The sequence below is a fragment of the Coregonus lavaretus genome, assembly GCF_964263955.1.
Source record: "Coregonus lavaretus genome assembly, chromosome: 35".
NCBI lineage: Eukaryota > Metazoa > Chordata > Actinopteri > Salmoniformes > Salmonidae > Coregonus > Coregonus lavaretus.
This window is the reverse complement of record NC_140022.1, coordinates 18,544,223-18,616,311: the sequence shown is the minus strand read 5'-3', so window position 1 is coordinate 18,616,311 and position 72,089 is coordinate 18,544,223. Positions and strand designations below refer to the sequence as shown.

Sequence of the window (72,089 nt, the reverse complement as noted above, 5' to 3'; positions counted from 1 at the left end):
TGTGGATAAATGGCTGTGCGTGACGACGTAGTGCACATTAATTTTTTTTTTGCCATTAAATTAGAAATAAAAATAGTTAAATGGGTTTCCATCGCATTTTCAACTCTACTGATGGTTTTGTCACAAACGGTTGCTTTATATAGCAAATGTGCCCACTCTGGTCTTGTCACATGCGCTCTAGCCAACAGCTAGCACATACAGTGGGGGTAGGCTATCTACATTATGAGGTATTATTTTTATTTGTCAAATGGCAGCCAAACTCAAACATCATGTCACCAGAATAAGACCCTCAATATCTATTGGAAAGGAGCATCAAGCTTGCACATTCGCCATCCTGTGAAGTTCATCATAATTTATTTAATCTGGAGCCTAATAAACTGCATGCTTTCCCGAGTCGTAGTGGGAGGACCACACAACATATCAACGCGTGACTCAAAGTTTACTTCAATATGATGGTCATTATATCAATCTTTGCGAATAAAGGAGTTTCTACCGTCATTTCTCACATAATTAATTTTAGCAACAGAACAAGATCCCACCATGTCAAACGAACAAATTCATAAAATTGTACTGCCATTTCATGTATAAACAATCCATGTATACACGTGTGTAGAGCAGTGGAGGCTCCTCAGAGGAGGAAGGGGAGGACCATCCTCCTCACTGAATTTCATAAAAATAAACATAAAAAAAGTTCTCCTTTTTAGATAAAACTATACTAAATATAATCACGTCACCAAATAATTGATTAAAATACACTATTTTGCAAATAAGGTCTACAGTGGCCTCCACAGCACTCTGTAGGGTAGCACCATGGTGTAGCCGGAGGACAGCTAGCTTCCGTCCTCCTCTGGGTACATTGACTTCAATACAAAACCTAGGAGGCTCATGGTTCTCACCCCCTTCCATAGACTTACACAGTAATTATGACAACTTCTGGAGGACATCCTCCAACCTATCAGAGCTCTTGCAGCATGAACTGACAAGTTGTCCACCCAATCAAAGGATCAGAGAATGAATCTAGTACTGAAAGCATAAGCTACAGCTAGCTAGCACTGCAATGCATAACATGTGGTGAGTAGTTGACTCAAAGAGAGAGAAAGACAATAGTTGAACAGTTTTGAACAAATTAATTTATTCCAAAATGAAGGAGAAGCAAGAGAGAAATATATATATATATATATATATATATATATATATATATATATATATATAGAGAGAGAGAGAGAGAGAGAGAGAGAGAGAGAGAGAGACATTTCGTCCTTTTTTTTCAATTTCAGTTTCACTTACTTAGCTAGCTAATGCAGCTAGCTAGTTCAGCATACTGAAACACCCTTCTCAAACAGAGGGATGTTATGTTAGCTAGCAGGCTATGACTATCCAACACAACACTGGAAGGGAAGAGGTGAGAGGAGGAGAGCGCATAGATGCGAGAAGGAATACAACGTGGCTGCTATGAAAGTGAACTGTGTTTATAAGTGATCAGGGTTGTATTCATTCCACTGATTCTGTTGAAAACGTTTATTAAACGGAACAAAACGGGGACAAACATACCTGAATTTGTCCAACAGAAACTCTTGTTTGCAAATGTTGGACTAATGATTACACCCTATATCAGCTAGATGCAGGCAAGAGTGTTCAAGGCGGTATTGAATGTCACTGTCTGTCACCTCAAATTTGTCTCTCGACCTGTGTGCACCTACAGTGTGGAGAACAAGTATTTGATGCACTGCCGATTTTGCAGGTTTTCCTACTTACAAAGCATGTAGAGGTCTGTAATTGTTATCATAGGTACACTTAAACTGTTAGAGCCGGAATCCACATTGTATGATTTTTAAGTAATTAATTTGCATTTTATTGCATGACATAACATTTACATTACATTTTAGTCATTTAGCAGACGCTCTTATCCAGAGCGACTTACAGTTAGTGAATACATATTTTTTTTATACTGGCCCCCCATGGGAATCGAACCCGCAACCCTGGCGTTGCAAACGCCATGCTCTATCAACTGCTCTACATCCCTGCCGGCCATTCCCTCCCCTACCCTGGACGACGCTGGGCCAATTGTGCGACGCCCATGAGTCTCCCAGTCGTGGCCGGCTGCGACAGAGCCTGGATTCGAACCAAGATCTCTAGTGGCACAGTTAGCACTGCGATGCAGTGCCTTAGACCACTGCGCCACTCAGGAGGTTACATAAGTATTTGATACATCAGAAAAGCAGAACTTAATATTTGGTACAGAAACCTTTGTTTGCAATTACAGAGATCATACGTTTCCTGTAGGTCTTGACCAGGTTTGCACACACTGCAGCAGGGATTTTGGCCCACTCCTCCATACAGACCTTCTCCAGATCCTTCAGGTTTCGGGGCTGTCGCTGGGCAATACGGACTTTCAGCTCCCTCCAAAGATTTTCTATTGGGTTCAGGTCTGGAGACTGGCTAGGCCACTCCAGGACCTTGAGATGCTTCTTACGGAGCCACTCCTTAGTTGCCCTGGCTGTGTGTTTCGGGTCGTTGTCATGCTGGAAGACCCAGCCACGACCCATCTTCAATGCTCTTACTGAGGGAAGGAGGTTGTTGGCCAAGATCTCGCGATACATGGCCCCATCCATCCTCCCCTCAATACAGTGCAGTTGTCCTGTCCCCTTTGCAGAAAAGCATCCCCAAAGAATGATATTTCCACCTCCATGCTTCACGGTTGGGATGGTGTTCTTGGGGTTGTACTCATCCTTCTTCTTCCTCCAAACACGGCGAGTGGAGTTTAGACCAAAAAGCTATATTTTTGTCTCATCAGACCAAATGACCTTCTCCCATTCCTCCTCTGGATCATCCAGATGGTCATTGGTTAAACTTCAGACGGGCCTGGACATGCGCTGGCTTGAGCAGGGGGATCTTGCGTGCGCTGCAGGATTTGATTCGATGACGGCGTAGTGTATTACTAATGGTTTTCTTTGAGACTGTGGTCCCAGCTCTCTTCAGGTCATTGACCAGGTCCTGCCGTGTAGTTCTGGGCTGATCCCTCACCTTCCTCATGATCATTGATGCCCCACGAGATGAGATCTTGCATGGAGCCCCAGACTGAGGGTGATTGACCGTCATCTTGAACTTCTTCCATTTTCTAATAATTGCGCCAACAGTTGTTGCCTTCTCACCAAGCTGCTTGCCTATTGTCCTGTAGCCCATCCCAGCCTTGTGCAGGTCTACAATTTTTTCCCTGATGTCCTTACACAGCTCTCTGGTCTTGGCCAATGTGGAGAGGTTAAGTCTGTTTGATTGAGTGTGTGTACTGGTGTCTTTTATACAGGTAACGAGTTCAAACAGGTGCAGTTAATACAGTTAATGAGTGGAGAACAGGAGTCAGGAGGTCTGTGAGAGCCGGAATTCTTACTGGTTGGTAGGTGATCAAATACTTATGTCATGCAATAAAATGCAAATTAATTACTTAAAAATCATACAATGTGATTTTCTGGATTTTTGTTTTAGATTCCGTCTCTCACAGTTGAAGTGTACCTATGATAAAAATTACAGCCCTCTACATGCTTTGTAAGTAGGAAAACCTGCAAAATCGGCAGTGTATCAAATACTTGTTCTCCCCACTGTACCTAGACACTCCCCCCTGTTTGCGTTGCTTTCAACGCAAACAAATTTAGAAATTTAGAACGGACTCTTATCCCACAGCAAATAACAGCAAAGCACACACGCAAGTTCTTAACGGTGCATTCATTCAACGCACACACACGGACACACGAACTGACCAGTGCCCAAAGTGGTGAGAAAACTCACCCTTATCTGCCGGACTCTGGAGCGAGAGTCAGCTCGGCACCCATGAATGGAACGCTGAGAAACGACGCAACACGGCCCAAATACCTCGTCGCCATTAATGTAGCGTCCCTGGGTGGGCACCCTCGTCGCCATTAATGTAGTGTTGAGAACTATGCTGAGATGCTGTGAGAACAAGAAATCCGCTGACACTGTCCTCGATTATAATTATTTATTACATTGAAGATCTCAGCGCCAATTTACAGACTTCTGCAGACATCTGGAGAACAACAGCCCAATCTCTTAAGATGTTGTTCTCCCCATCCTTTGTCCCAAAGCATAGTATATATATCCTATGTTACCTGATATGGGTGTTTTCCCCTACAGACCAATCCCAGGACTCCACATAACAGACTTCCTCTGTTTTAGGGTTCCCCTATAGAAATGCTCTCCAGATGCTTCCACAAGCTGAGTCAACTTCCTCTAACACCATTTGCAAAAGTCAGCAAAATTGTAAATTGTCTAGATACTACAAACCGGAAACTCTCAACCCACCCCACTACAGCCCCGTCGATGTTAATGGGGGCCTGATCAGCCCTCCTTTTCCTGTAGTCCACGATCATCTCCTTTGTCTTGTTCACATTGAGGGAGAGGTTGTTGTCCTGGCACCACACTGCCATGTCTCTGACCTCCCTATAGGCTGTCTCATCGTAGTCAGTGATCAGGCCTACCACTGTTGTGTCGTCAGCAAACTTAATGATGGTGTTGGAGTCATGCTTGGCTACGTAGTCGTGGGTGAACAGGGAGTACAGGAGAGGCAAAGCACGCACCCCTGAGGGGCACTAGTGCTGAGGAACATTGTGGCAGATGTGTTGTTGCCTATCCATACCACGGCAGAGGGAGTTGTTTAGTCCCAGGGTCCATAGTGTAGTGATGAGCTTTGTGGGCACTATGGTGTTGAACGCTGAGATGTAGTCAATGAACAGCATTCTCACATATATGTTCCTTTTGTCCAGGTGGGAAAGGGCAGTGTGGAGTGCGATTGAGATTGTGTCATCTGTGGATCTGTTGGGGGGGGTATGCAAATTGTAGTGGGTCTAGGGTTTCCGGGATGATGGTGTTGATGTGAGCCATGATCAGCCTTCCAAAGCACTTCATGGCTACAGACGTGAGTGCTACAGGTTGGTAGTCATTTAGGAAGGTTACCTTTGCATTCTTGGGCACAGGGACTATGGTGGTCTGCTTGAAACATGTAGTTATTACAGACTCGGTCAGGGAGAGGTTGAAAATGTCAGTGAAGACACTTGCCAGTTGGTCCGCGCATGCTCTGAGTACACGTCCTGGTAATCCATCTGGCCCCACGGCCTTGTGAATGTTGACCTGTTGAAAGGTCTTGCTCACATCGGCTACGGAGAGCGTGATCACACAGTCGTCCGGAACAACTGGTGCCCGCATGCATACTTCATTGTTGCTTGCCTCCAAGCGAGCATAAAAGGCATTTACCTCGTATGGTAGGCTCGCGGCTGGGTTTCCCTTTGTAGTCCGTAATAGTTTGCAAGCCCTACCACATCCGACGAGCGTCAGAGCCAGTGTTTTAGGAATCGATCTTAGTCCTGTATTGACGCTTTGCCTATTTGATGGTTAGTCTGAGGGCATAGCGGGATTTCTTATAAGCGTCCGGGTTAGTGTCCCGCTCCTTGAAAGCGGCAGCTCTAGCCTTTAGCTCAGTGCGGATGTTACCTGTAATCCATGGCTTCTGGTTGGGATATGTATGTACAGTCACTGTGGGGACGATGTCATCAATGCACTTATTGATGAAGCCGGTGACTGAGGAGGTACAGTGAGGGAAAAAAGTATTTGATCCCCTGCTGATTTTGTACATTTTCCCACTGACAAAGACATGATCAGTCTATAATTTTAATGGTAGATTTATTTGAACAGCCTACCATATGAGACAGAATAACAACAACAAAATCCAGAAAACCACATGTCAAAAATTTTATAAATTGATTTGCATTTTAATGAGGGAAATAAGTATTTGACCCCTCTGCAAAACATGACTTAGTACTTGGTGGCAAAACCCTTGTTGGCAATCAGAGGTCAGACGTTTCTTGTAGTTGGCCACCAGGTTTGCACACATCTCAGGAGGGATTTTGTTCCACTCCTCTTTGCAGATCTTCTCCAAGTCATTAAGGTTTCGAGGCTGACGTTTGGCAACTCAAACCTTTAGCTCCCTCCACAGATTTTCTATGGAATTAAGGTCTGGAGACTGGCTAGGCCACTCCAGGACCTTAATGTGCTTCTTCTTGAGCAACTCCTTTGTTGCCTTGGCCGTGTGTTTTGGGTCATTGTCATGCTGGAATACCCATCCACGACCCATTTTCAATGCCCTGGCTGAGGGAAGGAGGTTCTCACCCAAGATTTGACGGTACATGGCCCCGTCCATAGTCCCTTTGATGCGGTGAAGTTATCCTGTCCCCTTAGCAGAAAAATACCCCCAAAGCATAATGTTTCCACCTCCATGTTTGACGGTGGGGATGGTGTTCTTGGGGTCATAGGCAGCATTCCTCCTCCTCCAAACATGGTGAGTTGAGTTGATGCCAACGAGCTCGATTTTGGTCTCATCTGACCACAACACTTTCACCCAGTTCTCCTCTGAATCATTCAGATGTTCATTGGCAAACTTCAGACGGGCCTGTATATGTGCTTTCTTGAGCACGGGGTGCTGCAGGATTTCAGTCCTTCACGGCGTAGTGTGTTACCAATTGTTTTCTTGGTGACTATGGTCCCAGCTGCCTTGAGATCATTGACAAGATCCTCCCGTGTAGTTCTGGGCTGATTCCTCAGCGTTCTCATGATCATTGCAACTCCACGAGGTGAGATCTTGCATGGAGCCCCAGGCCGAGGGAGATTGACAGTTCTTTTGTGTTTCTTCCATTTGCGAACAATCACACCAACTGTTGTCACCTTCTCACCAAGCTGCTTGGCGATGGTCTTGTAGCCCATTCCAGCCTTGTATAGGTCTACAATCTTGTCCCTGACATCCTTGGAGAGCTCTTTGGTCTTGGCCATGGTGGAGAGTTTGGAATCTGATTGATTGCTTCTGTGGACAGGTGTCTTTTATACAGGTAACAAACTGGGATTAGGAGCACTCCCTTTAAGAGTGTACTCCTAATCTCAGCTCGTTACCTGTATAAAAGACACCTGGGAGACAAAAATCTTTCTGATTGAGAGGGGGTCAAATACTTATTTCCCTAATTAAAATGCAAATGAATTTATAACATTTTTGACATGCGTTTTTCTGGATTATTTTGTTGTTATGTCTCTCACTGTTCAAATAAACCTAGCATTAAAATTATAGACTGATAATTTCTTTGTCAGTGGGCAAACTTACAAAATCAGCAGGGGATCAAATATTTTTTTCCCTCACTGTATACTCCTCAATGCCATTGGATGAATCACGGAACATATTGCAGTCTGTGCTAGCAAAACAGTCCTGTAGCGTAGCATCCGCGTCATCTGACCACTTTCGTATTGAGCGAGTCACTGGTACGTCCTGCTTTAGTTTTTGCTTGTAAGCTGGAATCAGGAGGATGGTCAGATTTGCCAAATGGAGGGTGAGGGAGAGCTTCGTATGTGTTTCTGTGTGTGGAGTAAAGGTGGTCTAGAGTTTTTTTGTGACATGCTGGTAGAAATTAAGTAAAACAGATTTAAGGTTGACTGCATTAAAGTCCAAGGCCACAAGGAGCGCCACTTCTGGATGAGCATTTTCTTGTTTGCTTATGGCCTTATACAGCTCGTTGAGTGCAGTTTTAGTGCCAGCATCGGTTTGTGGTGGAAAATAGATGGCTACGAATAATATAGATGAGAACTCTCTTGGTTCAGTGCCTTGCAAAAGTATTTATCCCCCTTGGCGTTTTTCCTATTTTGTTGCATTACAACCTGTAATTTAAATTGATTTTTATTTGGATTTCAGGTAATGGACATACACAAAATAGTCCAAATTGGTGAAGTGAAATTAAAAAAAGAACTTCTTTCAAAAAATTCTAAAAAAATAAATAACGGAAAAGTGGTGCGTGCATATGTTTCCCCCCCTTTGCTATGAAGCCCTTATATAAGATCTGGTGCAACCAGTTACCTTCAGAAGTCACATAATGAGTTAAATAAAGTCTACCTGTGTGCAATCTAAGTGTCACATGATCTGTCATATGATCTCAGGATATATTTACCTGTTCTGAAAGGCCCCAGAGTCTGTAACACCACTAAGCAAGGAGCAACACCAAGCAAGCGGCACCATGACAGGTAAGGGACAAAGTTGTGGAGAAGGACAGATCAAGGTTGGGTTATGAAAAAATATCAGAAACTTTGAACATCCCACGGAACACCATTAAATCCATTATTAAAAAATGGAGAGAATATGGCACCATAACAAACCTTCCAAGAAAGGGCCGCCCACCAAAACTCATGGACCAGGCAAGGAGGGCATTAATCAGAGGCAACAAAGAGACCAAAGATTGGAGGATCTGTCCATAGGACCACTTTAAGCTGTACACTCCACAGAGCTGGCCTTTACGGAAGAGTAGCCAGAAAAAAGGCATTGCTTAAAGAAAAAAATAAGCAAACACGCTTGGTGTTCGCCAAAAGGCATGTGGGAGACTCCCCAAACATATGGAAGAAGGTATTCTGGTCAGATGAGACTAAAATTGAGCTTTTTGGCCATCAAGGAAAACGCTATGTCTGGTGCAAACCCAACACCTCTCATCACCCCGAGAACACCATCCCCACAGTGAAGCATGGTGGTGGCAGCATCATGCTGTGGGGAGAGACTGGGAAACTGGTCAGAATTTAAGGAATGATGGATGGCGCTAAATACAAGGAAATTCTTGTCTTCCAGAGATTTGAGACTTGTCTTCCAGAGGTTCACCTTCCAGCAGGACAATGACCCTAAGCACACTGCTAAAGCAACACTTGAGTGGTTTAAGGGGAAATATTGAAATGTCTTGGAATGGCCTAGTCAAAGCCCAGACCTCAATCCAATTGAGAATCTGTGGTATGACTGAAGGATTGCTGTACACCAGCGGAACCCATCCAACTTGAAGGGGCTGGAGCAGTTTTGCCTTGAAGAATGGGCAAAAATCCCAGTGGCTAGATGTGCCAAGCTTATAGAGACATACCCCAAGAGACTTGCAGCTGTAATTGATGCAAAAGGTGGCTCTACAAAGTATTGACTTTGGAGGGGTGAATAGTTACGCATGCTCAATTTTCCAGTTTTTTTTGTCTTATTTATTGTTTGTTTGACAATACAGAATATTTTGCATCTTCAAGGTGGTAGGCATGTTCTGTAAATCAAATGATACAAACCCCCCCAAAATCCATTTTAATTCCAGGTTGTAAGGCAACAAAATATGAAAAATGCCAAGAGGGTGAATACTTTCGCAAGCCACTGTAGATAGTGTGGTCTACAGCTTATCATGAGGTACTCTACCTCAGGCGAGCAATACCTCGAGACTTCTTTAATATTAGACATCGCACACCAGCAGTTATTGACAAAGTAAGCATTTCACTGTAATGTCTACACCTGTTGTATTCGGCACATGTGGCAAATAAAATTTGATTTGATTTGAAATATTTCTAAAACTAAAAGCTTTGTATTTGGGACAAATCATTCACTAAACCCTAAACCTCAACTAAATATTGTAATAAATAATGTGGAAATTGAGCAAGTTGAGGTGACTAAACTGCTTGGAGTAACCCTGGATTGTAAACTGTCATGGTCAAAACATATTGATACAACAGTATCTCAGATGGGGAGAAGTCCATAATAAAGTGCTGCTCTACCTTCTTAAGAGCACTAAAAACAAGGCAGGTCCTACATGTCCTAGTTTTGTCGCACCTGGACTACTGTTCAGTCGTGTGGTCAGGTGCAGTTGGCTCAGAACAGGGAAGCACGGCTGGCCCTTAGATGTACACAGAGAGCTAACATTAATAATATGCATGTCTATCTCTCCTGGCTCAAACTGGAGGAGAGATTGACTTCATCAAATCAAATCAAATTAAATTGTATTTGTCACATGCACCGAATACAACAGGTGTAGACCTTATAGTGAAATGCTTACTTACAAGCCCTTAACCAACAATGCAGTTTTAAGAAGAATACGTGTTAAGAAAGTATTTACTAAAATAAACTGAAGTAAAAAAAAAAATAGAAAAGTAAAAAAATAAAAATAATTAAAGAGCAACAATAAAATAACAGTAGTGAGGCTATATACAGGGGGTACCGGTACAGAGTCAATGTGCGGGGGCACAGGTTAGTCGAGGTAATTGAGGTAATATGTACATGTAGGTAAAGGTAAAGTGACTACGCATAGATAATAAACAGAAAGTAGCAGCAGCGTAAAATAGGTGGTGGCAATGCAAATAGTCCGGGTAGCCGTTCGTTTAGCTGTTCAGGAGTCTTATGGCTTGGGGGTAGAAGCTGTTAAGAAGCCTTTTGGACCTAGACTTGGCGCTCCGGTACCGCTTGCCGTGCAGTAGCAGAGAGAACAGTCTATGACTAGGGTGGCTGGAGTCTTTGGCAATTTTTAGGGCCTTCCTCTGACACCGCCTGGTATAGAGGTCCTGGATGGCAGGAAGCTTGGCCCCAGTGATAATATAATATGCCATTTCGCAGACGCTTTTATCCAAAGCGACTTACAGTCATGCATGCATAATTTTTTTTGTGTATGGGTGGTCCCGGGGATCGAACCCACTACCTTGGCGTTACAAGCGCCGTGCTCTACCAGCTGAGCTACAGAAGACCCCAGCATTTGTGAGAGGTATTGACATGTTGAATGAACGGAGCTGTCTGTTTGAACTACTGCGCACAGCTCAGACACCCATGCATACCCCACAAGACATGCCACAAGAGGTCCCTTCACAGTCCCCAAATCCAGAACAGACTATAGGAGGCGCACAGTGCTACATAGAACCATGACTACATGGAACTCTATTCCACATCAAGTAACTTATGCAAGCAGTAAAATTAGATTTAAAAAACAGATAAAAATACACCTTATGGAACAGCAGGGACTGTGAAGCAACACAACCATAGGCACAGATACATGCATACACACACGTACACATGGATTTTGTATTGTAGATATGTGGTAGTGGTAGTGGTGGAGTAGGGTCCTGAGGGCACACAGTGTGTTGTGAAATCTGTGAATGTATTGTAATGTTTTTACATTGTATAACTGCCTTAATTTTGCAGGACCCCAGGAAAAGTAGCTGCTCGGCACTGATCGATCTACACACATCAGCGAGTGATACCACTGTGCTGTGACAATGCATCTTGATATGGCCTATAATGGAACATAGTGACTACTGTCAAACACATTTTGAATTCTACTGTAACTGTAGAACTGTAGCCTATTCTGTGCTTAACTTTCAGAAACATTAACACTGGAAAAAAAGTTTCGAAAAATGTCAAGGTAGGAGATCCTTCATCGCCTCCAGGGCTTCCCCCAGACCGACCTCCCGCTGGGTTTCTGGTAGACCCTCTGCCCGGCACTTTATGCACTGTGATGAGTTCTCTTCCCACTTTCTCCCACAGGCCTGGCACCCCAGGCTTTTTGCTTCTCATCAGGGTGTTGTAGGAGGAAGTAGTGTAGGACCTTGAGAGCTTCTGGATAGGGCTGAGTGACTGGACTGTTTGAATGGTCCTGTGAATTTTTTTAAATTTTTATTTCACCTTAATTTAACCAGGTAAGCCAGTTGAGAACAGGTTCTCATTTACAACTGCGACCTGGCCAAGATAAAGCAAAGTAGTGCAATAAAAACAACACAGAGTTACATATGGGGTAAAAAAAACATAAAGTCAGAAATACAACAGAAAATATATATACAGTGTGTGCAAATGTAGCAAGTTATGGAGGTAAGGCAATAAATAGGCTATAGTGCAGAATAATTACAATAGTATTAACACTGGAATGCTAGATGTGCAAGAGATTATGTGCAAATAGAGATATTGGGGTGCAAAAGAGCAAAATAAATAACAATATAGGGATGAGGTAGTTGGGTGGGCTAATTTCAGATGGGCTGTGTACAGGTGCAGTGATCGGTAAGGTGCTCTGACAACTGATGCTTAAAGTTATTGAGGGAGATAAGAGTCTCCAGCTTCAGAGATTTTTGCAATTCGTTCCAGTCATTGGCAGCAGAGAACTGGAAGGAATGGCGGCCAAAGGAGGTGTTGGCTTTGGGAATGACCAGTGAGATACACCTGCTGGAGCGCAGACTACGGGTGGGTGCTGCTATGGTGACCAATGAGCTAAGATAAGGCGGGGATTTGCCTAGCAGTGATTTATAGATGGCCTGGAGCCAGTGGGTTTGACGACGGACATGTAGTGAGGACCAGCCAACAAGAGCGTACAGGTCACAGTGGTGGGTAGTGTATGGGGCTTTGGAGACAAAACGGATGGCACTGTGATAGACTACATCCAATTTGCTGAGTAGAGTGTCGGAGGCTATTTTGTAAATGACATCGCCGAAGTCAAGGATCGGTAGGATAGTCAGTTTTACGAGGGCATGTTTGGCAGCATGAGTGAAGGAGGCTTTGTTGCGAAATAGGAAGCCGATTCTAGATTTAACTTTGGATTGGAGATTCTTTATGTGAGTCTGGAAGTTGAGTTTACAGTCTAACCAGACACCTAGATATTTGTAGTTGTCCACATACTCTAGGTCAGACCCGTCGAGAGTGGTGATTCTAGTCGGGTGGGCGGGTGCTAGCAGCGTTCGATTGAAAAGCATGCATTTAGTTTTACTAGTGTTTAAGAGCAGTTGAAGGCTACTGAAGGATTGTTGTATGGCATTGAAGCCAGGTTTGTTAACACAGTGTCCAATGAAGGGCCAGATGTATACAAAATGGTGTCGTCTGCGTAGAGGTGGATCTGAGAGTCACCAGCAGCAAGAGCGACATCATTGATATACACGGAGAAAAGTGTCGGCCCAAGAATTGAACAAGAATTGAATGAGCGAGAGTGTGGGGTAAATCAGTAATCAAGCAATATCAGACTTTCTCTGTATCATTGATCATCAGCCCCCCTAAAAGGTGGTAGGTATACATTCAGAAAAGTAGGCCAATTGTCATAGCAATTCATGTAGTATCCTCACCATTATTACATTTAAGTAATTTAGCAATTGCTCTTATCCAGAGCGACATACAGTTAGTGAGTGCATACATTTTCATTGTGGCCCCCTGTGGGAAACGAACCCACAACCCTGGTGTTGCAAGCGCCATGCTCTACCAACTGAGCTACAGGGGATACCCCAAAAGACATGTACTTATGGGGGTTATTTGTGAGAATTAAATCTAATGAGGATCTATCTAGATTTTTCACATTTAACCGGGTGGGTTTTATGATTAGCTGGGTTAGATTAAGATCAAGACAAATGTTCTTAAAGTTATCTGAGATAGGTGTCAGCCAGTCCAGGTTAAAGTCACCTAAGACCAACAGTTCAGATGATAGAAAAGGTTTTAAATGCTCAGCTATGATACTAATCGCATCAACTAAAGCAGCAGGAGGCCTATACACTCCAGCAACAAATACATACACGTTTTGGCTCATGGTCACATCTAAAACCAGGATTTCAAATTTCTGGGGTATAGTAATATTAAGAGCACATGATGCCACAAAAGTGGATTTCACATACATCACCCCCCCTCCACCTTTTCTCTGCCTATCACATCTAAAAATGTTGTAATTAGCAATGTCAATGTCCTTATCCATGATTGAATAATTTAACCAAGTCTCTGAGAAAACAAGAATGTCTGTGTTCGTGTAATGCATCCAGATATCGATAAAGTCCATCTTATAAACTTGATCATTGAGTAAGTCAGGAGATTTCAAAGGAATAGAAATTAAGTTACCTCCTAAAGAGCTTTTTGGCTCCCCCCTCAGGATAATCAGTCCCTCAGATGGTGTCTAAAAACTCAAACAACTACTTTAACACACTTCTATCAATAAGGTAACCTTAAAAATAAAAACCAAGTATAGTAAAAATCTAAATGCATTTTAAGCTAAAAAGCTACGGCAAAAAAATCTTCCTGCAGTCGACAGGTTCTGTTAGCAAGCTCAAAGAGAGTTATCTAGTCTCCAAAACCATGCCTCCTTTATACCCTCAATTTTTCTTTCTGCTAACTCATTGAGGCTAACATCTACCCCAATGACGCATCCAGTGGTTAACACCTAATGAGGCCATCGTTCAAAAATGCTTTTTCAGCCCCCATAACTCCCACCTTTTTCTCACCTAAGCAGGATGTCCGCGTCAACCCCTTGACTGCTCTAACCTAGGGATTTCCAAATCCAACTAACTCCCTTAACATACTTAATTACCTTCAACTTTTAAAACAGTAATTTTTCTACATTAACCTTCCTTACTCCACTCAATTCTAATCTTACTCCAACCAAACTTATTACCCCCCATTACATCTTAAATATCTACCAACTTAAACATTTCATCATTATAACATTTCATTATCAACCTCCTATAGGCCCTAAGGCCTTGTTCCTCTAAGCTTAACAAACATAGTCTATATGCATCGTACCTTAAAGCAAACCACATAATAACATTGTTAACCATTTTACTGCATTACTCTAATCACCCTTTAATATCTTCCAGTGTATATTTCCCACTGTTTCCAACCTTTAACATATTTAACCTTTAATCATTATTTTAATAAATTCCCAATTCATTTTTCTTCTTCTTCTTCTTTAATCAATTCCCTCTCAACGTTCATTCTTCTTTGTTCTCCGTTTCTGTGTGAAAGTGAAACTTCTTCACGAGTGTGTGGGTGGGCATAAGCAAGTGTGTCTCTAAAATGTCACAGAGAACTGGGCCTTAACCTACTACTCTTGTCAGTGTGACTTGTTAAGCAAATGTGTTTACTCCTGGACTTATTTAGGATTGCTATAACAAAGGGGCTGAATACTTATTAACTCAAGACATTTCAGCTTTTCATTTTTAATACATTTGTAAACATTTTGAAAAACATTATTATGCCTTTTCTACATCTGCCTTTCAGTAAGCAGGAAAGGTTTGTGGATTATACCCACACCAATAAAAAGGCTGATTTTAACTTTACTGTATTGGCTGATGTAACTGGATGAAGTTCATGATTATCTGGTCAGATGCCATACTGTGTCCTTCTCCTGCAGGCACCTATCAGTAACAATTTACAGTAACTGCAGTTCATTATTAGCCTACTCAGTCAATAAGCACCAGTCAAAGAGAAGATCTAGCTAAGTTAGCTACAGAAAGTAATGTAGAAATCTCACTTTTCTGAAGCAGGTACCTCTGGCCAGGCCACTTCAACTTGTAGCAGGTTAAGCTAGCATGAGGGACTAACTTACTTCCACTAGCCAGACTGCTAGCTAGACAGTTAACCAGCTTGCTAGCTAGTCAGCAGTAACCTTAGCCGGCTAATGCTAGCTAGCCACGTAGTGCAATCAAACTTTGTTCAGTTGTTGTTGAGTTCGTTCTATTGGCATGCTAACTTCATGATAAGTTAAGCATCTTAGCTAACATTACTATTTTTATCTTCCTGTCACATAAATGTCTAATAATTTCTCTGTGCTGCCGACATTGCAGCTCAACCCGGACTCTAAACACACCAGCTATACACCGTGAATATTATATTAAGGGGCATGTACTTAAAGGTATGAACAAATTTGACACATTTTGTCATTATCTGTTTTCTGTGACTCGATGCCCAATTTGGAAACAATAAACGAGCAAACGAGTTGATATCCAATTTTCATTTTGGTGTTCAACTAGAAAAAATATAAAACTATTAATTTCCTTGTTTGACCTTGATGAGATTAATAAAATAGGAATTACCCTTAAACACACGGACCGAATTGCCATGTTAGGCATAACTCAATTTCTACCTTTTAAAATATTAATTGTTTTCAGTAATTGTTTTCAGTATCCTAATTTTGTTTTGTTTCAGTGCATGCATTTAACAAGCTTTGGACGAAGGACTTCCACAGGGAACATCTCCAAAGTTCACTCAAAAAGGCAATAGTTCGGAACTGGGTTTGATTTAGTTTTTGTTGTTTTAATTATTAAAATGTTGTTAATTATCTTTTCAACTTCCATTGGTTAATCTATTGCTCAGTTATCACTTGGCTCATGTAAATAATGATGTAGTTGTCCCATTAAACATCCTAAGGTCAACGTCCTCATAGTGTTCCCATTTCTCTCATGTAAATGTTGTAGCTACATAAAAATATTAAACAATTTATTTGGGAAATATCCAGTATTTTTTCTCCATTACCATGCTGATGATTTCAAGTTGTATTGGATTACTTTTTTATCTGTTAAAGACATTGAATACATGTTGTTTAGAATATTTACTACATTTAGTATATAAACATTTTTTCTCTGTGTAGTGAGTTAATTTAAAGTTTTGTGACTTGGTTTATGTTCAAACATTTCAATGTTTAACACACAGTAACCAAAAACCTGGTCTAATGTGCATATTCATACTGAGTTTGCAGCAAACAGAATGTTCCGCAAATTTACCGCAACAGTTTGCGACAAAACTAATTTGCATGTGAAAATATGAGCTTGCCACACATTTGTGGCAAATTGGCCAAAGTTTTGCGACAACTGTTTGCCAGAAGACTGTTTTTACGATAAGGGTAATGAACCTCCACTTAGACATGAAAGGAGGAGAACAATATAAATGGGGTGGAGATGATCTTTCAACCTTTATTTGCACAAATTTCAACAAAGCCTTACATGAAAACACCCGTCATTTTATCTGTTGTATACTTCAAGAACATGGGGTATCCTCCCCTAGTTAGCATGGTTGGGGTCGATTCAGAATTTAGTTGCAAATTGCTGTTGAATTTCAATTAAACTCTTGAATTTGAATTGCACACGCCTTACAGGAAGCAGAATTTTAATTGAATTTGAATCGAAGGTCTAATTTAATTAAAATGTGTAATTTAGTCTACACTTCACTATACAAATGTTTATTTTCACATTGCGTATAGATGGTTACCAATACTCTGAAAATATTCAGACCCCTTGACTTTTTCCACTTTGTTACGTTACGAATAGTTTTTTTCCCTCATCAATCTACACACAATACCCCATAATGACAACGCAAAAACAGAAATGTTTGCAAATGTATTACAAATAAAAAACTGAAATATCACATTTACATAAGTATTCAGACCCTTTACTCAGTACTTTGTTGAAGCACCTTTGGCAGCGATTACAGCATCGAGTCTTCTTGGGTATGACGCTACAAGCTTGGCACACCTGTTTTGGGGGATTTTCTCCCATTCTTCTCTGCAGAGACCTGAAAATAGCTGTGCAGCAACACTCTCCATCCATTCTGACAGAGCTTGAGAAAGGGTCTGAATACTTATGTAAATGTGATATTTCAGTTTTTTATTTGTAATACATTTGCAAACATTTCTGTTTTTGCGTTGTCATTATGGGGTATTGTGTGTAGATTGATGAGGAAAAAAAGCTCTGTCAGAATGGATGGAGAGTGTTGCTGCACAGCTATGTTCAGGTCTCTCCAGAGATGTTCGATCGGGTTCAAGTCCGGGCTCTGGCTGGGCCACTCAAGGACATTCAGAGACTTGTCCCGAAGCCATCCCTGCGTTGTCTTGGCTGTGTGCTTTGGGTCGTTGTCCTGTTGGAAGGTGAACCTTCGCCCCAGTCTGAGGTCCTTAGCGCTCTGGAGCAGGTTTTCATCAATGATCTCTCTATACTTTGCTCCGTTCATCTTTTCCTCGATCCGGACTAGTCTCCCAGTCCCTGCCACTCAGATGGCTTCCATCTGGCCACTCTACCATAAAGACCTGATTGGTGGAGTGCTGCAGAAATGGGAGAGCCTTCCAGAAGGACAACCATCTCCACAGAGGAACTCTGCAGCTCTGTCAGAGTGACCATCGTGTTCTTGGTCACCTCCCTGACCAAGGCCCTTCTCTCCCGATTGCTCAGTTTGGCCGGGCGGCCAGCTCTAGGAAGAGTCTTTGTGGTTCCAAACTTTTTCCATTTAAGAATGATGGAGGCCACTGTGTTCTTGGGGACCTTCAATGCTGCAGAAATGTTTTGGTACCTTCCCCAGATCTGTGCTTCGACACAATCCTGTCTCCGAGCTCTACGGATAATTCCTTTGACCTCATGGCTTGGTTTTTGTTCTGACATGCACTGTCAACTGTGAGACCTTATATAGACCTTATATGTGCCTTTCCAAATCATGTCCAATCAATTGAATTTGCCACAGGTAGACTCCAATCAAGTTGTAGAAACATCTCAAGGATGATCAATGGAAACAGGATGCACCTGAGCTCAATTTTTCGAGTCTCATAGCAAAGGGTCTGAATACTTATGTAAATAAGGTATTTTTATATTATCATTTTTTATACATTTCCAAAAATTATTACAAACCTGTTTTCGCTTCGTCATTATCGGGTATTGTGTTGATTATTATTTATATATTTTTTAATCCATTTTAGAATAAGGTTGTAACGTAACAAAATTTGGAAAATGTCAAGGGGTCTGCATACTTTCCAAATGTTCTGTATATCATATGAAACATCACCCTGATCTTCAAAGTGAATGCTAAGGTTTTGAGGTTCTTCAGATTATATTTGTTGGCTGTCATTGTCCTTTATGAGAATTCCTCTGGAAGTGCTGATGAGGGTATTGTTTTAACCTACTTGAGAGGAGATTACAAATTAAATAGCTGATGACCTTTCCAATCTAAATTGTTAACCAACAGTCAATTGTGGCTTTTGAGGGAATGGTTATTTGAAATAGTGAGGGAGTCCATGACCAAAGTAAAGTTGATCAAAAGGAAAGAAAATGCTGGTGTTTGTTTTGCATACAATTAAATAGAATAGGTATGATTAATCTAACAACACAGAGCATATATCCATGTGTATAACATTTTAATGGAGTGTGTAGTATTTGTTCATGGGGCATAGAAAGAGAAACCTCACATTTATATAAGGCAGTTTATTTCAATATAAAACACAAGAGAGTCAGGAAATACCATAGCAGTTATACAGTTATTTAAAGCAAAATCATGTATAAAATAGACAAAAGCACTTGCAGCAAAATAACATGCATACTAAGATTGGGGAGAAAAAAGGGGTACTTTTTTTTTATACAGAAAATATGATTATACAGTACATTCGGAAAGTATTCAGACCCAAACCAGATGGGATGGCGTATCACTGCAGAATGCTGTGGTAGCCATGCTGGTTAAGTGTGCTTGAATTCTAAATAAATCACAGACAGTGTCACCAGCAAAACACCATCACACCTCCTGCTCAATGCTTCACGGTGGAAACTACAGACAGGTGTGTGCCTTTCCAAATCATGTCCAATCAATTGAATATGCCACAGGTAGACTCCAATCAAGTTTTAGAAACATCAAGGATGATCAATGTAAACAGGATGCACCTGAGCTCAATATCGAGTCTCATGGCAAAGGGTCTGAATCCTTACATAAATTATGTATTTCTGTTTTTATTTTTAATACATTTGTACACCAAAAAAAATATATTATGGGGTGTTGTGTGTAGATTGATGAGTAAACAAATAATGTAATCCATTTTAGAATAAGGCTGTAAAGTAACAAAATGTGGAAAAGGTGAAGGGGTCTGAATACTTTCAGAATGGACTGTATATACAATACAGTACCAGTCAAAAGTTTGGACACCTACTCATTCAAGGGTTTTTCTTAATTTTTTACTGTTTTCTACATTGTAGAATAGTAGTGAAGACATCAACACTATGAAATAACACACATGGAATCATCTAGTAACCAAAAAAAGTGTTAAACAATTCCAAATATATTTTATATTTGAGTTTCTTCAAAGTAGCCACCCTTTGCCTTGATGACAGCATTTTTTCACACTCTTGGCATTCTCTCAACCAGCTTCACCTGGAATGCATTTCAATTAACAGGTGTGCCTTCTTAAAAGTTAAGTTGTGGAATTACTTTCCTTCTTAATGGGTTTGAGCCAATCAGTTGCGTTGTGACAAGGTAGGGGTGGTATACAGAAGATAGCCCTATTTGTTAAAAGACCAAGTCCATATTATGGCAAGAACAGCTCAAATAAGCAAAGAGAAATGACAGTCAATCATTACTTTAAAACATGAAGGTCAGTCAATCCGGAAAATTTCAAGATCTTTGAACGTTTCTTCAAGTGCAGTTGCAAAAATCATCAAGCGCTTTGATGAAACTGGCTCTGATGAGGACCGGCACAGGGCAGGAAGACCCAGAGTTACCTCTGCTGCAGAGGATAAGTTCATTAGTTACCAGCCTCAGAAATTGCAGCCCAAATAAATGCTTCAGAGTTCAAGTAACAGACACATCTCAACATCAACTATTCAGAGGAGACAGTGTGAATCAGGCCTTCATGGTCAAATTGCTGCAAAGAAACCACTACTAAAGGACACCAATAATAAGAAGAGTCTTGCTTGGGCTAAGAAACACAAGCAACGGACATTAGACCGGTGGAAATCTGTCCTTTGGAGATTTTTGGTTCCAACCGTCGTGTCTTTGTGAGACGCAGAGTAGGTGAACAGATGATCTCCGCATGTGTAGTTCCCACCGTGAAGCATTGAGGAGGAGGCGTGATGGTGTTTTGCTGGTGACACTGTCTGTGATTTATTTAGAATTCAAGGCACACTTAACCAGCATGGCTACCACAGCATTCTGCAGCGATACGCTTAGTGGGACTATCATTTGTTTTTCAACAGGACAATGACCCAATACCTCCAGGCTGTGTAAGGGCTATTTTACCCAGAAGGAGAGTGATGGAGTGCTGCATCAGATGACCTGGCCTCCACAATCACCCGACCTCTAACCAATTGAGATGGTTTGGGATGAGTCGGACGTCAGAGTGAAGGAAAAGCAGCCAACAAGTGCTCACATATGTGGGAACTCCTTCAAGACTGTTGGAAAAGCATTCCAGGTGAAGCTGGTTGAGAGAATGCCAAATGCGTGCAAAGCTGTCATCAAGGCAAAGGGTGGCTACTTTGAAGAATCACAAATATACAAATATTTGTGATTCTTTTTTGGTTACTACATGATTCCATATGTGTTATTTCATAGTTTGGATGTCTTCACTATTATTCCACAAGGTAGAAAATAGTAAAAATAAAGAAAAACCCTTTAATGAATAGGTGTGTCCAAACGTTTGACTGGTACTGTATTTACATACATACATACATACGTCATCATGTCTCAATAGCAAATAGGGTACTAATCTATTTGCAAAGCTTTGAGGAAAGGAACAAAAAAAAGTATTGTTGTACAAAATAAGGAGAGATTTCAACATTGACAATATTTTTTGCATTAACCAAGTGTAATTAAGCTAAATAACACTCTGTTTCACTACTCCTTAAGCAACATATATAAAATCGATAGTCTAGCATAGAACTTTGAGCATGGTAGTCTTGTAGAGTAGGTATGAACCAAAGTAATGAAAGCAGTGCAATGGGTTCTGGAAGAGACTATTTGTCGTCACCCTCAAGTGTCTTTTGAACGCGTGGCACGAGGAACATCCTGCCATCGGAGGTCTGCTGGAGGGAGTAGTCACTGGGACAGTAGGGCTTCCCCTCCTCGTCTCTCAGCAGACTGAACACCTCCAGGTACAGACTCCCCAGCTGCTCCTTTAGCTCCTTCAGACTGCCGTCCATCTGGGCCCTCTCCCTGAGCAAGCGCTCCTTCTTGTCGCGCAGGGCGTCAAGCTCCCCCTCCAGGCCCGAGATGCTCTCCATCTTGCGCTTGCGGCAGTTCTGGGCTGCCACCTTGTTCTTGCCCCGTCGGCGGATGTCTCGGACCAGGACTAGCTGGGCCTCGTTAAGCTGGTGCTTGGACATAAGGTCATTGAAGTCGTCCACGGGCAGGTTGATAATGAGCTCCACAGCAAAGGGGATCCCCAGGGCCTTGGCCCGGTGTTCGTCTCTGGACAGACGGGACTGGCGGCCTGCAGAGCGCCTCCTCGGCTTATCTTTGGTGAAGGGGCGCAGTTTGTGGCCGTTGCCCTCTACGAGCTCACTTTTTGTGCAGGGTAGGCTGTTTGCCGGAAGATGTGATGATGGATCATCGTTGTAAGTGGAGGACTGTTGTTCTTCTCCATGGAGAGACAGTGAGAACATCTCTCTGTACTCAGACTGGTTGCTGCCTGGGTTGCTGTCCATCTCCTCCAGGTCTGAGTCGCTGTATCCCATAGCACCATCGTCCTGATGGGATTTCCTAGGCGAGCTGACATTGGGGCTTGTATCCATTGACAGACCGGAGTCAGAGTCAGGGAACTCTGTAGCAGTCTTGTGTCCATCGGTCAGGGAAAATTGGGGGACATGTATTTCTGACGGTTCCAGGGGTTTGTGTCTCACTTCCTCCAGTGGGTAGGCCTCATTGGAAGTACAGGGTAACATGGGGGAGCTTGGTTTTGTGTTTGAGGGGTCCGTGTAGAACAGCTCACAGAGGCTGTCTGTGGTGTAGGTTGCGTTGAGCTCCGGGGCTTTCAGAGTCATTTGGTTGAGGTTGTCAGGGGGAACCATCCCATTGAAGCTGTTGATGAGTGGGACGGGTGGTGTAGTATCTACGTTTGTGACCAAGCCTGGGAGCTCAGGCAAGTAGAAGCTGTAGTTAGGGTCCTGCACCACTAGGGGCATGCTTGTGCTGGTATAGCCATTCTGATCCAGGATCTCTGATGCTTGCATATTTAGGCACTGCTGTTGAAAATAGAGGAAATCAAAGAATTAGAAAACAGTCAGTGACCTATGTACATTGTAACATATTTTAGTATATTGAAAGGTGATACTGTTAATTTCATGTTTTCATTATCATAGTGAAAAACAAGACACTTGTATCTCTAGTGGGCAACCCTAATAAACAATGGGTAAAATTATTATCTAAAATTGGATAGCATTGCCATTCTAGTTCAAGACTATGTACAGTCATGGCTGAAAATTGCTTTCTATTGATGTGGAAAATGTAGTCCTTATACTAATCAAAAAATCAAAAGTATTTCAGAATTTTTGTAGAATTAAGATACTTTATTACAAATAGACAAAAGTCGAGATGATTTGCAAAGCATCTCACGTCTACCTCTCAGCTCTCCGTTTATATCGTCATATTCACATACATCTTAGCATAAAGCCCCACCCTCTTGGGTTCCCCCACCACCATCCTGTTTCCCCCTCTCTACCGCTCCGCCCACTTCCTTAGTCTATGATAGCGGCTAAATTTGACTTTTATTCAGTTTAGAATCAATAGTAGTACAATCAATCAAGCCCTTGTCATGCAAAAATAATCATGTTCAGTTTAAACTCTGTTCAACCCCGGCTCACCCTGGCTTGACCTGAAGATTGATTGTTGGACATGACAGGTTTACACTCAATCTCTCAAACATAACCAAACCCAACTCCTCTCTCCCCTCCAGTCATGCTGTATTTACTCATGATTAGTCTGAACGCTGTTCAACTCTGACTCTGCTCTCAGGACTTTGTTTGAGGAGAGAGGCAAAAGGCAAGTCTGGTTTCAGTCTCTGATATGGTAGGACAGCCATGGATTAGGTAAGAGCGAGGAATTCGACCCGAGGTCTGATCCCCACTTAATACACACAAACCCAGCGAAAGGAACCAATCAAGTTCCTGCCCAGCAACAGAGAGCACCCCCATGCCCAATTCCGATTCCATGTTTGTCATGTGTGATTAACTTTGTTTATCCAATAGTTTACTGAAAAATCTTCATCATTATTTGGATCAATACTATCATGATGAATTAATTACATTTTATGTGTGTCAAATCACCAGTTGGCAACCCTTAATTTACACAAACAAACATTACAATAATTCACAGTGATAATTCTGTGATAATTCTTCCGGTGTTCTGAGCAGTGCACTTCACATAGATGAAAAATAAATCAATACATCTACACACAATACCCCATAATGACAAAGCAAAAACAGGTTTTTAGATTACAAATAAAAAACTGAAATATTACATTTACATACACTACCAGTAAAAAGTTTGGACATACCTACTCATTCAAGGGTTCTTTATTTTTCCAATTTTTTACATTGCAAAATAATAGCGAAGACATCAAAACTATGAAACAACACATATGGAATCATGTAGTAAACAAAAAAGTTTAACAAATCAAAATATATTTTATATTTGAGATTCTTCAAATAGTCACTCTTTGCCTTGATGACAGCTTTGCACACCCTTGGCATTCTCTCAACCAGCTTCATGAGGTAGTCACCTGGAATGCATTTCAATTAACAGCTGTGCCTTCTTAAAAGTTAATTTGTGGAATTTATTTCCTTCTTAATGCGTTTGAGCCAATCAGTTGTGTAGTGACAAGGTAGGGGGGTACACAGAAGAAAGCCCTATTTGGTAAAATACCATATTATAGCAAGAACAGCTCAAATAAGCAAAGAGAAACAACAGTCCATCATCACTTTAAGACATGAAGGTCAGTCAATATAGAACATTTCAAGAACTTTGAACGTTTTTTCAAGCGCAGTCGCAAAAACCATCAAGCGCTATGATGAAACTGGTTCGCCACAACGTAGAAAATAGTAAAAATAAAGAAAAACCCTTGAATGAGTAGGTGTGTCCAAACTTTTGACTGGTACTGTAAATATTCAGACCCTTTACTCAGTACTTTGTTGAAGCACCTTTGGTAGCGGTTACAGCCTCGATTCTTCTTGGGTATGACGCTACAAGCTTGGCAGACCTGTATTTGGGGAGTTTCTCCGCAGATCCTCTCAAGCACTGTCAGGTTGGATGGGGAGTGTCACTGCACAGCTATTTTCAGGTTATCACAGAGATGTTTGATCGGGTTCAATTCCGGGCTCTGGCTGGGCCACTCAAGGACATTCAGAGACTAGTCCCGAAGCCACCCCTGCATTGTCTTGGCTGTATGCTTAGGGTCATTGTCCTGTTGGAAGGTTAACCTTCGCCCCAGTCTGAGGTCCTGAGTGCTCTGGAGCAGGTTTTCATCAAGGAGCTCTCTGTACTTTGCTCTGTTCAACTTTCCCTCAATCCTGACAAGTCTCCCAGTCTCTGCCGCTGAAAAACATCACCACAGCAAGATGCTGCCACCACCATGCTTCACCGTAGGGATGGTGCCAGGTTTCCTCCAGACGTGACGCTTGGCATTCAGGCCAAATAGTTCAATCTTGGATTCATCAGACCAGAGAATCTTGTTTCTCATGATCTGAGAGTCTTTAGGTACCTTTTGGCAGACTCAAAGTGGGCGGTCTTGTGTCTTTTACTGAGGAGTGGCTTCCGTCTGGCCACTCTACCATAAAGGCCTGATTGGTGGAGTGCTGCAGAGATGGTTGTCCTTCTGGAAGGTTCTCCCATCTCCACAGAGGAACTCTGGAGCTCTGTCAGAGTGACCATCGGGTACTTCGTCACCTCCCTGACCAAGGACCTTCTCCCCCGATTACTCAGTTTGGCCGGGCGGCCAACTCTACGAAGAGTCTTGGTGGTTCCAAACTTCATCCATTTAAGAATGATGGAGGCCACTGTGTTCTTGGGGACCTTCAATGCTGTAGAAATGTTTTGGTACCCTTCACCAGATCTGTGCCTCGACACAATCCTGTCTCGGAGCTCTACGGACAATTCCTTCGACCTCATGGCTTGGTTTTTGCTCTGACATGCACTGTCAACTGTGGAGCCTTATATAGACAGGTGTGTGCCTTTCCAATCAATTGAATTTACCACAGGTGGACTCCAATCAAGTTGTAGAAACATCTCAAGGATGATCAAAGGAAACAGGATGTACCTGAGCAAAATGTTGAGTCTCATAGCAAAGGGTCTGAATACTTACGTAAATAAGGTTTTAATTTTCTAGCACGAAATTCTAAAAACCTGTTTTTCGCTTTGTCATTATGTGGTATTTTGTGTAGATTAAATGGTTTTTAATTGTTTTTTAAAATGTGGAAAAAGTCTAGGAGTCTGAATACTTTCCGAATGAACTGTATACATACACTGAGTGTACAAAACATTATGAACACCTGCTCTTTCCATGACAGACTGACCAGGTGAATCCTGGTGAAAGCTATCATCCCATATTGATTTCACTAGGTAAATCCACTTCAAAATCAGTGTACACTACCAGTTAAATCTTTGGACATACCTACTCATTCAAGGGTTTTTATTTTTACATTGTAGAATAATAGTGAAGACATCAAAACTATGAAATAACACATTTGGAATAATGTAGTAACCTAAAAAGTGTTAAACAAATAAAAATATAATTTTATATTTGAGATTCTTCAAATAGCCACCCATTGCCTTGATGACAGCTTTGCACACTCGGGTGGTTGATGTCCTTGATGATATTTTTGGCCTTCCTGTGACATCGGGTGCTGTAGGTGTCTTGGAGGGTGGGTAGTTTGCCCCCGATAATGCGTTCGGCAGACCGCACCATCCTCTGGAGAGCCCTGCAGTTGCGGGCAGTGCAGTTGCCGTACCAGGCGGTGATACAGCCCAACAGGATGCTCTCAATTGTGCATCTGTAAAAGTTTGTGAGGGTTTTTGGTGCCAATAAATTTTTTCAGCCTCCTGAGGTTGAAGAGGCTCTGTTGATCCTTCATCACCACACTGTCTGCGTGGGTGGACCATTTCAGTTAGTCAGTGATGTGTACGCCAAGGAACTTGAAGCTTTCCACCTTCACTGCGGTCCCGTCGATGTGGATAGAGGGGTGCACCCTCTGCTGTTTCCTTTAGTCCAAAACAAGATTCAACAACTGAGACATAAACTGAACAAGTTCCACAGACATGTGACTAACAGAAATTTAATAATGTGTCCCTGGGGGGTCAAAAAGTAACAGTCAGTATGCAGTGCATCTCCTCCTCATGGACTGCACCAGATTTGCCAGTTCTTGCTGTGAGATGTTACCCCACTCTTCCACCAAGGCACCTGCAAGTTCCCAGACATTTCTGGGGGGGAATGGCCCTAGCCCTCACCCTCCGATCCAACAGGTCCTAGACGTACTCAATGGGATTGAGATCCGGGCTCTTCGCTGGCCATGGCAGAACACTGACATTCCTGTCTTGCAGGAAATCACGCACAGAATGAGCATTATGGCTGGTGGCATTGTCATAATGGAGGGTCATGTCAGGATGAGCCTGCAGGAAGGATACCACATGAGGGAGGAGGATGTCTTCCTTGTAACGCACAGTGTTGAGATTGCCTGCAATGACAACAAGCTCAGTCCGATGATGCTGTGACACACCACCCCAGACCAGCGTCTGCTAAATGACTAAAATAAAAATAAAATTATGACGGACCCTCCACCTCCAAATCGATCCCGCTCCAGAGTACAGGCCTCGGTGTAACGCTCATTTCTTCGATGATAAATGCGACTCTGACCATCACCCCTTGTGAGACAAAACCGCGACTCGTCAGTGAAGAGCACTTTTTGCCAGTCCTGTCTGGTCCAGCGACGGTGGGTTTGTACCCATAGGCGACATTGTTGCAGGTGATGTCTGGTGACGACCTGCCTTATAACAGGCCTACAAGCCCTCAGTCCAGCCTTTCTCAGCCTATTGCGGACAGTCTGAGCACTGATGGAGGGATTGTACGTTCCTGGTGTAACTCGGGCAGTTGTTGTTGCCATCCTGTACCTGTTCCGCAGGTGTGATGTTCGGATGTACCAATCCTGTGCAGGGTTGTTACACATGGTCTGCCACTGCGAGGACGATTAGCTGTCTGTCCTGTCTCCCTGTAGCACTGTCTTACAGTACGGACATTGCAATTTATTGCCCTGGCCTCATCAGCAGTCCTCATGCCTCCTTGCAGCATGCCTAAGGCACGTTCACACAGATGAGCAGGGACCCTGGTCATCTTTCTTTTTTTGTTTTTCAGAGTCAGTAGAAAGGCCTCTTTAGTGTCCTAAGTTTTCATAACTGTGACCTTAATTTCCTACCATCTGTAAGCTGTTAGTGTCTTAACGACCGTTCCACAGGTGCAAGTTCATTAATTGTCTTCCACCAGAATGTTTTGATCCTCCAAAAAGGTAATTAACCTACTGTTGAGGATGGATGAATATAATTTATAGATCGTACCTAGTAAACTTACAGTGCCTTGCAAAAGTATTCATCCCCCTTGCCGTTTTTCTTATTTTGTTGCATTACAACCTGTAATTTAATTTTAAAACATTGGATTGAATGTAATAGACATACACGAAATAGTCCAAAATTGGTGAAGTGAAATGAAAAATGTACTTCACATAATTCTAAAAAATAAATAACGGAAAAGTGGTGCGTACATATGTATTCACCCCCTTTGCTATGAAGCCCCTAAATAAGATCTGGTGCAACCAATTACCTTCAGAAGTCACATAATTATTTAAATAAAGTCCACCTGTGTGCAATATAAGTGTCACATGATCTGTCATATGATCTCAGTATATATACACACCTGTTCTGAAAGGCTCCAGAGTCTGCAACGCCACTAAGTAAGGGACACCACCAAGCAAGCGGCACCATGAAGAACAAGGAGCTCTCCAAACAGGTCAGGGACATAGTGGTCAGGGTTGTGTTATAAAAAAATATCAGAAACTTTGAACATCCCACGGAGCACCATTAAATCCATTATTTAAAAAATGGAAAGAATATGGCACCACAACAAACCTGCCAAGAGAGGGCCGCCCACCAAAATTCACGGACCAGGCAAGGAGGGCATTAATCAGAGAGGCAACAAAGAGACCAAAGATAACCCTGAAGGAGCTGCAATGCTCCACAGCGGAGATTGGAGTATCTGTCCATAAGACCACTTTAAGCCGTACACTCCACAGAGCTGGGCTTTACGGAAGAGTGGCCAGAAAAAAGCCATTGCTTAAAGAAAAAAATAAGCAAACATGTTTGCTGTTTGCCAAAAGGCATTTGGAAGACTCCCCAAACATATGGAAGAAGGTATTCTGGTCAGATGAGACTAAAATTGAGCTTTTTGGGCATCAAGGAAATCGCTATGTCTGGCGCAAACCCAACACCTCTCATCACACGAGAACACCATCCCCACAGTGAAGCATGGTGGTGGCAGCATCATGCTGTGGGGATGTTTTTCCATCAGCAGGGACTGGGAAACTGGTCAGAATTGAAGGAATGATGGATGGTGCTAAATACAGGGAAATTCTTGAGGGAATCCTGTTCCAGTCTTCCACAGATTTGAGACTGGGACGGAGGTTCACCTTCCAGCAGGACAATGACCCTAAGCATACTGCTAAAGCAACACTCGAGTGGTTTAAGGGGAAACATTTCAATGTCTTGGAATGGCCTAGTCAAAGCCCAGACCTCAATCCAATTGAGAATCTGTGGTATGACTTAAAGATTGCTGTACACCAGTGGAACCCATCCAACTTGAAGGAGCTGGACCAGTTTTGCCTTGAAGAATGGGCAAAATCCCAGTGGCCAGATGTGCCAAGCTTATAGAGACATACCCCAAGAGAGACTTGCAGCTGTAATTGCTGCAAAAGGTAGCTCAACAAAGTATTGACTTTGGGGGGGTGAATAGTTATGCACGCTCAAGTTCTGTTTTTTTGTCTTATTTCTTGTTTGTTTCACCCAAAAAAGTATTTTGCATCTTCAAAGTGGTAGGCGTGTTGTGTATATCAAATGATACAAACTCCCCACAAAAAAACATTTTTAATTCCAGGTTGTAAGGCTACAAAATAGGAAAAATGCCAAGTGGGGTGAATACTTTCGCAAGCCACTGTATGCCTCTCCAGTTCAGTGCACTCTCGGGTAATTTTTTAAAGATTTGGGAATGGGATTCACTATGGCCTTATACCAAGTGGATGGCAGTATACTGTACTCTAAATAAATTCAGAGCAAACCATGTAGAACTTCAGTTAATTTAGGGGATTTTAAGACTTCACTAGGAACTTCATGAAATCCAAATGCTTTCTCATTTATTGCTGCGTCAATCGCCTTCTTAACTTCTGCCACGGACAGCTCCTCATTTAGGTATGGGTTACATACATAATAGGGTTCTGAGTATGACGTTGTGTTTTCCAGTTTAGTTTACAGGGAACAATATACGCCACATTTTCGTTACCTGAGAACAAACTTGCAAACCCCTTCTCCCACTCATACAGTACCTGCGTAATATCGTGTTCAGCCCCTGTGTTCGTCTCTGACTTTCATTGGAATTTTCTTATGTTGTTTTGGTCCTAACTTATTTGGTTCCAGAACTGTTGAGGATTTCTTGTCTGTATCTCCTAAAGGTGTAATATCTGTTTGAATAGGCAGAGTCTTTATCAAACACATGATGTTTTTTCTTAAATTCCTTTCTAAAATGTTATCTTGTATTCCTATCTTTACTGTAGAATTAAGTGCTCAGCCTTGCGCAATACAGATCATAGGTCCCTTACCACATCATTCCAATAAGGCTTGTTCGGGATGTAAGCTTTCCTGGACTTGGGGGTGTATTCTTTATTCACATTTCAGAATATATGATATCACAACATTTTTCATACCACACGTCTAAATCACATTGTCTCGACATCTTTGCAGAGTTTCGATGAGTTCTAACAAAGCTCTGCGTGCTATTTCACCACATAAAATTTGGCAAATGTATTTTCTTGCATGTGGGGTATGTATATTTGGTGTGATGCACAATAATACTTGTTTGAGAAAGTTAATAAGGTTAATCATAAATAAAAGATAATTATCAGGAAGTCTACTTTTTTCCTCCAATTACCAGAGGATAAAGACAAAAACACCTGGCTGTTGCCAAACTCTTCCTCTTCAAATTTGTTCAAACAAAGGCGTGCTTGTGGTGTGTCCTCGCCAGCCCTGCTGCAGCAGCCGCTCAAACATTCTTTAGGTGTCCATTACCTGGCTGAACAGGGCTTGTTGTGGCCTTATGAATTCGTCCATTGTGTAGTACCTACAGTTGAAGTCGGAAGTTTACATACACTTAGGATGGAGTCATTAAAACTCATTTTTCAACCACTCCACAAATGTCTTGTTAACATACTATAGTTTTGGTAAGTCGCTTAGGACATCTACTTTGTGCATGACACAAGTAATGTTTCCAACAATTGTTTACAGACAGATTATTTAACTTATAATTCACTGTATCACAATTCCAGTGGGTCAGAAGTTTACATACACTAAGTTGACTGTTGGAAAATTCCAGAAAATGATGTTATGGCTTTAGAAGCTTCTGATAGGCTAATTGACATCATTTGAGTCAATTGGAGGTGTACCTGTGGATGTATTTCAAGGCCTACCTTCAAAGTCAGTGCCTCTTTGCTTGACATCATTGGAAAATCAAAAGAAATAAGCCAAAACCTCAGAAAAAAATATTGTAGACCTCCACAAGTCTGGATCATCCTTGAGAGCAATTTCCAAACGCCTGAATGTACCACCTTCATCTATACAAACAATAGTACGCAAGTATAAACACGATGGGACCACGCAGCCATCATACCGCTCAGGAAGGAGACGCGTTCTTTCTCCTAGAAATGAACATACTTTGGTGCGAAAATTGCAAATCAATCTCAGAACAAGGACCTTGAGGAAACAGGTACAAAAGTATCTACAGTGGGGGAAAAAAAGTATTTAGTCAGCCACCAATTGTGCATGTTCTCCCACTTAAAAAGATGAGGCCTGATTTTTAATGAATTTATTTGCAAATTATGGTGGAAAATAAGTATTTGGTCAATAACAAAAGTTTCTCAATACTTTGTTATATACCCTTTGTTGGCAATGACACAGGTCAAATGTTTTCTGTAAGTCTTCACAAGGTTTTCACACACTGTTGCTGGTATTTTGGCCCATTCCTCCATGCAGATCTCCTCTAGAGCAGTGATGTTTTGGGGCTGTCGCTGGGCAACACAGACTTTCAACTCCCTCCAAAGATTTTCTATGGGGTTGAGATCTGGAGACTGGCTAGGCCACTCCAGGACCTTGAAATGCTTCTTACGAAGCCACTCCTTCGTTGCCCGGGCGGTGTGTTTGGGATCATTGTCATGCTGAAAGACCCAGCCACGTTTCATCTTCAATGCCCTTGCTGATGGAAGGAGGTTTTCACTCAAATTCTCACGATACATGGCCCCATTCATTCTTGCCTTTACACGGATTAGTCGTCCTGGTCCCTTTGCAGAAAAACATCCCCAAAGCATGATGTTTCCACCCCCATGCTTCACAGTAGGTATGGTGTTCTTTGGATGCAACTCAGCATTCTTTGTCCTCAAACACGACGAGTTGAGTTTTTACCAAAAAGTTCTATTTTGGTTTCATCTGACCATATGACATTCTCCCAATCCTCTTCTGGATCATCCAAATGCACTCTAGCAAACTTCAGACGGGCCTGGACATGTACTGGCTTAAGCAGGGGGACACGTCTTGCACTGCATGGTAGGCTTTGTTACTTTGGTCCCAGCTCTCTGCAGGTCATTCACTAGGTCCCCCCGTGTGGTTCTAAGATTTTTGCTCACTGTTCTTGTGATCATTTTGACCCCACGGGGTGAGATCTTGCGTGGAGCCCCATATCGAGGGAGAATATCAGTGGTCTTGTATGTCTTCCATTTCCTAATAATTGCTCCCACAGTTGATTTCTTCAAACCAAGCTCCTTACCTATTGCAGATTCAGTCTTCCCAGCCTGGTGCAGGTCTACAATTTTGTTTCTGGTGTCCTTTGACAGCTCTTTGGTCTTGGCCATAGTGGAGTTTGGAGTGTGACTGTTTGAGGTTGTGGACAGGTGCCTTTTATACTGATAACAAGTTCAAACAGGTGCCATTAATACAGGTAACGAGTGGAGGACAGAGGAGCCTCTTAAAGAAGAAGTTACAGGTCTGTGAGAGTCAGGAATCTTGCTTGTTTGTAGGTGACCAAATACTTATTTTCCACAATAAATTGCAAATAAATTCATCAAAAATCCTACAATGTGATTTTCTGGAGAAAAAAAATCTCAATTTGTCTGTCATAGTTGACGTGTACCTATGATGAAAATTACAGGCCTCTCTCATCTTTTTAAGTGGGAGAACTTGCACAATTGGTGGCTGAATAAATACTTTCCCCCCCCCCCCACTGTATAGCCACAGTAAAACAAGTCCTATACAGTGAGGGAAAAAAGTATTTGATCCCCTGCTGATTTTGTACGTTTGCCCACTGACAAAGACATGATCAGTCTATAATTTTCATGGTAGGTTTATTTGAACAGTGAGACAGAATAACAACAAAAAAATCCAGAAAAACGCATGTCAAAAATGTTATGAATTGATTTGCATTTTAATGAGGGAAATAAGTATTTGACCCCTCTGCAAAACATGACTTAGTACTTGGTGGCAAAACCCTTGTTGACAATCACAGAGGTCAGACGTTTCTTGTAGTTGGCCACCAGGTTTGCACACATCTCAGGAGGGATTTTGTCCCACTCCTCTTTGCAGATCTTCTCCAAGTCATTAAGGTTTTGAGCCTGACATTTGGCAACTCGAACCTTCAGCTCCCTCCACATATTTTCTATGGGATTAAGGTCTGGAGACTGGCTAGGCCACTCCAGGACCTTAATGTGCTTCTTCTTGAGCCACTCCTTTGTTGCCTTGGCCATGAGTTTTGGGTCATTGTCATGCAGGAATACCCATCCACGACCCATTTTCAATGCCCTGGCTGAGGGAAGGAGGTTCTCACCCAAGATTTGATGGTACATGGCCCCGTCCATCGTCCCTTTGATGCGGTGAAGTTGTCCTGTCCCCTTAGCAGAAAAACACCCCCAAAGCATAATGTTTCCACCTCCATGTTTGACGGTGGGGATGGTGTTCTTGGGGTCATAGGCAGCATTCCTCCTCCTCCAAACACGGCGAGTTGAGTTGATGCCAAAAACTTGATTTTGGTCTCATCTGACCACAACACTTTCACCCAGTTCTCCTCTGAATCATTCAGATGTTCATTGGCAAACTTCAGACTGGCCTGTATATGTGCTTTCTTGAGCAGGGGGACCTTGCGGGCGCTGCAGGATTTCAGTCCTTCACGGCGTAGTGTGTTCCCAATTGTTTTCTTGGTGACTATGGTCCCAGCTGCCTTGAGATCATTGACAAGATCCTCCCGTGTAGTTCTGGGCTGATTCCTCACCGTTCTCATGATCATTGCAACTCCACGAGGTGAGATCTTGCATGGAGCCCCAGGCCGAGGGAGATTGACAGTTATTTTGTGTTTCTTCCATTTACGAATAATCGCACCAACTGTTGTCACCTTCTCACCAAGCTGCTTGGCGATGGTCTTGTAGCCCATTACAGCCTTGTGTAGGTCTAAAATCTTGTACCTGACATTCTTGGAGCGCTCTTTGGTCTTGGCCATGGTGTAGAGTTTGGAATCTGATTGATTGCTTCTGTGGACAGGTGTCTTTTATACAGGTAACAAACTGAGATTAGGAGCACTCCCTTTAAGAGTGTGCTCCTAATCTCAGCTCGTTACCTGTATAAAAGACACCTGGGAGCCAGAAATCTTTCTGATTGAGAGGGGGTCAAATACTTATTTCCCTCATTAAAATGCAAATCAATTTATAACATTTTTGACATGCGTTTTTCTGGATTTTTTGTTGTTGTTATTCTGTCTCTCACTGTTCAAATAAACCTAGCATTAAAATTATAGACTGATCATGTTTTTGTCAGTGGGCAAACGTACAAAATCAGCAGGGGATCAAAAACTTTTTTTCCTCACTGTATCAACATAACCTGAATGGCCGCTCAGCAGGGAAGAAGCCACTGCTCCAAAACCGCCATAAAAAAGCCAGACTACGGTTTGCAACTGCACATGGGGACAAAGATCGTATTTTTTGGAGAAATGTCGTCTGGTCTGATGAAACAAAAATAGAACTGTTTGACCATAATGACCATCGTTATGTTTGGAGGAAAAAGGGGTACGCTTGCAAGCCGAAGAACACCATCCCAACTGTGAAGCACAGGGGTGGTAGCATCATGCTGTATGGGTGCTTTGCTACAGGAGGGACTGGTGCACTTCACAAAATAGATGGCATCCACAATATATATTGTGGATATATTGAAGCAACATCTTAAGACATCAATCAGGAAGTTAAAGCTTGGTCGCAAATGGGTCTTCCAAATGGACAATGACCCCAGGCATACTTCCAAAATTGTGGTAAAATGGCTTAAGGACAACAAAGTTAAGGTATTGGAGTGGCCATCACAAAGCCCTGACCTCAATCCTATAGAAGATTTGTGGGCAGAACTGAAAAAGCGTGTGCGAGCAAGGAGGCCTACAACCCTGACTCAGTTACACCAGCTCTGTCAGGAGGAATGGGCCAACATTCACCCTTTATTGTGGGAAGCTTGTGGTAGACTACCCAAAACGTTTGACCCAAGTTAAACAATTTAAAGGCAATGCTACCAAATACTAATTGAGTGTATGTAAACTTCTGACCCACTGGGAATGTGATGAAAGAAATAAAAACCTGAAATAAATCATTCTCTCTATTATTCTGACATTTCACATTCTTAAAATAAAGTGGTGATCCTAACTGACCTAAAACAGGGAATTTTTACTAGGATTAAATGTCAGGAATTGTGAAAAACTGAGTTTAAATGTATTTGGCTAAAGTGTATGTAAACTTCCGTCTTCAACTGTACCTGGAGCTCAGGCAGGCAGAGCAGCTCCATCCAGGCCTGCTCCACGTCCACAGGGGCTGGAGCCAGAGACGCAGGCACAGCAGTGGGAGCCTTGTGCGGGGCCAGCAGAGCAGAGAGCATGGGATTCTGGGCCACAGGTGACTGCTGGGAGGTCAGCATATCTGGCCTACTGCTGCCAATGGAAGGGGAGGGCATGATATAACCAGGAGGAGGATGGGGGGGCTAGAAAACACAGAAAAATACTGGAGATGAGGGGATGCATTCATAAGAGGAGAGACAGATTATAATTATGTTACTGCTTTGTAGGTATTGGTAGTGTATTCTCTTACCTCGATGGCTTCTACTAAAGGGAATGTCTCTGCGAGAAGCTGTATGCACTCATCAAATGAAAGTGCATTCCCATCCACTCTGGAAAATATGGTGTTCTACAAAAACACACACAGATATAAATTACTGGCTGTTAGAGCGATAAAGCTGGTTAAAAAAAAAGCTACTTTCTTTGATACAGTACTAAACATAAGGTTAACTCAGCAAAAAAAGAAACATCCATTTTTCAGGACCCTGTCTTTCAAAGATAATTCGTAAAAATCCCAATAACTTCACAGATCTTCATTGTAAAGGGTTTAAACACGGTTTCCCATGCTTGTTCAATGAACCATAAACAATTAATGAACATGCACCTGTGGAACGGTCGATAAGACAGCTTACAGACGGTAGGCAGTCACAGTTATGAAAACTTAGGACACTAAAGAGGCCTTTCTACTGACTCTGAAAAACACCAAAAGAAAGATCCCCAGGGTCCCTGCTCATCTGCGTGAACGTGCCTTAGGCATGCTGCAAGGAGGCATGAGGACTACAGATGTGGCCAGGGCAATAAATTGCAATTTCCGTACTGTGAGACACCTAAGACAGCGCTACAGGGAGACAGGACGGACAGCTGATCATCCTCGCAGTGGCAGACCACATGTAACAACACCTGCACAGGATCGGTACATCCGAACATCACACCTGCGGGACAGGTACAGGATGGCAACAACACCTGCCCGAGTTACACCAGGAACGCACAATCCCTCCATCAGTGCTCAGACTGTCCGCAATAGGCTGAATTGAGGGCTTGTAGGCCTGTACACACCAGACATCACCGGCAACAACGTCACCTATGGGCACAAACCCACCGTCGCTGGACCAGACAGGACTGGCAAAAAGTGCTCTTCACTGACGAGTCGCGTTTTTTTCTCACCAGGGGTGAAGGATCGGAGTCGCGTTTATCGTCGAAGGAATGAGCGTTACACCGAGGCCTGTACTCTGGAGTGGGATCGATTTGGAGGTGGAGGGCCGTCATGGTCTGGGGCGGTGTGTCACAGCATCATCGGACTGAGCTTGTTGTCATTGCAGGCAATCTCAACGTGTGCGTTACAGGGAAGACATCCTCCTCCCTCATGTGATACCGCATGACAATGCCACCAGCCATACTCCTCGTTCTGTGTGTGATTTCCTGCAAGACAGGAATGTCAGTGTTCTGCCATGGCCAGCGAAGAGCCCGGATATCAATCCCATTGAGCACGTCTGGGACCTGTTGGATCGGAGGGTGAGGGCTAGGGCCGTTGCCCCCAGAAATGTCAGGGAACTTGCAAGAGCCTTGGTGGAAGAGTGGGGTAACATCTCACAGCAAGAACTGGCAAATATGTTGCAGTCCATGAGGAGGAGATGCACTGCAGTACTTAATGCAGCTGGTGGCCACACCAGCTACTGACTGTTACTTTTCTGTTAGTCACATGTCTGTGGAACTTGTTCAGTTTATGCCTCAGTTGTTGAATCTTGTTACGCTCATACAAATATTTACACATGTTAAGTTTGCTGAAAATAAACGCAGTTGACAGTGAGAGGACTTATTTTTATGCACTTTACTACACCACCCTCAAAATGAATCTTTAAAAAAACAAGACACAAAACATCTGCACATACAGTACCAGTCAAAAGTTTGGACACACCTACTAATTCAAGGGTTTTTCTTTATTTGTACTATTTTCTACATTGTAGAATAATAGTGAAGACATCCAAACTACGAAATAACATATGGAATTATGTAGTAACCAAAAAAGTGTTAAAGAAATCAAAATATTCTCTCAACCAGCTTCATTTGGAATACTTTTCCAACAGTCTTGAAGGAGTTCCCACATATGTGAGCACTTGTTGGCTGCTTTTCCTTCACTCTGATGTCCGACTCATCCCAAACCATCTCAATTGGTTAGAGGTCGGGTGATTGTGGAGGCCAGGTCATCTGATGCAGCACTCCATCACTCTCCTTCTGGGTAAAATAGCCCTTACACAGCCTGGAGGTATTGGGTCATTGTCCTGTTGAAAAACAAATGATAGTCCCACTAAGCTCAAACCAGATGGAATGGCGTATCGCTGCAGAATGCTGTGGTAGCCATGCTGGTTAAGTGTGCCTTGAATTCTAAATTAATCACTGACAGTGTCAACAGCAAAGCAACCCCACACCATCACACCTCCTCCTCCATGCTTTACGGTGGGAACCACACATGCAGAGATCATCCGTTCACCTACTCTGTCTCACAAAGACACACATTTGGACTCATCAGACCAAAAGGACAGATTTCCACCGGTCTAATGTCCATTGCTCGTGTTTCTTGGCCCAATCAAGTATTTTCTTCTTATTGGTGTCCTTTAGTAGTGGTTTCTTTGCAGCAATTCGACCATGAAGGCCTGATTCACGCAGTCTCCTCTGAACAGCTGATGTTGAGATGTGTCTTACTTGAACTCTGTGAAGCATTTATTTGGGCTGCAATCTGAGGTGCAGTTAACTCTGAATTTATCCTCTGCAGCAGAAGTAACTCCGGGTCTTCCTTTCCTGTGGCGGTCCTCATGAGAGCCAGTTTCATCATAGCACTTGGTTTTTGCGACCGCACTTCAAGAAACCTTTAAAGTTCTTGACATTTCCGGATTTACTGACTTTCATGTCTTAAAAGTAATGGACTGTCATTGCTCTTTGCTTATTTGAGCTGTTCTCTCCATAATATGGACATGGTCTTTTACCAAATAGGGCTATCTTCTGTATACCACACCTACCTTGTCACAGCACAACTGATTCTCTCAAACGCATTAAGAAGGAAAGAAATTCCACAAATTAACTTTTAAGAAGGCACACCTGTTAATTGGAATCCATTCCAGGTGACTACCTCATGAAGCTGGTTGAGAGTGCCAAGAGTGTGCAAAGCTGTCATCAAGGCAAAGGGTGGCTATTTGAAGAATCTCAAATATAAAATATATTTTCATTTGTTTAACACTTTTTTGGTTACTACATGATTCCATATGTGTTATTTCATAGTTTCGATGTCTTCATTATTATTCTACAATGTAGAAAATAGTAAAGAAATAATAATAATTGGAATGAGTAGGTGTATCAAAACTTTTGACTGGTACTGTATACATGCATTTCCCTAGCATAAATGCTAATCTCGTTACTCTTTTCTATTCCAGAGGGGGGCCACTCACTGGTGTGACTTTTTCAAAAGTATGAAAAATGTATGCACTCACTAACTGTAAGTCGCTCTGGATAAGAGCGTCTGCTAAATGACTAAAATGTAAATGTAAAAATGTGACTGACAGACAGACATATACCTGGTTTCCCTCTGGTGTGGTATCTGTGTCGGGCAGCTCTGTTTCACTGGGTAGCAGGCGGGGCATGAACTCTCCAGTCTCCTCATCCAGCTCCAGCTGTTCCAGCAAGGCCTTATCCTGCTCCCTCCCTCCTGCTCCCTCCTGCAGCCTCTTTTCCTCCTCCAGCTCCTTCTGCCTGCGCAGCTCATTCTCCTTCTGCCGCAGGCTCAGGTCAAACACCTCCCGCCCGGCACCCAGGTCAATGTCCTGCCTCCACAGGATGTCAATCAAGTCCATATCCTGGCAGGAGAACAACGACCATAGTGAGATAAGGAGGATAGCAGGGTTCTTTAAATAACCACTTTTACTGCAGGGATCCTGAAGTATTTGACAAAGTGTTAGTATAAGATGGATTCTGTATCCTCAACCATCACGAACAAACAAAAGGCAGACAAGAGTGGGAACAAAAAGGGTGTGTCGACAATACCCAAAAAGCTTCTCTGTGCCACGTATTGTATCTCGTTCCCCTCCCTGTGGACAGCTGTCCCTTACCCCCACCTTCAGCCATAACACAACTCAATCAGATGAGACGTGTGAGGAGGATGTATGAATAATACATGCTGTTTTCCTCTTTCTTAAAGCAGGATGGCTCCACACCCACATGTACACTACAGCAACCTCCAAAACCAGCATCTAGCTAAACCACCAAATACCATCAGGAATGACTGAGCAAGATCCACAAAAGAGCGCAGAGTAAAATAAAGATTATTACATGCATGAAGTTATAGATACATATTGCACAGCTTACAAAGCCAGCATTTTTTTATGTCCTTGATCAGCCTTTGTTTCTATATGCGAGAGCAGCACACAGTGTGGCTGAAAGATGCTGCTCAACTCAAGAATAAGCTATTGACGAGACTCTCTGATGGTCATTATTATTCAGCAGGCTTGGATTTCAGTCCAATCGCAAACATGCTGGCACTGGGCCAAATCTAATCTGACCAATAGGTAACAAGACAAATTAGTTCTGTTTGATAAAGCTGAACCCATATAAGAACCTCACAGTTATTATATCATTGGTTGTTTCATAAGTATTCTATTATATTCTATTGTCTACAGTTTTTACACTGAATATTAAACTTTGATGATTATGACAAAGAACGTCACACTTAATATCTAGCTGGTAGACTGCCAAACGTGTTTGGACTATGAGGCAGTTTCATTCAAAGGACTGCCACTGGACTGTTGTAGTAACTGCTCTAGGCTGTTCACTTCTACAGTCATCATGCAAAATGCATTTGTTGAATACACCTGCTAGCAAGGCACACATCTGAAGAGTTGATGTCTCAACTAATTTATTTTCAAGATGACGGTAGGAGCCACAGACATTGTGGGGATGTTTCCTGGACCCAGATTAAGCCTAGCCCAGGACTAAAATATGAATTTCTCCATTGACAATTATGTCCGGCTTAAAAGGCTTAATCTCTGTTCTGGGACACGGGCCATGTTTCTTTCGTTCATTGGTGTCCAAGCAGCACAACTATCTCTGGGTTTCATGGGTTCTTTTCACAAACACATTCAGCTTATCATGTGGCCATGAAGCTTCAAGAGTGTGTGGTGTTGACTCCGTAACAAGCTAAACATCCATTACGAAAGAGTTTCAAAGGAATGCGAAGTGAGGATCAAAAGGACAGACGGTGACCTTGACTCAACCAACATCAACCCTTTGGCTCAATAGATAACTTAACATGCAAACTATTCTGGCAAAGCACACATTTTCCTCCCGTACCAGTTATGTTTTAACCACCATTAAAATATCAAAATCGGCCATTAACTTCATATTTATGGCTGGACGGCTGTTGTGATAGCATTATTGCCATAGTATTGGGGCAGGTTTTCAATGATTATTCCCTGCTTTATGACTAGGCGGTCACACTATAGTCTTTCCACTACTGTGTAGCGCTGCCTGGAAGTGCTTATATAAAATCAGGGCAGCTTTAGAGGTTTTTCACATACAGTATCTCAGGGACTACCCTTCAAAATAAAATAACAGACAATTCAGAAAAAAAATGCATGCAATAACTTGAATTGGCCACAAGTAAATAACTGAGTAGGAGTGTCTGTCTGTCTGTCTGTCTGTCTGTCTGTCTGTCTGTCTGTCTGTCTGTCTGTCTGTCTGTCTGTCTGTCTGTCTGTCTGTCTGTCTGTCTGTCTGTCTGTCTGTCTGTCTGTCTGTCTGTCTGTCTGTCTGTCTGTCTGTCTGTCTGTCTGTCTGTCTGTCTGTCTGTCTGTCTGTCTGTCTGTCTGTCTGTCTGTCTGTCTGTCTGTCTGTCTGTCTGTCTGTCTGTCTTCACAGGAATCACCTCTCCTTTAAAGGACCAAACAGCATTTGAAACAATAACAAAGCGTTCTCCATGCCACTATTTCGGTAAAAAGCTGACGGATGGGGCTGGAGAAATGTAATCACTCTCAAATTCAGACAGAGCTTTGGATACAAGGACTGACAATCTATATATGATATAAACATTTTAGTTGTAACTATGTTGAGGCAATGCAGTGTTTCTGTAGATATCATTTGTTTAAAAATCATTGGAGTAAAACAAGCTTATATTTCTGGATCTGGTGGGGTACGACAGTTCAACTAAGCTCAAGAAGCATTTATAAAAAAAAGTTATTATTAATGTTTAAGTCCTAAAATGGATGTAGCAACTGCTGATTGCCCCTTTAAAGTTATGAGTGAATGGGGTACAGAAATATCAGACATTTGAGGCATTGCTACTTCTGACGACTTTCAGGCTTGTAACAATTCGATTCCTCACTATTTTTCAATATGCATATTTAAAATATGATACAATGACAACTGCATGTGCATGACAATGTGAAGGAAGACATTAGCAATGATTGACACTGGGAGTTATCGTACATTTTATTCTAGCTATTTGGAAAAAAACAACCAGATGATATCAACAATGTATTTAAAAAGAGATATATATACACTACCGGTCAAAAGTTTTAGAACACCTACTCATTCCAGGGTATTTCTTTATTTTTTACTATTTTCTACATTGTAGAATAATAGTGAAGACATCAAAACTATGAAATAACACATATGGAATCATGTAGTAACCAAAAAAGTGTTAAACAAATCAAAATATATTTTAGATTTGAGATTCTTCAAATAGCCACCCTTTGCCTTGATGACAGCTTTGCACGCTCTTGGCATTATCTCAACCAGCTTCATGAGGCATTTTCTCAACCAGCTTCACCTGGAATGCATTTCCAACAGTCTTGAAGGAGTTCCCACATATGCTGAGCACTTGTTGGCTGCTTTTCCTTTACTCTGCGGTCCAACTCATCCTAAACCATCTCAATTTGGTTGAGGTCGGGGGATTATTGAGGCCAGGTCATCTGATGCAGCACTCCATCACTCTCCTTCTTGGTAAAATAGACCTTACACAGCCTGGAGGTGTGTTGGGTCATTGTCCTGTTGAAAAACAAATGATAGTCCCACTAAGCCCAAACAAGATTGGATGGCGTATCACTGCAGAATGCTGTGGTAGCCATGCTGCTAAAGAGTGCCTTGAATATTAAATAAATCACAGACAGTGTCACCAGCAAAGCACCCCCACATCATAACACCTCCTTCTCCATGTTTACGGTGAAAATACACATGCAGAGATCATCCGTTCACCCACAACGCGTCTCACAAAGACACGGCGGTTGGAACCAAAAATCTCCAATTTGGACTCCAGACCAAAGGACAAACTTCCACCGGTCTACTGTTCATTGCTCGTGTTTCTTGGCCCAATTAAGTCTCTTCTTATTATTGGTGTTCTTTAGTAGTGGCTTCTTTGCAGCAATTCGACCATGAAGGCCTGATTCACACACTCTCCTCTGAACAGTTTATGTTGAGATGTGTCTGTTACTTGAACTCTGTGAAGCAATTATTTGGGCTGCAATTTCTGAGGCTGGTAACTCTAATGAACTTATCCTCTGCAGCAGAGGTAACTCTGGGTCTTCCATTCCTGTGGTGGTCCTCATGAGAGCCAGTTTCATCATAGCGCTTGATGGTTTTTGCGAATGCACTTGAAGAAACTTAAAAAAGTTATTTTAATGTTCCAGATTGACTGACCTTCATGTCTTAAAGTAATGATGGACTGTCGTTTCTCTTTGCTTATTTTAGATTTTCTTGCCATAATATGGACTTGGTATTTTATCAAAGAGTGTGCAAAGCTATCATCAAGGCAAAGGGTGGCTATTTGAAGAATCTCAAATATAAAATATATTTAGATTTGTTTAACACTTTTTTGGTTATTACATGATTCCATGTGTTATTTCATAGTTTTGAGGTCTTAACTATTATTCTACAATGTAGAAAATAGTAAAAGTAAAGAAAAACCCTTGAATGAGTAGGTGTTCTAAAACTTGACTGCGAGAGAGAGAATATACACTGCTCAAAAAAATAAAGGGAACACTTGTAAGTCATATAATAAACAACACAATGTAAGTCAATCACACTTCTGTGAAATCAAACTGTCCACTTAGGAAGCAACACTGATTGACAATACATTTCACATGCTGTTGTGCAAATGGAATAGACAACAGGTTGAAATTATAGGCAATTACCAAGACACCCCCAATAAAGGACTGGTATTGCAGGTGGTGACCACAGACCACTTCTCAGTTCCAATGCTTCCTGGCTGATGTTTTGGTCACTTTTGAATGCTGGCGGTGCTTTCACTCTAGTGGTAGCATGAGACGGAGTCTACAACCCACACAAGTGGCTCAGGTAGTGCAGCTCATCCAGGATGGCACATCAATGCGAGCTGTGGCAAGTAGGTTTGCTGTGTGTCAGCGTAGTGTCCAGAGCATGGAGGCGCTACCAGGAGACAGGCCAGTACATCAGGAGACGTGGAGGAGGCCGTAGGAGGGCAACAACCCAGCAGCAGGACTGCTACCTCCGCCTTTGTGCAAGGAGGAGCAGGAGGAGCACTGCCAGAGCCCTGCAAAATGACCTCCAGCAGGCCACAAAAGTGCATGTGTCTGTTCAAACGGTCAGAAACAGACTCCATGAGGGTGGTATGAGGGCCCGACGTCCACAGGTGGGGGTTGTGCTTACAGCCCAACACCGTGCAGGACGTTTGGCATTTGCCAGAGAACACCAAGATTGGCAAATTCGCCACTGTGCTCTTCACAGATGAAAGCAGGTTCACACTGAGCAAGTGACAGACGTGACAGAGTCTGGAGACGCCGTGGAGAACGTTCTGCTGCCTGCAATATCCTCCAGCATGACCGGTTTGGCGCTTGGTCAGTCATGGTGTGGGATGGCATTTCTTTGGGGGGCCGCACAGCCCTCCATGTGCTCGCCAGAGGTAGCCTGACTGCAATTAGGTACCGAGATGAGATCCGCAGACCCCTTGTGAGACCATATGCTGGTGCGGTTGGCCCTGGGTTCCTCCTAATGCAAGACAATGCTAGACCTCATGTGGCTGGAGTGTGTCAGCAGTTCCTGCAAGAGGGAGGCATTGATGCTATGGACTGGCCCGCCCGTTCCCCAGACCTGAATCCAATTGAGCACATCTGGGACATCATGTCTCGCTCCATCCACCAACGCCACATTGCACCACAGACTGTCCAGGAGTTGGCGGATGCTTTAGTCCAGGTCTGGGAGGAGATCCCTCAGGAGACCATCCGCCACCTCATCAGGAGCATGCCCAGGCGTTGTAGGGAGGTCATACAGGCACGTGGAGGCCACACACACATACTGAGCCTCATTTTGACTTGTTTTAAGGACATTACATCAAAGTTGGATCAGCCTGTAGTGTGGTTTTCCACTTTAATTTTGAGGGTGACTCCAAATCCAGACCTCCATGGGTTGATACATTTGATTTCCATTGATAATTTTTGTGTGATTTTGTTGTCAGCACATTCAACTATGTAAAGAAAAAAGTATTTAATAAGATTATTTCATTCATTCAGATCTAGGATGTGTTATATTAGTGTTCCCTTTATTTTTTTGAGCAGTATATATATATATATATATATATATATATATATATATATATATATATATACACACACACACACACACACACACACACATACAGTGCCTTCAGAAAGTATTCACACCCCTTTACTTTTTACACATTTTGTTGTGGGATTAAAATGGATTAAAATTGTTCATTTTTTGTCAATGATCCACAAACACAAAACACAATAAAGAAAAATTATGATTTTCTTTTAATTAATGAAAAATAAAACACCAATATATCTTGATTAGATAAGAATTCAACCCCGAGTCAATACATGCTAGAATCACCTTTTGCCGCGATTACAGCTGTGTTTTTGGGTAAGTCTCTAGAGCTTTGCATACCTGGATTGTACAATATTCTTCAAGAGCTTGCTAGACAGATTTTTACAAGTCTTGCCATAGATCTTCAAGCCACTTTAAGTCAAAACTGTAACTCGGCCACTCAGGAACATTCAATGTTGTGTTGGTAAGCAACACCAGTGTATATTTGGCCTTGTGTTTTAGGTTATTTTTCTGCTGAAAGTTGAATTTGTCTCCCAGCGTCTGTTTGAAGGCAGACTGAACCAGTTTATCCTCTAGGATTTTGCCTGTGCATACTCATAACATGATGCAGCAACCACCATGCTTGAAAATATGGAGAGTGGTACTCAGTGATGTGTTGTGTTAGATTTTCCCCAAACATAACGCTTTGTATTCGGGACAAAAAGTGAATTTCTTTGCCACATTATTTGCCGTATTACTTTAGGGCCTTATTGCAAACAGGTTGCATGTTTTGGAATATTTGTATTCTGTACAGGCTTCCTTCTTTTCAGTCTGTCATTTAGGTTAGTATTGTGGAGTAACTACAATGATGTTGATCCATCCTCAGTTTTCTCCTATCACAGCCATTAAACTCTTAACTGTTTTAAAATCACCATTGGCCTCATGGTAAAATCCCTGAGCGGTTTCCTTCCTCTCCGGCAACCGAGTTAGGAATGACGCCTGCATCTTTGTAGTGACTGAGTGTATTGATACACCATCCAAAGCGTAATTGATAACTTCAACATGCTCAAAGGGATATGCTTTATTTTATTTTTACCAGTAGGTGCCCTTCTATGCAAGGCATTGGAAAACCTCCCTGGTCTTTGTGGTTGAATCTGTGCTTGAAATTCACTTCTCGACTGAGGGACTTTACAGACAATTGTACGTGTGGTACAGAGATGGGGTAGTCATTCAAAAAGCAGGTTAACCACTATTATTGCACATAGAGTGGGTCCATGCAACTTATTATGTCACTTATTAAGCACATTTTTACTCCTGTCTTTTTTAGGGTTGCCATAACAAAAGGGGTTGAATACTTGACTCAAGACATTTCAGCTTTCATTTTTGTATTAATTTGCTAAAGAATCCAAACACAAAATTCCACTTTGACATTATGGGGTATTGTGTGTAGATCAGTGACACAAAATCTCAATTTAATCAATTTTAAATTAAAGATGTAACACAACAAAATGTGGAAAAAGTCAAGAGGTGTGAATACTTTCTGAAGGCACTGTAGTATTGTGCCAACATTTCATTAAAACTGTGGCTCCAGTATAATATGTACTGTGGTGCAGTGACGGTCTGGCCCTCAGAAAACTCCTTAGAACCACCCCACCTTTCACCACCTGGGAAAAGATTACAGCAAAGAGGCTGATGTAACTGCACGTACACATTCCTGTTTAGCGTGCGGATGGTGCAGATAACATGGCAGCATGACCATCCCACCACACAATGGAATGCATTTTCATGTGTCTAGCTAAATGCCTTGAAATACAATGTGTGGTGTCAGTTGACTAGGTCAATAGTATGAAAGGAAAACTAACGTGAGAGTTGCGTGACTCACCTGGCCCTGGGAGCTTGACAAATGTAAGGTAAAGGCTTATTTGTCAATCTTATCTCAGACGACTACACAATATAGCTTTCACTTCAGGCCCACGCAAACCCATTTATCAACTAACAAAAGAAAGGAAGAGGTGAACACACCTACATGCATTAGTTAGATTAGCAGGCCTATCAATCAGTCAGCATTGGAACCTGATCAAGCAGCCTGACTAGAGGCCAATCTCAGGATGATCTTTATTTAAATGTTTTAAATTGTACCTTTATTTTAACAGGTTAGTCTCATTGAAAATCTCTGACCTGGCCAAAATAGCGGCACAAAATATCATGCAAAAACACATTTACAACATAAAACACAAAGTACTACATTTTAAAAACATAAATGTACACATTGAGCAGGCAAGATCTTGCAAGCTCATTGCAGACACTCAGATCCACTTCTCTCTCTACACTAGAGGCCATTTATTTCACATTTTAGTCATCTGGCAGATGCTCTTATCAAATCAAAATGTATTTGTCACATGCTTCGTAAACAACAGAAGTGGACTAACAGTGAAACACTTACTTACGGGTCCTTCCCAACAATGCAGAGAAAGAAAATAGAGAAAAAATAGAAAAGTAAAAACGTAACAATTAAAGTAACAATAGATGCACAATGAGTAACAATAACTTGGCTATATAAAAAGGGGTACCAGTACCGAGTCGTTGTGCAGGGGTACGGGGTAATTGAGTTAGATATGTACATATACCGTAACTAGAAATAAAAGTGACAGATAGTAAACAGTAGCAACAGCGTATGTGACGAGTCAAAAAAGTTAGTGCAAAATATGTCAATGCAGATAGTTAAATAGTTCACCAAATAGCTACCTGGACTAAATATTTACTGTAGCAATCTTATGGCTTCTGGGTAGAAGCTGTTCAGGGTCCTGTTGGTTCCATTCTTGGTGTATCGGTACCGCTTGCCGTGCGGTAGCAGAGAAAAACAGTCTATGACATAGGTGGCTGGATTCTTTTAACATTTTTAGGGCCTTCCTCTGACACTGCCTGGTATAGAGGCAGGGAGCTTGGCCCCAGTGATGTACTGGGCCATACGCACTACCCTCTGTAGCGTCTTGCGGTCAGATGCCAAGCAGTTGCCATACCAAGCAGTGATATATCCAGTAAAGATGCTCACAATGGTGCAGCTGTAGCACTGTCCCACTCCGTGGTGGATAACATCCACTCTTCATTTATGTAATGGGCTGTAAGGCACAAGTATCCTATTTTTCTAAAATCATCAGTCCACATGTCAAGTGTAATTGCGCCATTGTATTTACCCAAGTTCTCCCTCAACTCCGGGACTACCGAGCAGCAATTTTTGTTGTTGTTGCCTGATGCAGGACTCTAGTGCCAGAAAAGAGAGACTCAGACTGAAACATTCACACCGTCATTAATTTATGAAAAGATAGTCAATTTATGCCACAACTTAGACTACCGATAGATCAGCGTTCTAACTTCTCCTTGTGATAGTGTGACACAATGACAGAATTACGCAATTTACCACAATCTACCAAAAACGGTCGCGGCATAAGCTTGAAACTTTTAATTAAGGAACCACTGTAGCTATAAAATCTGACTGTAGTTTTGACACAGCCAGATCAACAGTCGGGGAAATAGCATACATGATAGTATCATCCGCATATACGGTGGGGAGAACAAGTATTTGATACACTGCCGACTTTGCAGGTTTTCCTACTTACAAAGCATGTAGAGGTCTGTAATTTTTATCATAGGTACACTTCAACTGTGAGAGACGGAATCTAAAACAAAAATCCAGAAAATCACATTGTATGATTATTAAGTAATTAATTTGCATTTTATTGCACGATATAAGTATTTGATCACCTACCAACCAGTAAGAATTCCGGCTCTCACAGACCTGTTAGTTTTTCTTTAAGAAGCCCTCCTGTTCTCCACTCATTACCTGTATTAACTGCACAAGTTTGAACTTGTTACCTGTATAAAAGACACCTGTCCACACACTCAAACAGACTCCAACCTCTCACAATGGCCAAGACCAGAGAGCTGTGTAGGGACATCAGGGATAAAATTGTAGACCTGCACAAGGCTGGGATGGGCTACAGGACAATAGGCAAGCAGCTTGGTGAGAAGGCAACAACAGTTGGCGCAATTATTAGAACATGGAAGAAGTTCAAGATGATGGTCAATCACCCTCGGTCTGGGGCTCCATGCTAGATCTCACCTCGTGGGGCATCAATGATCATGAGGAAGGTGAGGGATCAGCCCAGAACTACACGGCAGGACCTGGTCAATGACCTGAAGAGAGCTGGGACCACAGTCTCAAAGAAAACCAATAGTAACACACTACGCCGTCATGGATTAAAATCCTGCAGCCCACGCAAGGTCCCCCTGCTCAAGCCAGCGCATGTCCAGGCCCGTCTGAAGTTTGCCAATGACCATCTAGATGATCCAGAGGAGGAATGGGAGAAGGTCATGTGGTCTGATGAGACTAAAATAGAGCTTTTTGGTCTAAACTCCACTCGCCGTGTTTGGAGGAAGAAGAAGGATGAGTACAACCCCAAGAACACCATCCCAACCGTGAAGCATGGAGGTGGAAACATTCTTTGGGGATGCTTTTCTGCAAAGGGGACAGGACGACTGCACCGTATTGAGGGGAGGATGGATGGGGCCATGTATCGCGAGATCTTGGCCAACAACCTCCTTCCCTCAGTAAGAGCATTGAAGATGTGTCGTGGCTGGGTCTTCCAGCATGACAACGACCCAAAACACACAGCCAGGGCAACTAAGGAGTGGCTCCGTAAGAAGCATCTCAAGGTCCTGGAGTGGCCTAGCCAGTCTCCAGACCTGAACCCAATAGAACATCTTTGGAGGGAGCTGAACGTCTGTATTGCCCAGCGACAGCCCCGAAACCTGAAGGATCTGGAGAAGGTCTGTATGGAGGAGTGGGCCAAAATCCCTGCTGCAGTGTGCACAAACCTGGTCAAGACCTACAGGAAACGTATGATCTCTGTAATTACAAACAAAGGTTTCTGTACCAAATATTAAGTTCTGCTTTTCTGATGTATCAAATACTTATGTCATGCAATAAAATGCAAATCTGGAGGAATTCCAGAACAGTCACGCACTACAGCGTGACTACCCAGTTAAGCAACCAAGCTCGCAACTGGAGCTCGGTACACAAAGGAGTGAAAATGACAGAAGGTTTCACACTTTGCCTCTTGCAGATCTTGTCCCTCAGTCTTCCCCATCTTGGCCATTCGGCACAGGGTAATATGGCACCTCCTCGCCAACAAAGCCAAAGCTTCGCTTCTCCTCTTGGCCTTTTCGGCCCAAAATTCCCCACAGGATGAAGCCAACCCTCCTACACACTTTGCACGGAACGCCTTGACAAACTCGTCAAAAACATCCGCACCTTTGACCCCATTCCAGGTAAGCCAAATGACGCTGAGAAGTTCCTAGCAGACATAGAGGACGCCTTGAATGGCTACCCGAACGCTATGGGTACTGACAGGCTTTACTTGTTGAAGCGAACGTCGAATAGACACGTGACATGGTTCATTCGTCTCTAACAGCAACACGTGCAAAATGACTACACTAAACTTGCCACAGCTTTGAAAATAGAATTCAGCGGTTCTGCGACTCGCAAACACGACAGCTCGCTGGCTAACACTGTCAAGCAAGCTCGGAAAGAACACCCACAAGCTTACTATCATAGGCTTCGTTCAGCTTACTTTGGCATACTCACTGAATCCGGAATGGAAGAGCAATTACCATTCAAACAAATGTTTCTGTCGAACATGCCCTACAGCCCACGTTGGTTTGCCAATCTCAGAACTCAGAGCGCTTGCGAGCACAGCTTTTGAGGCATCAAAAGTGCACAGCACTAAGAGCCCTGACATCTCGATTTTTGAGTTTGAACAGGAGCACTCACTCCAGTTAGAGGGTGCATTATCAGGTATTGAAGCATCAAGAGAAGATGCACAACAACGGTTTCTACCACCAAACCACGATACCAATACCCACCACGGTTGAAATAACTGTAAAGTACGTCGCCAGCGAAACTACTACCGCTACAATCGACTGGATCGCTACGTTCCTGCACCCAATCCAACCAAAGTGTCAGAGCACAAGGGTAACAAGGGTGAAAAAGGGTTCAATGACGACAGAAGCATACGCCAATACTCGCTAAAAGCTCTGCTAAGAGAAATAAAGAACCAGAAAGAATTTGATAAACAGGAAAAAGACAAGTCACTATGACTAGACGTGGAATTGCCGGACAACAGGTCCGCCAGAATTAACACCCTTAGCAAGGACGTTAAACAATCAAATTACTTCCGCTCTCACTCGAGAACCTATCCAGGGCCCGCTCAATCAAGACAAGCCCACAAGCTTTGTCTATAGTCTCTGATACAAATGTTGCGAAGAAAAAGGTCAAGCACATCGCAAGAGCCAATTCCACTCGAAACCCGATAAGTCAATCTGTTTTCACCATGAACAGGAATGACATCACGTCGTTACGAACGACCACTGCACTTTGTGGGGAATATGACCACAAAACGCAACTCAAACAGCCCATACCTGGAAACAGTCCTGGAGGACTGCTTAACCTGTCATGCGCTAATTGATTCGGGCTCAACAATATCGCTCATCTCTCAAACGTTGTTCAATGTTCTCAAAAGGGCTTTGAACCCAGCTAAATGTTTGTTGAAAACGGAACGATGAGATACTTCACTTCAAGGTTTTACACAGACTACCTCGCCTCTCACAATGCGACTCATGCTGAAACTACACGTCCAAGACGTCTCCACTGACCATACTGTTGTCTCCTACCGCTGACTGCGACACAGTCATCCACAAAGAGCATCTATCAAAAGAACCCCTTTCGAAAAAGATGTCTCAAAACTTCTCTGTGAACCATCTGACCCAAGGACATATTACAATATCTTGTCACATTCAATCAGCAAACCTGATTGACCAGTCCTTTCATGATTTCAAGCCAGCAGTCTCTGTGAATGAGCCACTTCACTCCTCCTTGGAGTCATGTGATACTGTAGCTGAGATTAACTTCTCTTGTCCTACGGACACTTCCGCAAGCATTGCGGCCGTCTCAGGAATAAATGCATCGACGTGCAGAGTGTATTCTGCTTCCGATGTTACATTTTCCGCTTTGAGGGGGACTGAAACTAACGGCGTCAGTCCCGCAACTGACCCGATGATTCCCACTGGTGAAATACTGTGCCATATCGCAGAAAGATTGCAATGTGTAAAGAAGCAGTGCAGCTTGGCAGGGTCGTGTTTCGTAGGACACATGGCTCTCGACCTTCGCCTCTCCCGAGTCCGTACAGGAGTAGCAGCGATGAGACAAGCCTAACTACCAATGGATATCACGAAATTGGGGAGAAAAAGGGGTAAAAAAATTCATACAAAATAAATGAAGTCGGTCATATTTACTGCTGTGGCTCTTCATTGATGTGTATACAACGACACATTCCATCATAACAAGAGAGCTGTTCATCCACCTACAAGGTCCAACTACATCATACAATAAGCCTACAGCTCAGCTTGATAAAGTGCAGTAGGCCTATAATCAGAGATGCGCAATATTTCTGTTACATGTATTTCAATTACTTTGGAGTATTTTTTTGTATTTTCGCTGGCCTGAACTACAATCCAATGTATTTTGTAACAAGTTCAAAATACTTTTCCTTACCATGTTTTTTTTTTTAATAGCGGTTCACAATTTTGTGGCCCTCTGTCACCCCAAATTTGCTGCATTGGTATAAGTAGTCTTGATAGCACTTTGCTATATTAAGATTGTCTGCTAAATTACCTAAATGTAAATGTTAACATGAACACTTGCAAAGCACACTGGCCACTAGTCTTATGAGCTCCACCCCTGAAACAAGGCCAAATTTGATTAAAATACAAACTGTTTGGGGGCAGACTTTATTATAACAACACCCACTGTGCTTTGCAGGTTCTTTTTCACATTTCATTTTGGTCATTTTAGCAGACACTTATGTAGAACGACTTAAAGTCAGTGCATTCAACCACATATCACAGTTATATCAAGTAAAATGTGTCTGTTACCTTTACTGAGAATGTTTAGTTAAGACAAATGTATTATTTTATCTGAATACAATGCTTTGAAAAAATATTTTGGTTTGATACATCGTTTTGATACATATTTGCCCAAGAACTTCAAAACATAAGTTTTACAAACAAACATTCCTCTATGAGACCGCCTACAATTGTGTACCTAGTGGACTGAGCAAAGGTGGCAACTGATGATATGCCATCAATACAGAGATCACACGCTATAGGGTACCCCCACGCTGTGTGTGGGGGGGTACCCTACACAAAACAAACTGTTCTCGACACAAAACAAACTGCATCGCATTATGTATCAAATGTTTTTTTCCGGACCCATTCAAAGACGTCCTGCTTTCAAATTCTACCTAAAACATATGGATTTGAATCTTTATGAAACAGGTTGAAACTTTGTTACAGCTGTGGTAAAGAACTAAAGTATGCGGCGGTCCAATGACTTTGCAGATTTTTCTACAGATGTATGAGAAACGGTTCACAACAAGCAAATGATCGAAAAAGTGAGATTCTATGACTATTGAAATCATTTCAATCCACGTTTATTTATTATGCTACATGTATTAGGCTTTATTTAGGCTACATATCAAAGTAGCCTAATCCAGGTTGCCTTGTCTACTTTATGATGCAGTTTCTTAGCCCTACTCCTCTGTCTACTATATTATGTTGCCTATACTGCAACATTATAAGTAGCCTACCGTAAGAAAACAACAATGGTTTATGACACAATTTCTATAGTCACAAACAAATTAGTTAGGCCGCCTATAAAGGTAAGTATGTTATTCGGCCCCTTCTCTTACCTGTTGACTTCGATGAACACTTGACAAATCTACCTCCATCATTGCGCAGTTGATATTCCCTTGTGAATTTGCGGTTAAACGCCCAGAGCCGCAATTATCTTTAAAGTCCCTTACACTAACACAAATCAAATGAAATCTTACCGAACAGCGTCCTGAATATAAAGCTAGTTCACTTGTATAGAAATAAAAGATGAGGTCTAGAAATAATGAAAGCGTAAAGAAACCCCAGCCGCTGAACGGCCCTTCCACTAGCCGCGCCAGCCTGACCGTGGGATCGGCCCCTGGCGCTGTCTGGACTGCTTCTTCTTCTTCTTCGATGAGGTTTAACGGCGGTTGGCATCCAATATGTTGCATTACCGCCACCTAGTCGACTGGAGTACAACTCCCTTATATTTTGCTTGAAAAATAAAGAAATACTCTACCATCTAACACTACTCACAAATTCAAAAAAATATATAAAATAAAATTAACACCACCCTACTCTATTTATTCATACCTCATGCCCTCAATCTGAAAGGATGGGACATCACCACTTAACACACCCTGTAACTCTTCTGATGTCAAGTCTCGCACACCCAAATGCCTCTCTGCAGCTGCCACCACAACCTCAATTTTATTCGACTTACATTCCATCCATGCAGTACAATTAATAACCATTGCTATAAATGCTAAAAATCCAATCTTACTGAAACATATATCACTTGTTGGCCTAGCCCTCTGTACTGGTACAGATCTACTACTCTCACCACTCCTCCCCCTTGACCCATCTTCCTCTACTTTCTTCACTGCCTCAGCATATGACAACTTCTGCACTACTCTTACCCTGGAAACCTCAACCTGCCTCTCTCGCATGGGACATTTCTGGTCCCCAGTCCCATGGGCACCCATACAATTAGCACATACCATTACTTTCCCCAATGCTACACATTCCTTTGTCTCATGCCCTTCTGCACACTTCTCACACCTTGGAACCTCCCTCCTACACACTGCTGCCACATTCCCATAAGTTTGACACCTGTAATACCGTAATGTATTCGGCACATAAGCTCGTACAGGATAACTACCTTCACTTTGTCGGGCAAAGACTCAACTTCAAAACTCAAAAGAACAGACAATGACTTCTGTTTCCCCACTCTCGCCACCCTGTTTGCGTCGCACCAAACGACGAGCATCATAAACACAGGGAATATTCCCCTTCAGTTTGTCAACTTTTACATTTACTGCTACCCCAGTAATCACTCCTTTCAATGGCGCCCTTTTCTTGAGAGCGAAACAATTCACATTTCTTGCCCCCATTTGTTTAACTCAGAGCGCCTTCTCCCTCTGACCAGCAGAAACACAAACAATTAACACTAGACCACTTCTGGTTACCCTCATTGATTCCACTGTACCCAACTCTGTTTTCACACAACCTGAAACCACAAATGGATCAGCCAAAAGGCAAGGGTCCACTTTTTCCAAAAACGTAACTCCTACTGTCACAGACTCATCTTTATCCTGACCCTCGGTGTAAGCTTCGGGCTCCGAGTACTTCACCACACCTATCATCTCCGATACTTCACCCTCATTCACTTCCATTTATCCTCCTGTCTTCAGCTCACACTGCTTACATTTTCTACCATTCTTCTCCCTTTTTTCTGCCATTTTTAACCGACTCAAGCTCACAATCTTCCTCCCTCTCTCTCTTAGACCTCCTCTGCCTCTCTTTTTCCCTCCATTCCTCCTCCGTATTCCAAGTACAGTGAGGGAAAAAAGTATTTGATCCCCTGCTGATTTTGTACGTTTGCCCACTGACAAAGAAATTATCAGTCTATAATTTTAATGGTAGGTTTATTTGAACAGTGAGAGACAGAATAACAACAACAAAATCCAGAAAAACGCATGTCAAAAATGTTATAAATTGATTTGCATTTAAATGAGGGAAATAAGTATTTGACCCCCTCTCAATCAGAAAGATTTCTGGCTCCCAGGTGTCTTTTACACAGGTAACGAGCTGAGATTAGGAGCACACTCTTAAAGGGAGTGCTCCTAATCTCAGTTTGTTACCTGTATAAAAGACACCTGTCCACAGAAGCAATCAATCAAATAGATTCCAAACTCTCCACCATGGCCAAGACCAAAGAGCTCTCCAAGGATGTCAGGGACAAGATTGTAGACCTACACAAGGCTGGAATGGGCTACAAGACCATCGCCAAGCAGCTTGGTGAGAAGGTGACACCAGTTGGTGCGATTATTCGCAAATGGAAGACACACAAAATAACTGTAAATCTCCCTCGGCCTGGGGCTCCATGCAAGATCTCACCTCGTGGAGTTGCAATGATCATGAGAACGGTGAGGAATCAGCCCAGAACTACACGGGAGGATCTTGTCAATGATCTCAAGACAGCTGGGACCATAGTCACCAAGAAAACAATTGGTTACACACTACGCCGTGAAGGACTGAAATCCTGCAGCGCCCGCAAGGTCCCCTGCTCAAGAAAGCACATATACAGGCCCGTCTGATGTTTGCCAATGAACATCTGAATGATTCAGAGGAGAACTGGGTGAAAGTGTTGTGGTCAGATGAGACCAAAATCGAGCTCTTTGGCATCAACTCAACTCGCCATGTTTGGAGAAGGAGGAATGCTGCCTATGACCCCAAGAACACCATCCCCACCGTCAAACATGGAGGTGGAAACATTATGCTTTGGGGGTGTTTTTCTGCTAAGGGGACAGGACAACTTCACCGCATCAAAGGGACGATGGACGGGGCCATGTACCGTCAAATCTTGGGTGAGAACCTCCTTCCCTCAGCCAGGGCATTGAAACTGGATCGTGGATGGGTATTCCAGCATGACAATGACCCAAAACACACTGCCAAGTCAACAAAGGAGTGGCTCAAGAAGAGGCACATTAAGGTCCTGGAGTGGCCTAGCCAGTCAACAGACCTTAATCCCATAGGAAATCTGTGGAGGGATCTGAAGGTTCGAGTTGCCAAACATCAGCCTCGAAACCTTAATGACTTGGAGAAGATCTGCAAAGAGGAGTGGGACAAAATCCCTCCTGAGATGTGTGCAAACCTGGTGGCCAACTACAAGAAACGTCTGACCTCTGTGATTACCAACAAGGGTTTTGCCACCAAGTACTAAGTCATGTTTTGCAGAGGGGTCAAATACTTATTTCCCTCATTAAAATGCAAATCAATTTATAACATTTTCAACATGCGTTTTTCTGGATTTTTCTGTTGTTATTCTGTCTCTCACTGTTCAAATAAACCTACCATTAAAATTATAGACTGATCATGTCTTTGTCGGTGGGGAAACGTAGAAAATCAGCAGGGGATCAAATACTTTTTTCCCTCACTGTATACGTCTCCTTATGATAATAATGCACTTCTCCTGACATACATCTTGTTCTTGCTTTCTCAAGGGACGCCATTTACGAGGCTCTCCAACCAAATATTTTCTAAAGTTACTTCCACCATACTCCTGGTTCACACCAGGGGACTCTGGCATCGCTGCCTATCTCTCAATTTTCTTATCTTGTTCTTGGCTAACCCGTCCGAAATGTTCAGCACTCTCTTGCGTCGCCTCTTCCTCCAACTGTCTGGCAACGTGCAATCTGAGTGATCACATCCACGCTGTCTGGACACTGAGATCTCGCCATCAAAATACACCCAGAATGTTTCCTTTTCATTCAGTGACATCTAGTGGGTATAGTCTATTAGGTGTATCCCATAGGCTTGTTGGCAATACAACCAAATAGGCCTAATTAAATATATGATTTTATAAATACACGATTTTGTCAATCAGGCCAGCAAAATAGTTGGCAGCAAACAGCCACCACTCCATGAACTGTACAAACACAACCTTACAAGGAAAGCACTCCAAGCATCGTTCCAAATGCTGCCATCTGGTCAGAGACTAAAGGTGCCACTCGCTCAGAAGAATGGCCTTAAAAGTATTTTATCCCAAATAAGACTGATGATCTGACATGTAAATGCTCAATGTGTGTAATGTGTATGTTTTATGTCTGTTTTTATCCTTTTAATGTAAGCCAGAGCGCCAAAGGCAATTCCATTGGGTGTAATTAAAAAAAAAGTTGTATGTAAGTAGCCTAAATTGGCCTAGCCTAATGGAATAGGGGTATTCCACTCTCAATTATCCAGGGTCATGTAGGCCTAGGTCTATTTTGTCAGCCTATGATAAAGGCCTATGGGGAATGGATATGGACTGTAAATATCTTTCATAAGCAATGGATAATATAGGCCAGGATTCCCCAACTGGCGGCCCACAGGCTTAATTTGGCTCGCAGGTTATTTTATTTTGCCCCCCATGTTCTGAGCAAAAAAAACAAATATTATTTATATATTTTTTAATTGTTGGACACAAGACCGTAAAAACACCATCAAATCAGCTCCAAGTCATTTTAATTTAGGAAATCTCTTCCAAAGTTTTCCCAAGCATGATAAAGAGATATACAGTGCCTTCAAAAATTATTCACACCCCTTGACTTTTTCCACATCTTGTGTTACAGCCTGAATTTAAAATTAATTGAATTTAGATTTTTTTGTCACTTGCCTACACACAATTACCCATAATGTCAAAGTGGAAATGTGTTTTTAGAAATGTTTACAAATTAATAAAAAATGAAAAGCTGAAATGTCTTGAGTCAAAAAGTATTCAACCCCTTTGTTATGGCATGCCTAAATAAGTTCAGGAGTAAAAATGTGCTTAACAAGTCATATAAGTTGCATGGACTCACTCTGTGTGCAATAATAGTGTTTAACATGATTTTGGAATGACTACCTCATCTCTTTACCCTAAACATACAATTATTGATTGTATGCCAGCTGAGAGCTTTGTCAATGTAAGCGGTGGCTATTCTGTTCTCATGCTTCTCGAGAAGCCTTTTAGCTTCTGTGTAACCACTGTTGCTTTCAATGTGTTGGCAACTGCGTACCAGTTCTCTTGGCTGTTCCATGGTAACCTCTCCGCGATGTCTAGCCTGTCTTTGCTATTTTCAGTTCTGTCTTCAATGCCATGTTCAAATGCCTGTATGAAGAACTTCTAATCCAATGGATCACCCTTGAAAACAGATATGCTAAGAGTTGTTAGTAATGATAAACTCTGTTGCTTTACCAGAATTTCTGTGATGTTATTCTGGCATACCATAATGTTGACAAGACTGCCTTTATCAGCAGCTCCACCCTGGATTAGTAGGGTTAGTAGGGAGGTTGGGATCAATAGGAGGATTGGTGGGAGGTGTGCATGGCCTACCATCTCTAGGCCTGACATCGTGTAGTCTAACATCATGCTCTATTCCAACATTTGTTGAACTATATCGAACAGAGTGATCTGTGGTTGTTGCACTTTGTCTTAATTAACAGGTGACCTTGTCCTTGACCCTGAGTAGACACAGTGGAAGGAGGGGTTTCCAGACCTGACATGAGAGTTCCTGTACTAGTGCCACAGGGTGGCCCTGTGATGGTCTGAGTGGTGGTAACCATTACTTTACACAGTAGAGCCTCAAAAGGTATCCTCAGACATTCCCATGACTTTTAAATAATCATTCATTCTATCACTTGGTTGCAGTGGCGGCTCCTGAAAAAATTCTCAGGAGGGGCAATTTTTCTGATGATTTAGGTGACCTACACACATTTAAAAAAAGATATGTCCAGCAACAACATGAAGACAGGGGCAGCATATAAGTCAATACCAGAAGCATTTATTGACTGATCTCAAAAGTGTTGGCTTACCAGGGTTAGTGGAGCCCTCAGTTTCATCTTTGCCTCGCAAAGCTAACTCAAACACTCCGCAAAACTTCACACACTGGATTAGCCGGCTGAGGATGTGGCGGTTCTTGCTAATGTCGTAGTAAATATATTTGTTATAGTGAATATGGAATATGATATGTTGAGTAAAATGTTGTGCTAAGATCTATTTAGGTCAGGAGCTGGTTATAAGTTCTGTTCCTATCCAATAACAATGGACAAAAGGGTCCTATCTTGTCAGCCTTGTCAGCAGGTGGCCAAGGACAACACCCACGCCATAGGCCTCTCAGTTCTTCCAACTCACGAGTTCTTGCTCTGAGGACACACACACACACAAACACACACACACACACATCATCACTGTTAAACACACACACACACACACACATCATCACTGTTAAACACACACACACACACACACAAAAATCCCCTCTCTTAGGCTGAACATTTGAAGACAGAGAACCCGACTCAGAGCCAATGCAACAGTGACAGTAGCCTGCAGGGGACCTCGCCCAACTCATCAGGACCAATCAGAAGATCAGAACTACTAGATTGAACCTACTTCATTTATTGCATAAAATGTCTGCACACAATGTTTCGGGGCTCTCTTCAGATAATAATAATAATAATAATAATAATAATAATATGCCATTTAGCAGACGCTTTTATCCAAAGCGACTTACAGTCATGCGTGCATACATTTTTGTGTATGGGTGGTCCCGGGGATCGAACCCACTACCTTGGCGTTACAAGCACCATGCTCTACCAGCTGAGCTACAGAAAGTGGATACTCATGGATGCGCATTGCAATTGTAAAATGTCAACACAATTGGAGACACCACGTCATTTTTGGAGACATGTTATTGACAGTAAACTATTGTAGATGCGACTGCTAACTAAATAAAACATTTTAGCTGGCTAGCTAATCATCTTAGCTAAATGTGGGGCAAACAATTCAGTTATTTACCGTTAATTTGAGGGATTGGGGTGAAAGAAATCGAGTTACATAGTGATACTTTACGATATACTGTATTGACAATATCGCAATATTTTAGCGCTAGTTGGCTGTACCTGCACCAAAACACCATTATTGTTCCTTCATAGCTTGTTCTCAATCTTTTCACATTGGGAGCAAATTTGTTTTCAGCACTTTTATTTCCATGACTGATCAAAACTCGTTCTCATGGCTTTCTGATCCCTCTGCAACAGACATATGGTGCGCAATAAAATCACAGTATCGAATCGCAATACGTATAGAATCATGAGACTCGCAATGCTGATGCATATATCTTATCGTGAGGTTCCTGGCAATTCCCAGCCCAAGTTCATTTGCCACAACAAATCTCTTCGCTAGCAAACGCGATGTCTTCTCCAAAACGGCAATGTGTCTCCAGCAATGTTTACTTTTTTGACGTTCTATGGCATCTCCACTTTCCAAGCATATATGACCACATGTAATATTTTGGTAAGTGATGCAAATAGTGAACTATGTAGGGCCAGGATGTAAAATATATGTAGCTGCAGCAATTTCTCTTATCTGATATGGTAAGTAATGGGGCTTAATTTATAGCTCCCTAAGAGTTTGACGAACGGGTCCGTGAACGCGATTCCAGATATATTTACCTCTGAATAAACTGCCTTTATTACACCATATCCACATCCAGTAAACTTGTGATTATCAACACTAACCTCATCGTTGTGGCGGCGGACAGCTAGCCTGTATCCCTCGTCATCCAGTTGAGTGAGTGGCAATGTCTTTTTTCGTTAGTACCAATTTTTGGAAAATCCTCGGGTGTAGGACTTTCCGCCTTTAGTAGAAACCTGTTGAATTATTAAATTTGGTCTGGGAGGTCCTAATTGTTTCGTTGCCAATTTATCTTAATTTGTTCGCCGACAAAAAGGAACTTCTTTCAAAGACACAATCGAGTTGGACTGAAGCCTAGCCATTTTGATAGTAGTAGTGAATTGATTGAGGCTGCTACCTGGTCTTTTCTTAGTTACGTTCATTCGTGGTTACGTTATGTATGACGAAAGCGCGTAAGTGCAAGCCCACAGACACCCATAGAGAATGTATTGAAAGCTTTGAAATGTGAAACAAATAGATTTTACATGACAGGCTATGAGAGACTTCTGGGCGATTTTCAACCTGACTGAAATCGCCCAAAAAACGGGCGGGCCATTTGAAGCACGACTTTAGCCTGATTTGACATTTAGTGGCTGGCAGATCAGACGTGAACACTGATAACTGCTGTTGCCGTGATATAATTTTTTATAAATTTATATATTTTTTTTATTATTTTATTTTATTTTATTTTTTATAATTGATTAGAAAAAAAATCCCTTCCTTTTCCCGTTTGGCAGTGCGTCGCCCATATCGCCCTATTGAACAAGCCGTCCCTGCTTGGTTGGCTTCTTATTCCTTGTGAGGTCTCAAATTCAGTGAACACTTGCAGCTTAGCACTGTTCGATGCTAACTGATCTTTACGCTCCAGTTCCTCCTTTTAAGATCTAAGCAGAGCCTCTTCCTTTTCCAATGCTTGTTTATTTTTTCCATGTGTTGATTTCACCAGCAATGCTGCCTTCTTGGCCTCCAGTTTGAGCCTAGTAGATGATGCAGATGATTTTCCATGGTTTTGATGACATTTGAGATAGAGGCTGTGTGCGAACACCCATACTAGCATCCTAAATAGTAGGCGGTTTGAGTATGCAAAAAAATAAAGTTTCATAGTATGCAACATTTCGTTAAATCGAGTATACTTTAAATGGCCGGATGTCAAACTAATTTCAGCTTTGACAACAGCTGATCAATTAGATATGGGGATGAGCAACCAAAATCAACAAATAGTGGGAAACAACGCAATCGCGTATGATGCATTCTCAGTATGCAAAAATATAACGTTTTATAGTTTATTTTTTATTTTTTTATCGAGTATGGTTTAAATACCAGGATGTTATACTCATTTCGGCTCTTCATCTAGTAGAATTCGATGCACACTTTTCCACAATGGATTGGAAGAGGTGGGCTGTGAGAGAAGCTTCTTCGATGTTGTTCAAATGTAGGCTAAGTGATTTTTTTTTATTATTACTCAAAGGGGATTTCTGTTTTCTCATTGAGCCGAAATGAGTATAACATCCTGGTATTTAAACCATACTCAATTTAAAAGAAATCTACATACTAAAAAACATTATATTTTTGCATACTGAGAATGCGTCATGCGCGATTGCGTTGTTTCCCGCTATTCGTTGATTTTGGTAGTGCATCCCCATATCTAATTGATCAGCTGTTGTCAAAGCTGAAATTAGTTTGACATCGGGACAATACTACAGTATTCTTGTTCTCTTCGCCTTCTAAATATTACACCATCTTTTGATTTCTGAATGTGTTGGCACCAGGGACTCGGGATGAGGCTGCGTTACTGATGGCCTTTTATTAGAACATACTGTATGGATTGTTTTAGTTCTGTAGGCTAGCAATTTAATTTATGGATCAAGCATTAGCAGTCATTCTGATCTCATTCCCAATGGTCAGTGTTTTGTTTATTATGTTGCTGTCCAGTGGTTCTGAATTTGCAATGCACCCAACTGTCCAAGTGTTTCTGTGCAATAGTCTTTTGATTTGAACATTTGAAAAGTTTTGGTGTGTGTACTAGGCTACTTGATTTAATCTATATATTTTACAGCACTTTGGTTTCACTAATAAACATGTTGAAACAGTTTCTGTCTTCAGTCCTTTTTAAATAGGATAGATGGGCTATATTGGCTACGGTATCGGTCAAATTTGATAGTCTGCCTTTAACCAGCCTGAGGCTTATAACTCCAATCCTATTCTATTCAGAGTTTAGAGAAATTAAATCGAATTGGAAATTAGCTATTTTCAGGCTGGTTAATGCAATGCATGTCTGTTGAATTTGTAAAAATCCACCCGTACTCGGCCCGCCCCACCTACTTACTGTGTTGTGGCCATGGCATACTGCGTACTTTCTACTTCACGGTATGTGCTAAATAGTAGCAATGTTTTTTGCATGGGCTGTGTCTCAATCCACCGGCATCCGCCTATGTGAGCCTTTCATATCTGCAGTGGAAGGTGGCCAAGCTACAGCGCTGTTTGTCAGACCATGAGACATCCCGAAAATCGGCCTTCTCACGGAAACGTCTGTAGAGTCCGAACGGTTTGGCCTAATATGACCACTCTATGGAAAGACGAGACTCCCACGAACACGAGGTTCTCCGTTTTTCTCTATGACCCCCACAAGTGTCACAGGACTTGTCTGAAGGTAACGTGGTACCGGTTTAAAAAAATGTATGGAAGTATGGAGGAAGTTTTGTGCCAACAATAAAAAACAATGTGTCCAAAAAACAAAAATATTTCCTTATATCTCCTAGATATAGGACAGACACTTCAAAACCTTATTTATTTTTGGACTGTCTGTTTTGCCATTTATGAATGTGTTATTCAATGTGTTTCTATGGGATATAAAGCCCAAATTCAATATTTTATCAAATGTTTTTATATATTTTCTATATACCTACAGGGATCCTAAAATTCAAAATCAAATAGCTAAATGATCCATGGTATGACCATCTTAAAACAGCAAAGGCTTAGACTTTTATAAGTTTTAAAGCTTAATCAATCTCCAGACTCCAGATTATCCATAATACAGTCAGATAAAGCAGACTGTATCAATGAATCATAAATTCCAATCCAGTTCTATTCCAATCAACAACACATCAGTTTCCAACCAGTAGTCTGCATTAACACATTTCAGAACAGCACAGCTTGATGAATGCAGCCCAACACATGATGTCATCCATACACAGAGAAGAGCCAATCGGAAGAGCGACCATAATTCTCTCCACAGTGAGCAGCACAAATCAAACAATCACCGACATTTCAATCCCTTTCAGTTACTTCAAACAAAGTATCTCATACCAGTAATGGAATATCGATTAAAAGGCGAGAAGTGCTGCTTGCTTTACCCTCTTCATTTGAAATGTTCCTCCTTTTAACTCCAGTACATCTGCGCCCCAATAAGCGGTAGTTTTTGACAAATGTAAGGACTATCCGTTCCAGTTTAACAAAATCAGAAGTTGCCCTCTAGCCCATTGTATAAGACAAGTTTAAATGCACTCCCGGTTCAGAATGCAACAACTAAAAGAATCTGAAGCTCCGCTTCAAAACAATAATCAAATAATAATCAACATATATTATAATGAGAATGAAATTGACAGTGGGCACACCGTAAGAGAACAATAACGGTAAGAGAACAAGGTGCTTATGTTCACTGTAAAACTTTTCCCTGTGAATTTACAGCATTATACTGGCACCACAGTGGCCATTTTAAACTGTAATTTTGCTTTACAGCAGAGATGGGATGGCGTATCACTGCAGAATGCTGTGGTAGCCATGCTGGTTAAGTGTGCCTTGAATTCTTAAATAAATCACTGACAGTGTCACCATCAAAGCACCCCCACACCATCACACCATCACACCTCCTCCTTCATGCTTCACGGTGGGAACCACACATGCAGAGATCATCCGTTCACCTACTCTGCGTCTCAGACCAAAGGACAGATTTCCACTGGTCTAATGTCCATTGCTCGTGTTTCTTGGGCCAAGCAAGTCTCTTCTTCTTATTGGTGTCCTTTAGTAGTGGTTTCTTTGCAGCAATTAGTCCATGAAAGCCTGATTCACACAGTCTCCTCTGAACAGTTGATGTTGAGATGTGTCTGTTACTTGAACTCTGTGAAGCATTTCTTTGGGCTGCAATTTCTGAGGCTGGTAACTTTAATTAACTTATCCTCTGCAGCTCTGGGTCTTCCTTTCCTGTGGCGGTCCTCATGAGAGCCAGTTTCATCATAGCGATTAATAGTTTTTGCGACTGCACTTGAAGAAACGTTCAAAGTTCTTTAACTTTTCCGGATTGACTGACCTTCACGTCTTAAAGTAATAATGGACAGTCGTTTCTCTTTGCTTATTTGATCTGTTCTTGCCATAATATGGACTTGGTCTTTTACCAAATAGGGCTATCTTCTATATACCCCTCCTACCTTGTCACAGCACAACTGATTGGCTCAAACACAGTAAGAAGGAAATAAATTCCACAAATTAACTTTTAAGAAGGCACACCTGTTAATTGAAATGCATTCCAGGTGACTATCTCATGAAGCTGGTTGAGAGAATGCCAAGAGTGTGCAAAGCTGTCATCAAGGCAAAGGGTGGCTACTTTGAAGAATATCAAATATAAAATATATTTTGATTAGTTTAACACTTTTTTGGTTACTACATGATTCCATATGTGTTACTCCTGAGTGGCGCAGTGGTCTAAGGCACTGCATCGCAGTGCTAACTGTGCCACTAGAAATCCTGGTTTGAATCCAGGCTCTGTCGCAGCCGGCCGTGACCGGGAGACTCATGGGCGGCGCACAATTGGCCCAGGGTAGGGAGGGAATGGCCGGCAGGGATGTAGCTCAGTTGATAGAGCATGGCGTTTGCAACGCCAGGGTTGTGGGTTCAATTCCCACGGGGGGCCAGTATAAAAAAAATATGTATTCACTAACTGTAAGAGCGACTGCTAAATGACTAAAATGTAATAGTTTTGATGTCTTCACTATAATTCTACAATGTAAATTTTTTTACAAAGGAATGAGTAGGTGTGTCCAAACTGTTGACTGGTAGTGTATATCACGGTGACATCTAGATGGCTACCAATATTAGTTAATTATTGTGTAGGCTGCTATCCTACTTGAAATACTGTATAATCCTGGGAGGGGAAAAGTTGCCACGTTACTTGTTTCCACCGCCGACACTGTGTTAGGCTACAGCTGACCAGTGGCACTGCACTTTAGATCGGCAGGCACCTCGATTCAATATGGTGCACTGGTCATTCGCATCAGCTTTAGCGGCTCTCGAGTACGGCCCACAACGCGGTTTATGTGTAAAATGCAGCCCGTCAATCCGAAAAAATATGGGTCATCTTTTGAACTGCTAGAAACAAGCCATTTTCTCTGTAGTAATGGTGGAAACATAACGGTCACGAATCTGCGCTCAGTGTATTCTCCATGGCACCCAGAGGCTGCGATACAGCCTATATTCTCAATATTCTCTGGGTTATGTTTTTCTCGGTCGCACAGCTAGATATTTACGAGCAATTTAGAGCAGACCGAAAGGGCTTTTGTCAACTTGAGCTAGCTAGCTAGCTAGCTAGGTTAGCTAAGGAAACATGCAGTAATTCAACATTGGCTAGCAATAAATATGCTTATAAACAAGGCACCTACCCAGCAGCTGCTGAACATTTTCTTCCACTTCACAGCCACTTCAAGATATTTACTAAAATAGTCTAAGCTTCATGTTTCTCACCTGACAGCATGAGGTTGGCGCCTGAAACTGATCATTTTAGGCATAAGATATTATTGTAAAGAAATACAGTCTGTTAGAGTCATTTTTACAGGAGGCTTCCAAATTACAGTTAATAACAGTAATGAATGCTGTAAAACACATTTATGGTATTGTACTGTGCATCCTACAGTGTTTTACTTTTGAAATTACAGAAAAGTCTTAGTGTTCTTGTTCTCTAAAATTGTTCTCTTATGGTCCAAAACAAAAGCATGAACGAGGGGTGTGAACGAGGGGTATGCCCATATTGCCAATCCCCTATAAGGCAGAAGGAAAGTGTGCCTGGTAAAAAAAAAAGGTGCATGCCTAGGTCAACCTCCATATTTCCAGTTCAACACATAAGCATAATTGATTCAAGTTCATTTATTTCATAATACATTCATAATCACATTATCAATTGTAATATTTTATAATGATATATACTAAATGGGGAAAAACAATAAATGTAGCATAAAAAAAAGAAATGTGAAATTGGCTCCAAAAGCATAATATGCAATAAATCAAGTGGTGGGCTCTATACATTCTGTACATTTCCTGACAATGAGGTGAAAGATTAAGCGGTAAGGGGTAAGAGAGTCAGCAAACCACCTGTTTATCACGAGGTTCCAGACACTCATGCCCACTGGACACACGTCAAGCCTAATAATAACCCATGGTGTGAATAGTTCTGACTGGGAGACCCTCAGGAGTCTGGGGAACACATATGGATGTCATGTGAGAGGACTGGTGAATATCTTTTGTTTAAAATAACATTTATACAGTTTAAGCAGCTCATGTGTCAGACAGGACAGAGATTGCATGGTACGTCATCAGAAAGGGAGGACGAGATGAGAATGAGATAGGGCACACATGCTGGCTGGATTAAAGAGGACATTTTTTGCTGTCACACTGCCTGGCTGTCTGCTCAGCCTGGCAACATGCTCAGCCTTTCTCAACCTGAACCACTCCTACTGGAGGCCAGTGTTTGGACCAACCAATTGGCATATTCTCTCTCTACAAATGTACAAACCCCACTGAGTCAACAGCCCGGAAATCACATACAGTGCTTTCGGAAAATATTCAGACCCCTTGACTTTTTCACATATTGTTACGTTACAGCCTTATTCTAAAATGGATTAAATATTATTTTTTTCTCAGCAGTCTACACAATACCCCATAATGACAAAGCGAAAACAGGTTTTTAGAAATGTTTGCGAATGTATTAAAATCAAAAACTGAAATACCTTATTTACATAAGTAATCAGACCCTTTACTATGAGACTCGAAATTTTGCTCAGGTGCATCCTGTCTCCATTGACCATCCTTGAGATGTTTCTACAACTTGATTGGAGTCCACTTGTGGTAAATTCAATTGATTGGACATGATTTGGAAAGGCACACACCTGTCTAAATAAGGTCCCACAGTTGACAGTGCATGTCAAAGCAAAAACCCAGCCATGAGGTCGAAGGAATTGTCCGTAGAGCCCCGAGACAGGATTGTGACGAGGCACAGATCTGGGGAAGGGTACCAAAAAATTTCTGCAGCATTGAAGGTCCCCAAGAACACAGTGGCCTCCATCATTCTTAAATGGAAGTAGTTTGGAACCACCAAGACTATTCCTAGAGCTGGCCGCCCAGCCAAACTGAGCAATCGGGGGAGAAGGGCATTGGTCAGGGATGTGACCAAGAACCCGATGGTCACTCTGACAGAGCGCTAGAGTTCCACTGTGGAAATGGGAGAACCTTCCAGAAGATCAACCATCTCCACAGCACTCCACCAATCAGGCCTATATGGTAGAGTGGATCGACTGAAGCCACTCCTCAGTAAAAGGCACATGACAGCCCGCTTGGAGTTTGCCAAAAGGCAAGATACTCTGGTCTGATGAAACCAAGATTGAACTCTTTGGCCTGAATGCCAAGCGTCACGTCTGGAGGAAACCTGGCACCATCCCTACGGTGAAGCATGGTGGTGGCAGCATCATGCTGTGGGGATGTTTTTCAGAGGCAGGGACTGGGAGACTAGTCAGGATCGAGGGAAAGATGAATGGAGCAAAGTACAGAGAGATCCTTGATGAAAACCTGCTCCAGAGTGCTCAGGACTTCAGACTGGGGCGAAGGTTCACCTTCCAACAGGACAACGACCCTAAGCACACAGCCAAGACAACGCAGGAGTGGCTAAGGGACAGGTCTCTGAATGTCCTGGACTGGCCCAGCCAGAGCCCGGACTTGAACCCGATCGAACATCTCTGGAGAGACCTGAAAATTGTTGTGCAGCATCGTTCCTCATCCAACCTGACAGAGCTTGAGAGGATCTGCAGAGAGGAATGGGATAAACTCCCCAAATACAGGAGTGCCAAGCTTGTAGCGTCATACCCAAGAAGACTCGATGCTGTAATCGCTGCCAAAGGCTCTTCAACAAAGTGAGTAAAGGGTCTGAATACTTGTGTACAGTTGAAGTCGGAAGTTTACATACACTTAGGTTGGAGTCATTAAAACTCGTTTTTCAACCACTCCACGAATGTATTGTTAACAAACTATAGTTTTGGCAAGTCGGTTAGGACATCTACTTTGTGCATGACACAAGTAATTTTTCCAACAATTGTTTCACTTATAATTCACTGTATCACAATTCCAGTGGGTCAGAAGTTTACATACACTAAATTGACTGTGCCTTTAAACATCTTGGAAAATTCCAGAAAATGATGTCATGGCTTTAGAAGCCTCTGATTGGCTAATTGACATCATTTTAGTCAATTGGAGGTGTACCTGTGGATGTATTTCAAGGCCTACCTTCAAACTCAGTGCCTCTTTGCTTGACATCATGGGAAAATCAAAAGAAATCAGCCAAGACCTCAGGAAAAAAATTGTAGACCTCCACAAGTCTGGTTCATCCTTGGGAGCAATTTCCAAACGGCTGAAGGTACAACGTTCATCTGTACAAACAATAGTACGCAAGTATAAACACCATGGGACCGCGCAGCCGTCATACCGCTCAGGAAGGAGACACATTCTGTCTCCTAGAGATTAACGTACTTTGGTGCGAAAAGTGCAAATCAATCCCAGAACAACAGCAAAGGACCTTGTGAAAAATAGACCTCCAGAAGTCTGGTTCATCCTTGGGAGCAATTTCCAAATGGCTGAAGGTACCACGTTCATCTGTACAAACAATAGTACGCAAGTGTAAACACCATGGGACCGCGCAGCCGTCATACCGCTCAGGAAAGAGAACCATTCTGTCTTCTAGAGATTAACATACTTTGGTGCGAAAAGTGCAGATCAATCCCAGAACAACAGCAAAGGACCTTGTGAAAAATGCTGGAGGAAACGGGTACAAAAGTATCTATATCCACAGTAAAACGAGTCCTATATCGACATAACCTGAAAGGCCGCTCAGCAAGGAAGAAGCCACTGCTCCAAAACCGCCATAGAAAAGCCAGACTACGGTTTGTAACTGCACATGGGGACAAAGATCGTACTTTTTGGAGAAATGTCCTCTGGTCTGATGAAACAAAAATAGAACTCTTCGCCCATAATGACCATCGTTATGTTTGGAGGAAAAAGGGGGTAGCTTGCAAGCCGAAGAACACCATCCCAACCATGAAGCACAGGAGTGGCAGCATCATGCTGTGGGGGTACTTTGCTGCAGGAGGGACTGGTGCACTTCACAAAATATGTGGATATATTGTAGCAACATCTCAAGATATCAGTCAGGAAGTTAAAGCGTGGTCGCAAATGGGTCTTCCAAATGGACAATGACCCCAATACTTCCAAAGGTGTGGCAAAATGGCTTAAGGACAACAAAGTCAAGGTATTGGAGTGGCCATCACAAAGCCCTGACCTCAACCCTATAGAACATTTGTGGGCAGAACTGTAAAAGTGTGTGCAAGCAAGGAGGCCTACAAACCTGACTCAGTTACACCAGCTCTGTCAGGAGGAATGGCCCAAAATTCACCCAACTTATTGTGGGAAGCTTGTGGAAGGCTACCCAAAACGTTTGACCCAACTTAAACAATTTAAAGGCAATGCTACCAAATACTAATTGAGTGTTTGTACATTTCAAACCCACTGGGAATGTGGTGAAAGAAATAAAAGCTGAAATAAATAATTCTCTCTACTATTATTCTGACATTTCATATTCTTAAAATAAAGTGGTGATCCTAACTGACCTAAGACAGGGGATTTTTACTAGGATTAAATGTCAGGAATTGTATTTGGCTAAGGTGTATTTAAACTTTCGACTTCAACTGTAAATCTGATGTTTCCATTTTTTTTTTTATATACAGTACCAGTCAAAAGTTGACACACCTACTCATTCAACGGTTTATCTTTGTTTTTATTATTTTTTACACTGTAGAATAATAGTGAAGACATCAAAACTATGAAATAACACATATGGAATCATGTAGTAACCAAAAAAGTGTTAACCAAATCAAAATATATTTTATATTTGAGATCCTTCAAATAGACACCCTTTGCCTTGATGACAGCTTTGCACACTCTTGGCATTCTCTCAACCAGCTTCACCAGGAATGCTTTTCCAACAGTCTTGAAGCAGTTCCCACATATACTGAGCACTTGTTGGCTGCTTTTCCTTCACTCTGCCGTCCTACTCATCCCAAACCATCTCAATTGGGTTGAGGTCGGGGGATTGTGGAGGCCAGGTCATCTGATGCAGCACTCCATCACTCTCCTTCTTGGTCAAATAGCCCTTACACAGCCTGGAGGTGTGTTGGGTCATTGTCCTGTTGAAAAACAAATGATAGTCCCACTAAGCCCAAACCAGATGGGATGGTGTATCGCTGCAGAATGCTGTGGTAACCATGCTGGTTAAGTGTGCCTTGATTTCTAAATAAATCGAAGACAGTGTCACCACAAAGCACCCCCACACCATAACACCTCCTCCTCCATGCTTTACGATGGGAACTGCACATGCGGAGATCATCCGTTCACCCACACCGCGTCTCACAAAGACACAGTGGTTGGAACCAAAAATCTCCAATTTGGACTCCAGACCAAAGGACACATTTCTACCGGTCTAAAGTCCATTGCAGGCAATCTCAACGCTGTGCGTTACAGGGAAGACATCCTCCTCCTTCATGTGGTACCCTTCCTGCAGGCTCATCCTG

General features: G+C 42.3%; 1 protein-coding gene across 1 annotated transcript; it reads right to left on the bottom strand.

Moving 5' to 3' along the window:
* Nucleotides 1-21,203: 21,203 nt before the first annotated feature.
* Nucleotides 21,204-53,973, bottom strand: LOC311109677 (nuclear factor erythroid 2-related factor 2-like). The gene is made up of 5 exons (XM_084152641.1): nucleotides 53,840-53,973; nucleotides 39,044-39,322; nucleotides 35,731-35,826; nucleotides 35,402-35,623; nucleotides 21,204-22,518 (listed from the first exon to the last, which is right to left on the bottom strand). The coding sequence occupies exons 1-5, from the start codon at nucleotides 53,879-53,881 to the stop codon at nucleotides 21,292-21,294; spliced, it is 1,866 nt and encodes a 621-aa protein (XP_084008767.1). The 5' UTR covers nucleotides 53,882-53,973; the 3' UTR covers nucleotides 21,204-21,291.
* Nucleotides 53,974-72,089: the final 18,116 nt, after the last annotated feature.

Bases quoted from the DNA above. Each gene is read 5' to 3' on its own strand.
- LOC311109677 (XM_084152641.1), bottom strand. From the start codon at position 53,881: ATGATGGAGGTAGATTTGTCAAGTGTTCATCGAAGTCAACAG. The intron at 35,624-35,730 runs GTAAGAGAATAC...TGTGTTTTCTAG, and splicing joins CTTTAGTAGAAGCCATCGAG to CCCCCCCATCCTCCTCCTGG. The intron at 22,519-35,401 runs GTACAGTTGAAG...TATTTTCAACAG, and splicing joins TCTGCCTGCCTGAGCTCCAG to CAGTGCCTAAATATGCAAGC.